The following is a 66741-nucleotide window of genomic DNA, read 5'->3' on the forward strand; positions in this document are numbered from 1 at the left end:
CTGCTCCTTCTCCCCAGGAAACAAAGGAGGAAGTCAGGGAGCTGGGAACAGGAGGAAAGGAGAGGAAGCAGGCCCTGAGGTCAGTGCCCAGTGGCAGCCACTTGCAGTCCTCATCCAATCGGGGGTGGAGTGGGGTGGGGGGAGCGGCCCACCTGCCCTCATGCCTGCCTGGCCCCTCCTGCCCCCACAGCCTTCAGGGCCCAGGAGGGGGCGCCCCAAGGAGCCATCCAACACCCACAACAGATTTGACCTGTTCTCTGTAAGCGGCCCTGACACTGACCTGGGAGATTCACCTTGTCAGTTCTGACAGCCCAGTCACTCATGGGTGGACCTTCCGTCCTTTCCTGGCGTGGTGAACCCTGGGATGTCTCCCTCCCCTCTTCTCCCCTGCTTGTCCAGGGGGCCTATCTTGTTGGCGTGAGGCTTTGCTGGGGTCTGCTGAGGTGTTCACACCCATTACACTGCTTTCTCCTGGCCCCCAATCCTGTGGGTGGATGCAGAAATCTTGGGGCACCTGGGTGGCTCAGTGGTTGAGCATCTGCCTTCGGCTCAGGGCGTGATCCTGGGATCCTGGGGTCCAGGGATCGAGTCCTGCATCGGGCTTCCCGCAGGATGGAAGGAGCCTGCTTTTCCCTCTGTCTGTGTCTCTGCCTCTCTCTCTGTGTCTCTCATGAAAAAATAAATAAAGTCTTAAAGAAAAAAAAAGACTATTCCTTAATTTGAAGAAATTGCCCATGCTGGCTCTCTAATTTTGCAAACAAAGCCTCTGTATTCAGAGTTATACATACAAGACCCTCCTCTGATAAAGGACTTTGGTTCAAAAGAGATAAAACTGCTCTTGAGGGATGACGTAAGTAAGCGTTTCTAAGTTGCTTCTGGAAACTAGGTGTCATAGGTGAGGAGAGGATGAAACTCAGGAAGGAATCGTGCAATTAGTGTGACACTTGCTTCTTTGGACTAGTTTGAACCCCTATTAGGATCTTACATTAGAAGGACTCTGGTTATAAGCTACAGAAAATCTCTCGGTTTAGGTAATGCAAAAAGACCATTTGATATACAAGGGTGTCTCACACGACCTGCTGAGGGTTGAATTGGGTCCTCCAGAAAGATATGTTAATATCCTAACCCCAGTACCTGTGACGGTGACCTTATATGGAAATAGAATGGTTGCAGGTGTCAGTAGCTAAGATGAGGTCACAGTAGACGAAGGTGGAAGGTGGATCTTTAACCCAGTAGGACTGTGGTCCACGTAGGGAGAGAAGAGATGCAGGCACACAGGGAGAAAGCCACGTGGTCACCCAGGTAGCAGGCCACGGACTGCTCGCAAACCACCAGAAGCCAGGAAGAGGCAAGGATGGAGTCTCCCCTACGGGTATCGGAGGGAGCACCTTGATTTCAGGCAGCAAAACTTGGGTCCAGCTGTGCTCTGCTGAAGTCCTCCCTGGGTTCTGTTGATCCAGCAGTGGGACAGGAGTAAGTGGGAAGTTGCCTCATTTGGAGTCCACTCTGGGCCACCTGACCACTCCTGTTGATCCTGAGACCTTTCCCAGTTCACTGACCACCAATCAGAGCCAGTCCCGAGATGGAGGCACTGTCTATACTTCTCAACATAAGGGACTGGGACTAACGCCTTCCTCCCATCGCTGTCCTCATTTCACCTCCGCTCTTGAGGGTTTTTTTCCTGTATTCTCAGGATGTCTCCTTTCTTAAAGGCAAGATTTTCTCCACCACATTCATTAAAGTCAAAGAAGGATTGGGTTACACGTCCTCTGGCTCTTCCTGCTTTGAGAATCACCCCATTTCCTTGCCTGGCCCTTGGGGGCTGCTCGTGTCAACATAGTCATGTCTAAATTGTGCATTTTGTAGGTTGTGCATTTTGTAGGATTACGGTAAGGTAGGCAAGGAATCAAACTCCTCATCTCCTGTTGGGAATCTGAGGGGACTCAACTCATCTACCCTACTCCTCTGAGTGGAAGGCACCCACCATAGCCGTCTCCGCGGCAACACGCTGAGATGCGGTTGCCCCATGCAGCCCCACCAGCCCAGCACCCTTGCAGGGCACCAGCTCAGGTCTCCCCCCCACTCTGTTGTGTTCAGAATGCCAGCGGCAGCTGTGGGTGCTCTCTGCTGGAAATCTTCCCAGTAATTTTGAGTTTCCTTTTTCTTATTCATATTTTAAAGACGATTTATTTATTTGTTTGTTTATGAGAGAAAGGGAGAGAGCTGAGAGAGGGGCAGAGGGAGTTGGAAAGAGAGAATCCCAAGCAGATCCCCCACTGAATGTGGAGCCTGACGGGGAGAGGGGGGCTGGATCCCATGACCCTGAGATCATGACCGGAGCCAAAATCAAGAGTCAGACACTTAACCAACCCAGGCACCCCCTTACTCATATTTTAAAATGATCTTCTATTTATTCAAACCGATATATTTATTTTGTATTTTCCCAATAATTGCAACATCTAAATAGATGGCTCTGATTTTGAAGTTTGCTATTCTTGCTCGCATTCCTTTTTTTTAAATGTTTTTTTTAAATTTTTATTTATTTATGATAGTCACAGAGAGAGAGAGAGAGAGGCAAAGACACAGGCAGAGGGAGAAGCAGGCTCCGTGCAGGGAGCCCGACGTGGGACTCCATCCCGGGTTTTCAGGATTGCGCCCTGGGCCAAAGGCAGGCGCCAAACCACTGCACCACGCAGGGATCCCCTCTGCTCGCATTCCTGATGCCTCATTATCTTATGTGTTTTACGAGGGTTCTCCCCCTCCACTATATAAGCTCTTAGTTTTTGGAACTTTGTCTCCCAAAATTCTTTCAGGTTTGGTCTGGTGGTGTATTCCTCCAGAGAGGATTTGTGTTTGCCTCAGCCAGGTGCCTGAGATCCTAATGACTTGGGAGTACTTTAAATAAAGTGCTCAGCTGGAAAAAATTATGGGACCTCAAATGTGGTGCATATTTGTGCCCTACTCCTGCTTAAGGCAGGCTTGTGGTTATGAGTTTTTGTAAGTTCTTCTCTACCCCAGAACTGAGGCCAGGATGGACCAGCTTCCATCTCATCTTCTTTTTTTTTTTAGATTCTATTTATTTATTCATGAGAGAGAGAAAGGCAGAGACACAGGCAGAGGGAGAAGCAGGCTCACTGCAGGGTGCCCAATGTGGGACTCGATCCCAGGACCCTGGGATCACGACCTGGGCCGAAGGCAGATGCTCAACCATTGAGCCTCCCAGGTGCCCCCCTCATCTTACCTTCTTTATGGTCTTTCTTGAGGCTGCTATTATGGTCTTACTCCCTACCTGGGTGAACCCAAGGCTTTGTCACCTGTCACCCACTTGGGAATTCAAGTTGAAACTCTATATTGCTATAGTCAGGTGTTCAGGCTATCTGCTTTAGCCTTTGCTTACCTCTCTGAATGTATGCTTCAAATCTAAGGGTCTCTCTTATTTTTTTTCTAGCTAAGCCACTAAACTAAAAGAAATATTTCTTTTTTTATTCAGTATTTTTTAGATATTTTATAATGGGAAGGAAATATAGCTACCCTATTGGTAGAAAAAACAACTTAAATCTACTGCTTTACATTTATATATCTTGTATCTAGCCACCTTACCAATATTTTTTAAGTCTGATAACTTTTTTATACTAGAACCTCTGGTGTTTTCCAGGTATTCAGTCTTATCAATATATATTTTCCTTTTTGCACTTGTTATAACCTCTAGAAATTGTTGAGTTATAATACTGCTAATGGGTATCCCTGCTTACTCTTTCTAATAAGGTAAATTTAAATATTTTCTCTTTAGAATATTTGCCTTTTTAAAAGAAATGGCCTTTATTAAATTTAAGAAGCATCCTTCTGTTCCTATTCTATTTAGCTTTTGTTGTGGCTGTGGTTGTTGTTGTTGTAAATTAGAAAATGCTGCTGAAGCTCATCTAGTGGCTCCTCAGAATTTCTTGGTATGATGTTATACCCAATTTGTAACCATGCCACGCCTGTGTAGCCATGCTGAAGCTGAGGGTCAGAGAGAGAGCTCTGAAGATAAGGTTTTCAGGCTGGATGGAAAGGATAAAGGGCCTTGTACTCCTGAGGGCAGTGGGGAGGCTTTGTGGGTAGATGAGATCTGAATTTTGAAAAAAATCACTGCTGCAGTGAAGAGAATGGATTGCTGGGGCCAGGTGGAGGCAGGGAGATCAGTTCGGGTATAGGTGTGGTCATTTGGACTGGGAGAAAGAGAGATATGCATGTATTTATAGCTGCTATCTTGATGCCCACAACATGCCAGCCATTATGACAGGTCCTTTTTTTTTTTAAGGATTTTATTTATTTATTCATGAGAGACACAGAGAGGCAGACACACAGGCAAAGGGAGAAGCAAGCTCCCTGTGGGGATTCCAATGTGGGACTCTATCCCAGGACCGCGGGATCACACCCTGAGCCGAAGGCAGACGCTCAACCACTGAGCCACCCAGGGGCCCCTATGTCAGGTCCTTTACTAGAGTTTAGGTGTTTCTTCTTGCTTCTTGTGTGTATGTGTGGTGGAGGAGGGAGGAATTTGTGGTAAAAATCAGAGGCAACAAATTGCATTATTAGTAATGAACAACCCCCCACCTCCAAGAGATTGGCCCTCTAGAGTAATCTTTGGTTTTCCAAACTCCCCAAGTTGGCGTTCATAAATGGTTTCGCCAGTACTGTTGACTTCCTACACAATGGTGCTTCTAAGTTTTTCCTCCTTCCTAACTGACCTTAAATGGTATTTAGGGTTCCACCCTGTTTCAGATAGCTAGGCGCTTCAGGTGAGGCTGGCTCCAGTCCAGTCCCAGAGGTAGTCAATCATGGTGGTCCCATCCCCCTTGTTAGTTTCATCATGGGATACGAATCTGAACACAGATGATGGGCTGTCTTCTGGGGACAGTAGGGAAAGATTCCCTTATGACTAAGGCAGACCCACCAGGAGAGATGTGCTCATTTTCCCCTGAAACATGTTTGTGCCTGGATGCCACGTCTGAAACTGCTACTGCCATCCTGCAACCTTAAGGGGAAAAGCTAAAACACTGAGTCTGAGGAAACAGACTGAGAATACAGGAAAAACCTGATTCCCCGATGATGTTGTCGGGCCATTGACCTCCTAACTGTGAGTATTCCTACCTCTAGTTTCATTGAGATGTGAGATAATATGCTTTCTGATTGTCCAAGCCGAGTTGGAGTCTTTTGTAACTTGCAGCCAGAAACATCATAACCAATACAGATAGTTTGTGCTGCCAATGAGCACACTTCCCGTGCTCTTCTGAAGGGTTTGTGATCATAGGCAACACAGTCTTCCCTTCCTTCTGGGGCTGACGTTACCAGGAATGGCCATCCACTGAGCTTTCTGGGCACTGCCACTTCTCATCACCATCCCCAATACCGGATGGCATCATGGAGAAGTTGGACCTATAGCTGAAGACAAAGACAAATGTGAAAGTGAGAGACCATGAGACACTGAAGGGATGGGGTGGGTAACAGGTGTAGAGCGGGGCAGCAGAGCCTAAGGCTGCTCAAGCCCAGCAGGTCTCTTGATTTGCAACTTCAAGAGTTTCCCAGGTGAGATCTGAAACTGGCTCCTGGACACAAGGGCAGGGAGACACCAAAGAATGAGATGGCCGCCCCAGATTGGTAGGTGGCAGGTTTAATCAGCATGTTAATCTTACATGTGGGGCTGGTCTTGGGCTGCAGCAAGATGAGTAGATCTCTGCACCTGCCTTCCAGAATCTTAAAAGTTTATATAGAAGCCTTGACAGGGTTGATGCACATATCCAGGCCAGATGGTCTCAAAAACACACTGTTCTCTCAAGAAAGAGAGAACTAGCTTGGGTCGAGCTTGAGGGCCACTTGGCAGTCATGTCCTCTTGAGTGTACATAGCTCCTTTCATGGCCTGAGGCTGCACACAACACTCTCTTTAGGTTCAGTAGCCCAGGTAAACTGAGATGGAACTTTCTTTTCTTTCTCTCCTTCCTTCTTTCCCTCTTTCTTTCCTTCTTCCTTCCTTTCTTTTGAGAGCAAGAGAGCATGATCAGGGAGGGGTTAGGAGGGGCAGAGGGAGAGAGAGAATCCCAAGCAGGCTCCACACCCAGCGCAGAGCCTGACACAGGTTTCCATCTCATGACCCTGAGATTGTGACCTGAGCCAAAATCAAGAGTCAGATGCTCAACCAGCTGAACCACCCAGGTGCCCCTGGGATGGAACATTCTTAAAGACATAAGCAAACACTGAGGAATCCCCAGCTCTCCCACATTTGTTTATTTAAACAAATAAACTCTTAAGAGCTTCCTTCTTACCTAGGAATTATTCCAAATGCTTTACAAATATTAAGTCAATCTCCACAACAACCCCACGAAGCTGTGCTGATAGTAACAAGGTGCTGTCATCACCACCACCACCATCATCATCGTCATCACCACCTTTTCTTCTCAGAAGTAGGTGCTATCTTACCATTATCTGTTTTATGGATGAGGGAACTATTGCAGAGATAGGTTAGATAATTTGTTCTAGGTCATACAGCTGGTAGGTGGCAAAGCCAGAATCTAAACCTAGCCCGTCTGGTTACAGGGGCCTTGTAACCTGTCAATAGATATATATATATTTTTAACCTGTCAATATTGTGTGTAGTAAAATACACTTAGGTTCCGCACAAAACATAAAATGTTTGCTGTTAAGATTTTTTTGAAAAATGTACCATGTCTGTCTTATTCCTCATCTTTTATCATGCTTGTGAACATCTTTTTTAAAAATTTAAATTCAATTTGCCAACATATAGTATAACACCCAGTACTCATCCCATCACCTGCCCTCCTTAGTGCTCATCATCCAGTTACCCCATCCTCCCACCCACCTCTCCTTCTGCAACCCTTTGGTTTTTTCCCAGAGTTAGGAGTCTCTCACGGTTTGTCTTCCTCTCTAATTTTCCCCATTCAGTTTCTCTCCTTTCCCTTATGGTCCCTTTCACTATTTCTTCTATTCCACATATGAGGGAAACCATATGATAACTGTCTTTCTCTGATTGACTTATTTCATTCAGGATAATACTCTCCAGTACCAACCACGTCAATGTAAATCGTAGGTATTCATCTTTTCTGGTGGCTAATAGTCCAGTGTGTGTGTGTGTGTGTGTGTGTGTGTGTGTGTGTATCCCACATCTTCTTTATCCATTCATCTGTTGAAGGACATCATGGCTCCTTCCACAGCTTGGCTATTGTGGACATTGCTGCTATGAACATTGGGGTGCAGGTGTCCTGTTGTTTCACTATATCTATATCTTTGGGGTAAATACCCAGTAGTGCAATTGCTGGGTCATAGGGTAGCTCTATTTTTAGCTGTTAAGATTCTTGAAAGGATTTTCCTTTTTAAAAATTGCCTACAAGAAACTGATTGAATCCATGAATATTTAGGATAAATCCTAGGAAGTGAGAAAAACTACCCCACAAATTGTTTTCCAACGTAATGAAATTTTAGGAATATGAAATTTGACAAAGAAGTTGATTGACTAATATTATATTTTGTGTACATTTACTTAAATATGTATTTAGGTGTTTGCTGGTTTCTTTTTGTATTTTAGACTTGATAAACTTATCTCAGGTCTGTAACCTATCTGTAAGCATTTGGAAAGCTTCTAGCCCTAAGCCCTGTGTACTCAGGGATAAATCTGCTATCCTCAAGGACGACAGGGAAATAAACGCAGAAATCACAAGCCACCTAATAACAGCCGGGCTTTACATACCAGGGAGCTCAGGCTCTGCTCTTACCCCACACTACTGTTCACTGCTCTCAGCAATCACTGGCTACTGTCCCCAAACATCTGTCCCTGAGTCCTTAGCACCAAATTCCCACCTCCCAGATCTCCGGGTCCAGGAGGAGTAGGCCCATAACCCATAAATCAGGCTGCCTCTGCTAGATAGCTGGTCAGCCAGAAGCCCAAGGCCTTGCCTTCACCTCTGTTGATCCACCCAGATGTGACCTCCTTCCAGGCCAGCTGCTGCCACCACCGTGTTCAAATAGACAGTAGTTATCACTACTACATATGTGCTTTCAACTAGGATTCGTCCCACTGCCAGAGGTTCTGGTTGTAAATCAGGAAAGAGGGAGAAGACCAGATTTGAGTCTTGGGGAAGAAGGTTCAGTAAATGGCTTGCCTGATGGGATAGAGGGAAGGAGCCCTTAAGGAGAGAGACTGCCCAGGACTTGAAAAGCCTTGGGGAAGTAGAGAGAGGCAGGAGAGGGCTTTGCAGAGGTGGTGACGCTGGAGTATGGGGAAAGGCGGAATTTGGGTCAGACAAGAGGAGCTCTGCTGGGGGCCTAGATACTACTTACTCCCTGCACACAGACAAGAAGAGGTAGTCCAGCATCAGGGCCTTTCGGGGCCGCAGACCCTCCTGGCAGTTTTGAGACTCGCCCACCCAACTCCTCCAGTGTCTTCACAAGGGGGAAAGGAAACAGGCCCCCTCTGCTCATTTGGCCTCCAGAACTCCATCTGACACATGTACGAGCGCCAAGATGTCTAAGTTATTTCCCTGCAGGGACGGGAAAACCTGTTCTGACTCCCAGTCTCCTCCCACCTTGGCTTTGGTCCTGGTTGATGGTGCTCAGCTGGGAGGCAGATTCCAGGGCCCGGTAGCCTGAGGGCAGATCCCAGGCTTGTCAGCTGAGTCTCCTAAGAGGCTGCTGGAGGCGAGGTCTCACCTGGGGCTGGGAAGGCAGACAGGGGCCCCGCAAATGCAGAGGTAGCTAAGAGGTTGGGTTACTGCAGAGGGGAAATGACAGGCCTCCCCCTCTCAAGACAGGAGGCATTGGACAAGGTGAGGGGGTAATGATGGGGTGACTGCCTGTGGCCAGAAGAATGGGAGGAAACAGACTGGAGGGGAACCTACCTTTGTTCTATGCTGTGTTGAGACATGATTGACAGTACGTAAAGCCTGGCTGTTCTTAGGTAGCTTGTGACTTCTGGGTTTATTTCCCTGTTGTCCTTGAGGAGAGCAGATTTATCCCTGAGTACACAGAGCTTGGGGCTAGAAGCTTTCCAAATGCTCCCCTTGATGGGAGGAAGGATCCATCTATCTGTGGATGCATAAAGTACCAGGTGCTCTCTCTCTCCTAATGTCCCTTCCACCTACGATGAGAGCCCGTGACCGGGGTTTGGGTGATCAGGAGCACAGACCCTGGACCGAAATCTGGAGCTCATGGTGAGTGAAGCAGAGAATGCTCTGAGCAGTGGCAGCAGCAGCAGCAGTAGTAGCAGCAGCAGTTTCCAGGTTCAGTGGTGGCAGAGAGCCAGAAGCAACGTCTAGCATCCAGTGGTGACAACAGTGGCCTTGGCAACTCATTTAGGCCTGGGGCAGCCCATGTTCTGCCCGGTTCTGTAGCCTTCTGGGTAATTCTGAGACTACTTAGTATCCTGTGACCAATCATTTCTCTCTTTGAGTCAGGGTTAGTGACCACAGCCTATAACTAAGAACTTTGGGGGCACCTGGAGGGGTTCAGTCATCTAAGCGTCTGCCTACAGCTCAGGTCATGTTCTCAGGGTCCTGGGATTGAGGCTCCCTGCTCCATGGGGAGCCTGCTTCTCCCTCTCCCTCTGCTCTTCCCCCTGCTCATGCTCTCTCTTTCTCTCAAATAAATAAAATCTTAAAAAAAAAAAAAAAAGAACTTTGACACAGACGTTAGCTAAAGTCCTAGAACCAGAAAATGCCAGATAAGATACATATGGACATTTAGAAACGCAGACCAGGCTTTTAGCTAGGCACTCCCACCATCCCGATCCTTTGGCCTTGGAAACTGGGCTGTCCGGAGAGACCCAGACACCAGAGGTTACAGACCTTTAGCTTGGGAAGGTGTCTGGGGACACAGGGGAGGGGTGATGGCAGAGAGACTTAGAAGAGACACAGGAGACAAACTTGGCAGGGGGAGTAGGTAAGGTGGGGTAGGACTCGCTGCCTGCACAGCCCAGCCCAGGTCTAGGCTCCAGCCTCAGCTCTGTGTCGCAGCTTCTGACTGTGATCCCATCACCAGGCTCCCCCAGCTGCAGACTCAGCAAATTCCTTACTACCCCCCCACCCCAGCCCCCTCCCTTCCCCCCACCATTTGGGGGGGTGGGGGTGGGGGGCCTAGCTCAGATCTTCATTCATACACGGCCACCCAAGCGGACTGGTTCCCTGCACACATGGAGCCCCGTGGGTGCCCCCCCTGCTGCCCCCATGCTTCGTTACACCCTCTTCCCAGAGCATCTCAGCAGATGTGCTGCCCTGGCTCCGAACCATGAATCCTGACCTTTATGCTCTGTTTTCTCCCACTTTTCCAGGCCCTGGGTCTGGCCCTTGAGGTCTAGGTTGACTTCCCAAAGTCTGGTCTCTGGGTGAGCTGAAGAAGAAGATTTGGGGGGTGAGGGGTAAGAGTCCCCTTTATTAGGCACTTAGAGGCCCTGGGTCAGCTGGACCAAACTCCAGAAAGCCTCATATTTTTGTGTACCTCAAGTACAGCCATTATTTCCTTGCCTGTCCTCTTCCCTCCCACCCACCCACCTTTGCAGAGGACCCCCTCCCCCAGCCAGTAGACCTAGGGAATGGCTGGGTGCAGCTTGAGGCTTCCCCTGCCCCCCAAGGACCTCCTGCAGGCGCTTCCATGAGAAAGGCCCAAAGCAGTATTAGAGTTCACAGGCACAGATGCACTCCCAGATCCCATGGTCCCCAAAGGGAATTATCATGTATAGACTTGGACCCTCCCTTTTGATCTCTAAAGACCTGCTCTGGCTCAGCATCTGTTTTTGGGGCTTTCTCCACGTGGGCAGGCTGGTCCCTTAGAGCTGCTCCTTTTGATTCCGCCCCATCCCGAGGAGCACCAGGCCCTGGGTCTGCTCGTTTCAAGAGTCTCTGGCTCAGTACTGTCCCAAGGGAGGCGCCCACTGCAGATTGGCAGTGGGTGGGGACAGGCCATGACTGCTCTTGCAGGGTGTTTCACTGCATCACCAGTGAGGACCTGGAGAGAAAAATAATTTACTTAGTCATTTAAAGCGTTATTTTCCCACACATCGAAAATTATGAAGTAGAGGGGGTGCCTGGCTGGTGCATGCCACTCTTAATCTTGGGGTTATGAGTTTGAGTCCCATGTTGGGTGTGGAGATGACTTAAGTAAATAAAACTAAAAAAAAAAAAAAAAGAAGAAGAAGATTATGGGGGCCCCTGAGTGGCTCAGTGACTGAGTATCTGCCTTCAGTTTGGGTTGTGATCCTGGGGTCCTGGGATCGAGTTCCGCATCGGGTTCCCCGCAGGGAGCCTGCCTCTCTCTCCATCTCTCATGAATAAATCTTTTTAAAAAAAGATTATGAAGCAGAATGAAGTAGGATGCAAATGTCCACATGAATTTTCAAGGTAAGACAAGATGTTTCAAAGACATTTCCCACATCAAGAAAAGGTATATGACCCCCGACTTTCTTGCCCACTCTGGCTGATGGGAGTCTCCATTCTCAGCTCAGCATCGAGTATCACTGACTACTAGTGAATGCTAACATCACTGGAAATTTGGGTGAAGCATCAGTCTCTGGGGAAGCATCTAGATTCCTTAGCCTGGCCTTTGAGACCTGTGACTATGGGAGTCTCTGCCCTGTGCTATCCTCCATGCTCTCTCGTCTCCACAGAGTTGCTATTTGCAGCTCTCCAAACAATAAATAATATGCCAAGCTGGTTCATGCCTTTGTGATTTTCCACAAGCTGCTCCCATTGCCTGGAATGCCCCTGCCCACGCAACCATCTGGCAAACTCCTACTCATCCTTCAAGACCCGGCATAAAGGGCTCCTCTTGTGCGAAGCCTTCCCAGCAGGCCCAAGTGGAATGAGTCAGCTCCTCCCATGCAGCACGCTGTGATGTCTGTGTCCATCTCATTGTGTTGAGCTCTCTGCATTTCACCTTTTCCCTAATTTCATTGTGGGGGCTCGGAGGGGAGAGACTGGATTATTCATAGTTGTATCTCTAGCCCTAAGCATAGCATCTGGCATGGTACGTGTCTATAAATATTTTGTATAAAGGAGCAAACGAACAAAGCTTATTTTGACTCCTTTCTTTTTTGTTCATAGTCAAGTTAGGGAGGCTAGCATTTTCTCACAAACTTTGGAAAATGCTAAGAAAACTGCTCACCATAAAGGAAAAACAAAAAAAAATTAAAAATCATAAATAAATAAAAAATAAAGGAAAAACAAATTCACTTGACCTTTTTGTCACCACTCATATCTTATAACCTGTGTAGTTCTGCTGAGAACTCATGAGACCAATATGGTTCTTTTCCGTCTAGGCATTAATAGAAGTGGCCATGTGGGGAGAGGGTGGCAGCACTGGAGGGTCCAGCCAGGGTCCTCCAATAATCGCAGCAACAGCGACTGACACATAGCACACTGCAGGCACTGAGCTAGGTCCCATAAACGTGTGTGTCTACACAATGACTCATTCCATCCCTGTACCAGCCTTACCAGGTAGCTACTCTCATGATCCCCATTTTAGAGATGAGGAAGCTGAAGCACACAACTTGCTCACAATCCTACAGCTAATACCTGGCGGAGAGTCCAGCTTGGGAAGTCCATTGTCCCAACCTCAATGCCGTGTGAGCTCCAGAGGCAAAAGATGTGTAGTGATGATCATTTGGGCTAATGATCATCCAGGGCCGTGCCTTTTGTTTTTTGTTTTTTTATTTTTTAAAAGATTTACTTATTTATTCAGAGAGAGAGAGAGAGAGGGGCAGAGACACAGGCAGAGGGAGAAGCAGGCTCCACGCAGGGAGCTGATGTGGGACCCGGGACTCGATCCCGGGTCTCCAGGATCCCGCGCCCCGCAGGCGCTGCTAAACCCCTGCTCCACCCTTTTGATGATCACTTACCCCACTCCCAGGCTCTGGGATGCCCTCTGGGTTCATAAGTAACCCGTAAAGATGCTTGGTGTCACTTTGTACGTCTCCTAGACCCAGGAAGCCCAGTCTCTTCTTTGCACTACATGTTTACTCCATGGTGCAGAGGGTGTGATTTGTTTGGGGGGCGGGGCGGGGGGAGGGCTCTGCTTGGGACTGAGTCCTCAGCAGCCAGTTCAGGACGTGAGCTTCCTGCTCCTCCAGCTTCACCTGCCAGGTATCTCCCATAATAGGAGCCCAGAAACCAGTGAGATCACTTTCCTAGGGTGTACATGGCAGCTGGCAACCCTCAGGGACTCCTGTTCTCCATCCAGGACATTTCAAGGAGAGGGGAGCCCAGATGTACAAATTCAGGGGTAAGGAAAAGCTAGGCGTGTCCTTGGAGCAGGTGAGGCGCTTAGGGCTATCAGAAGGGCACAGGAGAGAGAGGAGGGAGATGGGATGCGGGGGTGGAGGGAGTGCACTTTGGGGCAGGCAAAGCCTAATATCCAAAGCAGAGAAATGTGGTTGTTTTACTCGAGTTGCAGATACGTTCTCAACAACTAGGAAACACTGCCACCATGTGGCTCTCAGGGAGGTTGGCTCCAAACTGTAAATTGCCAAATTTTCTGCTACTGTGTAACAATTAAACCAAAAAGCACATCTCTTGATTCAAACAGCTGAAGTAAAGTAACCCTGAGGTAAAAAGGATACTTTTAAATAAAGTTTGCTGAGAAATTAATGCTTTGGGTTCACTTCTCGGATTTCTTACTTTGCTTTTTAAAATCTGAATCTGAGTCTTCAGTGGTTCCGATCCTCTGGATCCTTCCTTTTTCCCAGTGACCCTTCTCTTAGAATCGTAAACGCCCTGGCCCTGCAAAGGCCCTGCCATTTCCAGGCCAATTAGGCATCAAACTGCCCCCAGGCCATTCCCTCCACTGTGGCATTCTGTTTCAGTCCTATTGCTGTTCTCTGGTACCCTCTGCACTTGGACAGATCCAAATTCAAATATTTCCACCATCTTTAAGCTGGGTGCTTTGGGGACGAGGCACCTAATCACTCTATTCCTCGGTGACTTCGTCTGTAAAATGGGCATGGCGTCTTCTTCAGCCGTTTCATGTGAGCATGAACAGGTGACCTGCATCAAGTGCCTGGCACACTACAGCTCCTCAAAACAGGGGAATCCTCTTCCGCTTGGCCCTTGAGAGCTGGTTATTGTTGAACAAAGAATGAGAACTCAGTGGAGGTCGGTGATATGATATCCGACAATTATCTGCGCTCTCCCCCCCCCCCCCAACAAAAGGTCCCTGAGAACAAAAATACTCATCGCGGCAGACTTTGGAGGATATGCAAGGGTTGCCGATCCGCCCCGGGTTGCCCGGGAGGGCAATCCGCGCGTCTCCACCGCGAGCATCAGGCGGCAGGTGCGTGGGCTTGAGCCGGGCGGGGGTGGAAGGATTGTGTGTAGATAATTCAATCCCCGTGGGACTCAGCGGCTGGCCTCACCCGCGCGGCTCGGCCGATTGGCTGAAGGTGTCGCCTCCCCCGCCCTCCGCACCCCCGCGTCCCAGGTGGCTCGGTCCCCAGTGGCGATCTCTGTTTACCGAGAGAGCCGGTCCAGGTGGGGCTCCATCCCGGCGCTCAGCGCTCGCTCCCCGCTGGGGCCCCGCCCGCGCAGCAAGCGGGGAGAACACCTGGCCCGAGCTGCTCCTCGCCCTTCCCCTCCCCCGCCGCCCGGAGAGGTCGGGTAAGGGGCAGGGGTGTATGTGGGTGGGGGCGTCCCGGGCCCGGGGGATCCGGCCGTCACCCGGGCCCGGGAGCTCGCGCGGACCCCAGAGATGTAGCCCTAGGCCTGGTTCCCATCCCTTCCCCGCGCCGTGCGGTGCTCGGGGTGACGTGCCCACCCTGGGCGAGCGGCCAGAACCTGGATCTCAGGGATGCCCGGGTCCCTGAGGAGGCACAGACGTAGTGTGTTCCCCTCTTCCCCAGACGGCGATGACCCCCAAGCCGGCCGGACCCCCGGATGGGGGCTGGGGCTGGGTGGTGGCGGCCGCAGCCTTCGCGGTGAACGGGCTCTCCTACGGGCTGTTGCGCTCCCTGGGCCTTGCCCTCCCTGACCTCGCGGAGCACTTTGACCGGAACACTCAGGACACTGCGTGGGTCAGCGCCCTGGCCCTGGCGGTGCAGCAGGCAGCCAGTGAGGGGGGCCCCCGAGGTGGGAGGCGGGCACCGGGGTGGCCTGGCGGAGCGTGTGTGTGGTGATGGAGGACCCACCTGATGACCAGACAACCCAAGAAAGGGGGAGCCGGTGGGATTGAGTTCTAGAAAAGAGAGGGTCTTGAGGTCAAGGGGAGGGGGGTGTTGGGCTGGGGAGGAGCTTAGGCCTGGCAGGCAGCCTAGAAGGGCTGGCTCGAGTCTGGGGGCCCAGGGGCGTGTCTCCCTTTGACTCCGCCCCCTCCTAGGCCCAGTGGGCAGCGCTCTGAGCACCCGCTGGGGGGCGCGCCCCGTGGTGATGGTCGGGGGCATCCTCACCTCGTTGGGCTTCGTCTTCTCGGCTTTCGCCCGCAGTCTGCTGCACCTCTACCTCGGCCTGGGCGTCCTTGCTGGTGAGGGGAGCGGGACACCCGGGTCCTTTAGGGGTGATGTTGGAGAGGGGCGCTTCCTGGGGGCTGGAGGCCAAGGGGGTGGGGCCTCCTGCGAGGGTCAGGGCTGGGATCACTGCGGCGCATGCCCTAGCTCCCTGTCCTCACCTGGTCCTGTCGGTTCGCAGGCTCTGGCTGGGCCCTGGTGTTCGCCCCGGCCCTCGGGACGCTGTCCCGGTACTTCTCCCGCCGTCGAGTCTTGGCTGTGGGGCTGGCGCTCACGGGCAACGGGGCCTCCTCGCTGCTCCTGGCGCCCACCCTGCAGCTCCTCCTTGATACTTACGGCTGGCGGGGCGCCCTGCTCCTCCTTAGCGCCGTTACCCTCCACCTGGCCCCCTGTGGCGCCCTGCTGCGACCCCTGGTGCTCCCTGGCGACCCCCCGGCGCGACCCCGCGGGCCCTTGGCTGCGCTTGGCCTGGATCTCTTCGCGCGCCGGGCCTTCCTAGTCTTTGCTCTGGGCACAGCCCTGGTCGGGGGCGGGTACTTCGTCCCCTATGTGCACTTGGCCCCCCACGCTTTGGACCGGGGCTTGGGAGGGTATGGAGCGGCGCTGGTGGTGGCGGTGGCTGCGGTGGGGGATGCGGGTGCGCGACTTGTCAGCGGCTGGCTGGCCGACCAAGGCTGGGTGCCCCTCTCGCGGCTGCTGGCTGGGTTCGGGGCCCTGACCGGGCTGGGGCTTCTGGCAGTGGGGCTGGCGCCCTTGCTGGGGAGCCCGGAGGGCTGCGAGGGGCCCCTGCTGGCCGCGGCGGGGGCCTACGGGCTCAGCGCGGGAAGTTACGCGCCCCTGGTTTTCGGTGTGCTGCCTGGGCTGGTGGGCCTCGGAGGCGTCGTGCAGGCCACAGGGCTGGTGATGATGCTGATGAGTCTTGGGGGGCTTTTGGGCCCCCCGCTGTCAGGTAAGGGTCTGAGCCACCAGATCCCCCGGCCACCATCCTGTGCCCCTGGGTCCCAGGCCCCTGAATTCCTTTCCCCTTCTTCACAGGCTTCCTAAGGGACAAGACGGGAGACTTCACGGCCTCCTTCCTCACCTGCGGCTCTTTCATCCTCTCTGGCAGCTTCATCTACCTGGGGCTGCCAGGGGCTCTGCCCTCCTGCCCACCAGCCTCCCTGCCAGCCTCCCGGCAGGCCACCTCTCCTCCCCCTGAGAGGGGGGAACTGCTCCCCACTACTCAAGTTGCTCTGCTTTCCCCAGGAGGCTCTCAATCCACTCGGGACACCACTTGTTGACCATTTGTTTGAGCCACTCCCCCAATAAAGAATTTCTACCCAGTTTCTCACAAGCTCCAACTCTTAGCCAATCGAGGAGGCTGAAAACATTCTTTCTACTTAAGATATTCAAGGGGCCGCCTGGGGGACTCCATCTGTTAAGCCTCTGACCTGATTTTGGACCAGGTCATGATCTCAGGGTCGTGGGATTGTGCCCCCAGTGGGATCCCCGCTGGGCATGGAGCCTGCTCAAGATTCTCCAGTGCTCTCTCCCTCTGCCCCTCCCTCACAGTCGCTTCCCTCTTTCTCTCTCCCAAAAAGCAAGAAAAACAAAACAGGGAATCTCTCAGAAGCTGCCTGCCTGTGCATTTCAGTGTGTTGGGGTGAGGGGGGTGGGCAGGAGGGGACCATCTGCTAACTCCTCCCTGCATTTCAGGCTCCTGTCCCTGGCCTGAGGGAAATGCTGGACCAGACTTCAGCTCTCAAAGCTTTAGTTCCCCTTCCCAGGCCACCCCCACCCTGTGTCCTCACTATTGTCTTCTACAGCAAGAAACAGGAGATCAGTGGCCACAGGGAGGAACTGTGGTCCAGGGTTAAAGTGGATACCTCCCCTCCACTTCATAGCCATGAGCTCATTCAGCCAACCCCAGGGCGTGAGCCCCAGCTCTTTCTGAGTTTCTGACAATGACTTGGTTTCCTTATTCGGTTTTATCTCAAAAGGGCATCCCTCTTTCCCAAATGTCTGTCTTCAGAGAAGAAAGTTGGTAGGCAATGCTAGAGATCACAGGTAAAACACGTTAAGTCTCTTGACCTTTGATTTTCATAGCTGATTCTGAGCTCTGGGCAGCTGGCTGAGCCCCTGGATTCTTTGGCAGAGGTTGTGGGAGCAAAGGAGAGATAATAGGCCTTGAGGAAATACTAGGTGTTGGCACTTGCATTGCAACTTCCCCTTGCCGGGCCTGCCTGGGGGGAGGTGGATCAGGATGCTCAAGGCACTGTGGTTCTGTGGGCCCCAAGATGGGGCAGGAGGGGAAGATCTGGTGCTGCCAATGTCTGGCTTTCTGGGTCTCACAGCCCCTTTCTGGAGTTTAGTCCTCTTCTGGCTCTTCCTTGGACAGAGAGACTTTGGTTTCAACTGCCTCTCTTATGCGGTCCTGAGGCTTGGAGGTAGAGGCCAAGGAGCAGAAATGAGGCAGAGTCATGAGGATGCCACTCCCTGCCAGGAGGAAGGACCCCGCCACCACAAAAGAAGCTGTGTAGTTGCCCGTCACATCCCGGAGGTATCCTAGGTCCAAGAAAGAAAGAAAGAACACATATCGGTGAGCCATTTCCTGAGAGTGATGAAGGGAAGAGAGTAATCCTTAACCCATCTTCTCAGAAGAGTTAGAACTCACAAGGCAGGACCAGATGAGCTCGAGGACTCTGGGGTCTCAAGGTTTCTACAGGTAATTTCTGGAGGGTAATTTCAACCACCCTTCTGCCTTCAGAAAGGGCCTCTCAAACCAGCCAGCAGACACTTGGGTATCCAGGGGTGGACAGGCACACCTGTGCTTTTCTTTCAAGCAAGTATGGCCCTCCTTTCTACACTTCCAGTTAATAGTTAAGAGGAGAGAGTCAAGGATCTGAAAGTTTTAGCGTCTGGGACATAGAGAACTTTGACCCAACAGCTCAGACACCTGGGCTGGGGCCCAGGAGGTCAAGGGAAAAGACAGCACCTGCAGGCTATGTCTGGCCCAGTCCAGCCAGGTCCTCAAGCTGTAGGCACCCTGCCAAGAGGCCCTCATAGCTTCTCTGGGTCTTTCCACAGCCCCAATTTCTCTGCCCCATGGACCCACTTGGGGGCTGCTCTGACCAGCCATGCAGGCTGTGTTCTGTGTCAGACTGGAGGGCAATATTCACATACACTAGAATGCAAATAGTCCCCTCCCTAAACTGCGTGATGTGGCAGCCCTGAGCCCCGCCTCCCAGAAACCCAGTCCTTCTTACCTGACAGAGGAGCCCCCAGTAGGCCCCCAATGCTCTCGACCATCTGTACCAGTCCCAGGCCACAATAAATCCTTCCAGTCCCCACTAATTCAGGCAACACAGAGAAGGCCACTGGGGTCAGGGCACCTGATGTGAAGCCATAGGCCACAGCCAGAGTCATCAGGGCCGTGGGAGTGTGAGCCACGGGCAACAGGGCCAGTGACACCCCAGTCAGTGTGGTCCAGAGCATCAAGAGCCGTGCCACAGGTCCCGGGACAGCATCTCCCAGCCACCCAGAGGCCACACGTCCCACGAGGTCAGAAATTGCCACAACTGACACCAGGAAGGCAGCAGACAGTGGGTCCCAATCCAGGTCCTGGAGGTGGGCTATCAGATGTACGTAGGGAATGAAGTAGCCAGTGTTGATAAGTGTGAGGGCAACAGTGTAACGGAGGAAGGGGCCGTGGTGAAGGAGGGAGGTGAGTTGGGCCCCAGGGCCCCCCACAACAGGATCCTCCATCAGGGACAGTGGGCGGAGGAGAGCACCACAGGCCACCAGGTGGAGGGAGAGGGCAGACACCAGCAGTAGAGCCCCCCGCCAGGCATAGAGGCTGACCAGCCATTGGAATAGTGGGGCAAACGCAAAGGAAGAGAGGCCCACGCCGGTCAGTGCCAGCCCTGTAGCCAGGGATCGCCTCCGAGAGAAGTAACGGGACAGGCAAGCCAAGGTCGGAGTGAAGGTCAGGGCCCAGCCAGAGCCTGTGGAAAAGGAAGAAATAGGGATTGGGGGACCCTTAGGGAGCCCAGGGCACCCAATGATTCCACCATGGGTAGCAAGAGAACGCAGCACAGGCCTGGGTTAGGACTCTAGTATCAATACTTCCCAGCCGCACGACCCTGTGCATTTTATTCACTCTCCCAGCCTCAGTTCTCCTCTCCTCATCTGCAAGACGCAGGTAATACACCTCATCGGCAGGTGGAGGTTCAGAAATACTGTCCATAAGAGCAGTGACTCGGTCAGAACTTTGGAAGTTAGGCACGGGCTATACCACTTCTGGCTGAATGATCTTGGTCTGGCAAGTTACATAAGCTTCTAGAGCCTTGTTTTGTCTGTTTGTAAACTGGATAATGATATCAGCAGCCACAGGACCTGGCACAACGTTATGCTAATTCTTGCTTACACTCCAGCCCCACCAGCCCTGGGCTTGCATATTCTGGCTTCCACATCTTTGAATTTCTCAATATGCCCACACCATGTTGATCACTTTAGTCATCCCTCCTAAGACTTGCCCTCTGGTACAGGTGCCAGCTCCTCCTGTAAGCCTCTGGGAAGGGGCAGGAAAGGTGAGAGTCTGGAGCCGGCTAGCCCTCTCCTGCCCACGTCCCAGGCCTTACCTGACAGCAGCCCGATACTGAGGTATAGGTGGGTCAAGGTGGTAGCAAGAGAGGCGAGCAGCATCCCCGACGCGGCCAAGATGCCCCCGGCCATCACCACCGGCCTGGGCCCGTACTTTGTGCTCAGGGCGCTGCCCACGGGGCCTGAGAAAGAGGAAGACGCGGTCCGCGAAGCTCTTCGGTGGCCTCCGCCAGGGTCTCCCCAGCCCCGCCCTGTCCTCTCCCGCGTCCCCGCAGCTCCCTTCCTTTCCGAGGGAGGGTGGCAGGCCGCCGGGCCGGCGCGGCACTCACTCCCGAACTGCTGCACCGCGATCCCTATGGAGGCGATCCAGGAGACCCGCGCCGCCTGCTCTTCAAACGCCGCCACTAACTCCACGAAGAAAACGCCGAAGGAGCGCAGCACCCCGAACACCAGCGCCGACTGGAAGAACGCGGAGAGCACCACCATCCACCCCCAGCCCCCGTCGGGGGGCTCGGCCCTGTGCGCCATCGGCGAGGGGATCCGGCTGCCGCCGCCCCGCGCGCCCGGGGCGGGAGCAGGGCGCTGGACCCTCCACCTCTGCGCACCCAGCCGCCCGGCCGCGCGGCGGAGCGCAAGCTGCTGCTGCCCCCGGGGAAGACACCGACGACGGAGGGACCCAGCCGGGCTGCCTAGGTGGGGCGAGCGGCTCCCGGGGGTGTGGCTCCGCGGGCCGAGCGCAGCCTGTCGAGGCCTGGGCGGGACCGGTCCGGGGCGGGAAGCCGGGGGCGCAGACGTTCAGCCCGGAGCCGGGAGGCGGCCGGTCTCCCGGTGGGTTATCCGTCTTATCACTGCAGGCGTCAGCTACCTGCCGGACCTGGCCACGGCCCGGGTCCACCCGCCGCGGGTGGGGAAGCAGGACTCCCGTGCAGGGGTGGAGCCCGGAGGGCGGGGCGGGGCTTAGAGCTGTGTACTGGACCGGGACAGTGAGTGCAGCGCATGCGTCAGGAGGGGACCGCGGGAGGCCGACTGGATGGGCCCCGCGTGACTAGGGACCTACCCGGAGGCTGCTGCGTCTCCGGCCCCCTAACCGGCCCGTCTGTCCACATATCCCGCACCGCGACTCTCACGTGGGGAGTTCACGGGGCTAGGTGGCGGGTCACCCGGTTCAGGAGAGGAAGACACCCACTTGCTTAATGGGGGGTCCAATGGCAGGGTCAGGTCGGGGGTGAACAGAGGCGTCCTGCGCGGAGTCAAACGAGATACCTGCCCTAGCGCCTGAGCACGCCAAACCCTACATGCCTGGATCCCCGTGGGCTCAGGGGCCCAGGACGAGACCAGTGGGATGCTGGCGTTCGTTTCTGCAGCGGCGACTCAGTTCCTGTTGCTTCTGTTGTCGCTAACAGGAAATCTACAAGTCACAGAAACCAAAAATAACTCGAGAGAGGAAGGGCGGCTGTGAGCGCACTCAGGACCTCCCCAGCACCACCTACACCCCTCCCTCGGTGGGGTTGAACTCTTTTCCTCCACCCTCTGCTAAAACTATTTGCTAACAGCGGGTTTTGATCCCCTGATGGGGTTGACTGAAAGACAAGAACTCTTAGCAGGGGAGCAGTCAACTCCTCCTACCCAAGTAGGCAGTCCTCCACCATATGTAACATCGATGGCTTGGCTTTCTGTTTCTCCACTGTAATCCATGCTCCCCAGGATCCTGACCTTGCAACCTTAGGGAAGGAGGATGTTTTTTTGTTTTGTTTTGTTTTTACAGAGAGAGTGCATGTGGGCGCATGCAGGGGTGGGGAGGGCTGGGGGGAAAAGAGGGGGCAGCGAGAATTTTAAGCAGGCTCCTTGTTCAGTGTGGAGCCTTACAGGGGGCTCAATCTCCCCATCCTGAGATCAACGACCTGAGCTGAAATAGAGTTTAAGGCTTACCCGATGGAGCCACCTGGGCTCGTGGGGGCTGTGTAATATCAAAGAGTGAACTGAGCCTTATAATTTTATATGTGGGAAATAACAAACTTTGTTAAGTGGACTTAAAACTTTGGCTGGTGGGAAATGCGCCGAGACTTAGAAATCAATGTGTCTGTTTAACCTAGTATAGCAGTGTGTCATCTTTAAGGGTCTCTAAGACATTGAACCTCTCAGCTGGTTTTCCTAACTGTAAATTTGGTGATAATAATAGTACCTACTTTTGAGGGTTGTCAGGGAGAATCGAATTAGAAACCCTATGCACTAGAATGCTTCATTCAGGACCTGACAGGTAGCAGGGGATACATAAGATTAGCAGGCCTCATTTTCAACAGGGCATAAGCTGCTGTTTCTTTCTTTCTTTCTTTCTTTCTTTCTTTCTTTCTTTCTTTCTTTCTTTCTTCCTTTCTTTTTACTTAAAAAGTCTCTAATCTAGGTCATGAGTTTTAAGATGGAGAAACACAACCACAAATGTCAAAAGGAACTGCAGGCCATGTTAATGGACTTATTTCACAGATGAAGAGTTTAAGCCCAGAAGGGAGGTAACTTAACAGAATTAGTGACCCTCTGCCCACGGGCAGAACAGAGTTCCACACCCGAGACACACACGGGACAGGGAAAGGGTGCAAGAGAAGCATGCCTTGGGCACTGGATAGATTCTAAGGTTCCACTGCTGGGGGAGGAGTAGAGCTGGCTGTTGGCTCTAACCACATACATCAACCTTCTCACTGCCACCTGCACACTTTCCTGTCCTCAGGGGACCTAAGTCCTATCCATTTTCCTTGGTGGTGGTGGTAGGCAGTGTCCCAAGCATTATGATCCCCAGCACAGATGCATCCCCCAGCCTCTTGATATTATTAGTGACTTCCTGGTTTCTCCCTGCTGCCTCCACACCTCAGGCAGGAAGTGACTTCAGAGCAGCAGGATGCAGGTGGCTCCGGAGAAACTTCATGAAGTCACTGGTTCCTACACAATGAGCCGGAAGGCAAGGGTAGGGAAGGGGGAGAACAGGGCCGTTGAAAGTGTCAGATGGGATAGGGTGGTCAAATGGGCACAGAACACAAGATGGAATCCAGGAGGAATGAAACCCTTTTTCCCCCGTTTCACTCCATTCACAAATCCTCTCAGACAAGAACCTGGACACAGCAGGCAGCACAGAGAGACTTCTTTATTCCAAGACTCTGATCTGGCAAGATCTAACATTTCTACCCCTTGGCGGTCTACACCTGCCCATCTAATTGGGAAACAAAACAAAACAAAACAAAACAAAACAAAACAAAAAAAGTTTCTTCTCACATCTCTCTTCTGCTTTCCCTGCTTCAATCCTGCAGTGGACAGGAAGGGGGAATGATAAAGAAAAATTGTTTTCTCACTTGTCCTCAAGTGGCAGCTATTGGTCCTGACCTATCTTGAGGAAGCTCCATGGGACACAATTCAAAGTGCTCTCTAACCTCCACCCAAACCCCACAATCAAACAGCTCCCAAGGCAACAGGAGAAGGACTGTAAACGGAGGCTTCTGAGTATCATCTCACATTCCAGACATTCCATCTAATTAAGAACATTCCCAACTTTCTACCTACTTGGCCTATACCAGAGACCATGTCCCCTCAACCAACCTCTTAGTCCTACCCAGATACTTGGTCAACCAGAAGGCTCATGAGTCAATTACTCTTTTCAATCTTCTAAATCCCTAATCCCAACAGTAATCCCAGTCATAATCCCAAACTACAGTGAATCTGGAATGGAACTCAGCCCCTTTTGTCTCCCTGTGGAAGGTTCTAGTGCATTCCAGACAGGAATGCATTGATGGTTAGGCCAGGTCACAGACTTCGCTTTTCTAAGGTAAGAAAGTTACCAAGCACCTGTGACTTCTAGAGGCAAAGAAGTTTCTGAAATTCTGACACTTGCCAGAAGATGTCTAAAAACCCATTAAAGGAAGAAGGGGCTTGTCTCAGGTAGAGAGAACCCCAAGGAATATATGAACCCAGACACTGCTACAGTAAAGAACTGGTCATGACTCTCTATCTTCTAGTCAAGATAGAGTTTAATAATTCTTGCATCGGTCATACCATTCTGGGCAGAATCAGAAAGGGTTGAGTCATCTCTGATAAAGAAGGGATCAACCCAGTGCTGGGAACAGGCCCCAGTGGGAGGATCCTGGGCTCCATGAAAGCCCAACTCATGACAGATTGACACAATAGAGCCAATCCTAGGTGACCAGACTCACAGGACAGTTGGGGCCATAAGAGAAAGCCCCTCCAATCATCCCTCCAGTTCCAAGACTGCCAAAGCCCCTACATCAACGGCCCCCAGAAAACACTTCTTACTTCCATTTCTGGCTCACCAAAAACGTTTCTCTAAGTCTTGGAACCAGAGGAAAGTCTATATGCAGTTCTAGCTCGCTAGAGAACCTACAATATCCAGAATATCGAAGAGGGTTCCTGACCCAATTCTACAACCCCGCATGTCCACAGAGCTGCCCCTAGAACAAATAAGGTTCCAGACCTAGGATTTCGAGGGACAGGACAGAGGGACCCTTTCTCTGTTTTAAGCAAACCAACAAGCAGACACACATAAGAGAAACAACAATTCTAAAGATACAAGTTATGACAATAGTACACATAAAATAGTCAAGCCAAAGGAGACAGCCAAGTGCTAATCTCTGCCAGCAGAGCTGTGACCTCACCTACAGTGCCTCAGGTCACTTTTGGTCACACTTGTAGAAGAGGGAAGTGGGGAATGCAATAGAATGAAGGCCCTGGTGCCACCCACAGGCCTCAATAAATTATATTTACAGATAAACCAAATGAGAAGGGGAGGGCTGCAGGTGGAGGACTATTACCCCCCCCACTGCCAGTCTCTCCCCGCCCCCAACTCCCAGCTGGCTGTCTCCTCCAGAAACCATTTTGATCGTGGGGAAGAGGTTTTGACCAGCAAAACAGAGGCAGATCAAGCCGAGATCTGCCACCCCCCGCTCTCCCCAGTGATAACCGAAGGTGGTGATGGCAGTTTCTGATACTGGAGGGGCCTTGCACACCCAAGCCCGAGGGGGAAGCCAGCCGTGAGCCCGCGGCCGTCCCGGCTTCGGAGAAGCGATTGGGATCCGGGTGGGATCCGGCCGGCGCTCAGCTAGAGGCCCCCCAGAATGTGGTACTGCACTTTGGTGTTGGTAGCAGCTCCGTGCTTCTGGCGCAGATGCAGGCGCAGCTGACTCTTGTGCCGGAAATGAAGGCCGCAGGCCTCGCACTGTGGGAGGACAAGTGAGGACAGCCGGGTCAGCTCCCTACCCCTCGCGCGAGCACCCCGATGCGCAAGTGCCCAACCCTTGGCAGAAGAGAAGCCCACGGCCCGGCGTCTTCCCGGATCCCCGGGAGGAGGCAAAGGACAGAGGCCCCGCCCTCTTCAGCGAAGTTTCCTCCCTCTCTGGCTGGTCCCGGAGCCTCACTTCGGTGCGCGGGCTCCCCTACGCGCGGCCCCGCCCCTTCTCCCCCGGGGCTCCGCCCACTCCGAGGAGCTCTCAGAGACCCGCCCCCAGGTGGCCACCCGCGCAGGTACTCACGTGGTATGGCTTCTCTCCCGTGTGGATGCGAACGTGGCTCTTAAGGGTCTGTAGGTGGCGGAAGCGAGTGCCGCAGGTAGGGCAAGGATAGGGCTTCTCCCCGGTGTGGATGAGCACGTGCGCGCGCAGGTGCGCGACCTGGGAAGCAGGGCGACCTCAGAGAGCGCCCCGACGGCCGGCCCCGCCCTCCTGCAAATCTGCCTCGGAGCGGGCTGGGAGACGGGTTGCGTACCTGCACAAAGCGTGAGCCGCACGTCTCACACTTATAGGGCTTCTCTCCCGAATGGATGCGACTATGGGTTTTCAGGTTGGCCGGCCGGTTAAAGCGGGCTCCGCAGATGGAACAATGGTAGGGCTTCTCTCCTGGAGGCAGGGTGGAAGGGAGGTCAGGGACTCCTCCCCGGACACCTGCGGGCAGGAAGGCCAGGGCCCCCTCCTCCCTTACCTGTGTGCACCGTGCGGTGACTGGCCAGGTTGCCTTTGTAGCGGAAGGCAGATCGGCAGAGCTGACACTTGTAGGGCTTGTCCTCATCACCAGGAGCCAAGGGGTCCAGCCCCGATGAGCACCCAGCCACAGCCTCACAGTTCTGGCAGCTGAAAAATTCACTTCCTGGGAGCAGGGATGGGTAATGGCGATTCTAGTGAATCCTCAAACCACATTGGAGATGGATTTTCTTTTTCCCAGTTTACTGCTAAGGTTCCTGGAGTTCATCTGACTTACTCAAGGTTACATGGTTAATATGAGGACAAGCCAAGATCCGACCTCATGTCTGTCTGACTGCAGAATACTCTGCTAATCTCTTCAATAGTGGTGGTGGTAGGTGCAGGCCCCAATTACTGGGTGGAGGTTTCTGTTTCTGTGTCCTCTCTTGGACTACTACTCTGCTTCACAGCTTGCCGGAGAGGCCCTGCCAAGTCCTGGGCCCAGCACTCAGCCCTGATGGGCAGAGGCCAGGAGTTCCCAGGCTTTGCTGCTCAGGGAAAGCTTTAAAAAATACCAATTCCTGGCTCCCACTTCTAGACATTCTGATCTGTGGGGTGTGACCTGGGCAATGGCAGTTTTAAAAGCTCCCCAGGTGATTCCAATTTGCAGTAACTGGGACAGGCCTTTGCTTTTGGCCCAAACACTCGCCTGGAGCAGCCCCAGGAGAAAAGGCAAGGAGGAGGTAAAAGGAAGGGCTCTTACCTGGTGGTGGACAAGCCTGCCCAGAGTGTGATCCAGTGGTTTCTTGAGCTGGGGCTGTGAGGAGATGCGGGGTATTGACTGGAGCCCCACATTTGAACTGTCCTGTGACAGCAGTTGGAGAGAGCCTAGGCAGGTGGCAAGCCCAGAGAAAAAGGTTAGGAGAGATTTTGTGGAGGGAGGGTCTCACCTGGAGGACTTAGAGCCAAAGACCTTCCCCTAGAGGTGAGCCATACTGACCAGTGAGCCAAATCTAATTGTGCTGTCCCCTCACTCCCTGCTGCTGACCACCCAGGCCCAACGGCTCTGCCTCCTAGCTGAGGTTGGCCTCTACAAATTCCTGAGTTTCCAGGTTCTGTACCTGCTCTGGGGACCAGGAATGGGTCCTTCTTCACTGCCGCTGCCACTGCTGCTGGAAGCCTCGTCTCCACTGGGGAGCCGGGCTTGGGGGCAGAGTTGACCAGAACTCCTCTCCCCGGCCAGGCTCCCTGCTTGGGAGGCCTGAGAGTTTAGCACGATGAACTTGTACTTTTTCCAGTTGCAGGCCTTGGGGTCTGGGCTGCCTGGACTGGGGGGGCCTTGACTGCAGCTGCGAGACTCAGTAGGTGGATCTGGGTGCCCTTCGGAGCGCCTGGGACTGCCTGGCGGAGGTTCTGTCGGGGGTGTGGGGGGTTCCGCCTCCAAAGGCCGCAGAGAGATGCCCAGAGGTTCGTAGCTGGGACAAGTGTGATGGATGTTAGTGCTTTTTCCTAAAATTGGCCTCTGCCCTTGACACCTGGGCTGCCACCTCACCCAACAGAGGACACCGAGCTGGGGCTCTCTCACCTGGCCTGGATGAAGCGGTGGCAGGCCTGGACCACGTGTTCCATCTGCAAGTAGGTGGCAGCCGCCAAGACGGCTGGTGCAGTGGCTGGAGAGAGGCGCAGGCGTGAAGTGTACATGAAGTCCAGAAGAGGAGCGAAGCCTCCGGCTTCTGGGCCGGCGGGCAGGGAGAGCACATCCACCCCCACTCCAGCACGGCCTCGGAAAATTGAATAAAAGAAGCCGCTGGAAAGAGGGCAGATAAGCTACTTTAGGGCCTGGGTAACCCAGGGAGACACGTGCCACCGTAGAAAGCCCCACCTCCCCCCCCCCAATTCCCTGAGGGGCTCAACCTCCTGTTGCCTCTTTATTTATTTATTTTTTAAAGATTTTGTTTATTCATGAGTGACACAGAGAAAGAGGTTCCCTGCAGGGAGCCCGATGAGGGACTCCATTCCAGGACCCCAGGATCACGACCTGAGGCAAAGGCAGATGCTCAACAATTGAGCCACCCAGGTGCCCCAGTCTCCTGCTTCTGGAAGGCTTGGCTTGGGATCCCCTGCCAAAGACCTTCTGGCTCCACCCCTCTCCCTTCGGATCCTGCCCCACCCCCCTGAGTTACCCCTCCAACCTGCAGGCGATCAGAACCGCCTTGTGAGCTCGAAGGGGTTGCCCGCCAACCAGCAGCGTGACGTCAGTGAGGATCCCGCGGAGGCGCAGCTCGTTCAGGTTGCCGAGCACGTCCGAGGAGTGGCGAGTGAACTCACGGACGTAGCCCAGCGCGCCCTCGGGGGTGGCGGTGGAACCCATCGCGACGCAGGCCTGCGGGCGCCCAGGGACCCAGGCGGGGCTCAGACGCCTTCCCTCCGCAGTTCGCCCCCCCACCCCGCTGCAGGGCAGCGGGAGCCAAGCCCCCCACCCGCCCCAACCATCTAATTCTTAATGGGCTGGGCTCTCCGGCGCTCGTTCCCCCCCACCCGAGACCCCTCCAGGGTGCCTGGCGCGAGTTGGACGCTCCCAGGCCGCGGCGTCGACGCCCAGCGTAGGCAATCGGCCCGGAGCGCCCTCGGTTTGCAGCGCTCGGTGCCCGTGCAGCACCGCGCTCCCCTCGGCCTCGCCGGGCGCGCGAATCTCGAGTGAGCCACCTGCCCGGACACCTCGGACGGCCTGCGGTCCGCACCCCTCCAAACCCCAACCGAACCACCGAATTCCGTTACTGTCTGGTCCCGGACCCCCTAGTCTGGAACCTCATAACTGCTCTCAGTCTTCCACCAGCAACCTCTTCTCGGGGACCCAGGAGCCCGGCTCCCTCAGTCCACGGTCCTTACCCCTGTCCTGCAGGGGCTGCGGCTGCTCTTCTCAGGGGGGCGGGGTCTCTCTCCCCTCTTGGACTCGGCGCCTTTATCTGGCCGGGATGGCGGGGGCGGGGGTGGAGGTGGGGTGAACGCCTGGGTCTGTATCCTTCCTTCCTCCCGCGCTCTCCAGATGGCGAGCCCGGGGCGGGGTCTCCGGCCCGAGGGCGGGACCTTAGGGACGCCGGGTGGTCTTCACATCGGGGGTCTTGGGCCTCTGAACGTGGGACCGGGGATGGGACTCTGGAATTGGGGATATCGAGATTGGACAATGTGGGTGACCCCGGGTCGTCGAGGGGGCCTGGGGCAAGCGAAAAGCGGTGTTATTGGCTTTTGGAAGGGGGGTGCCTGTGACCTGGAGAGTGAATGGAGCACAAGTCCCCCTTCCGACGTACGGTATCGAGGGACTTAGAGGAGAGCTCAGCGAGGCGCCAGGTTTGGGGAGGCCACGGTGGACTCGCGTAGGGGCTCAGATGGCGGGAGGGTGCGGTGTGAATGACAGGCTCCTGCAGCAGGGCCTACAGAAAGGGGGGCTCGGATCGGGCGGGACCTGGAGGGGACGGATGTGATTTCTAGCTCGTTTCCTTCCATTGTCATGCGACCGGACGGCTCCGCCAGCTGCTTCCCCTCGAGGAGGTGGGGAAAGCCCCGGGGGCGGGGGGGTCGGGAGAAGCGCAGGAGACCCGGGCGTCGGGACTCTGGCTCCAGACTCCCTTCTGAGTCCTTTTAGGGATCCAGAGAGCCAGCCTCCCGCCCAAAGGGCGCTCGCCCTCCCCCAGTCCCCGCTCACTAGGGCCTCGGGCCCCCGCCCGTCGGCTGCGCTCGGGGGCTGGCGGGGCGCCGGGGTCCAGCGCGGCAGGGAGGCGAACCCTGGCAATGTATGACTCCTTCCACGAGGGGGCGGACGAGCTCTAGCCTCGCCTCGCGGTCTCCGCCCGGCCGGGGTCCACTCGGACCGGGGCGCAGGATCCACTAGGTCTGAGCGGCTGAAACCTTCGTCCTCCTCCCCTTTGCGCCGGGTCATGTTGTTCCTCGGCCTCCTTAGGAGGGGACGAAGGTTGGGCGAGGGGAGGGAGAGTTAGGCGACAGAGGACACTGTCCTCCGAGGCTGGGGTTCCTAATCTGGGGGTGAGAAATCCAGCGGGCTCCGGGAGCAAGAGAACTAGGGGTGGGGGGGTGGAAGGGAGACGGAGGGGAGACAAGGAGTGGGGTCTGAACCTTGGGAGCTCAGGCTTTTCTTTTTCTAATTAAGCTAGACACTATTAATCGGTCGGTAGAGGTGAATTTTTAGTGAACATTAATCCGAAAGTTGGGTGGGGTGGAAAAAGAAAGGAAAGAAGACTGGGAAGGAAGGTCTCCCGGTAAAAGCAAGGAGAGAGGGCAGGAGGGGCTGATAACCCTAATTTTAGGTTCCTGATCTGGGAGATAGGCACGGGTCTCACCCTCATATTTTGTCTGGGGAGACTTGGGGGTGGCAATGTTTATGGGGGGGGTAGGGTGCAGAGCTATCAGTGTAGCTGCAAAGCCAGGCTGTGCATCTTGCACAGGCGCCCAGAAATGACCGCCCATCACCCATGGAGCTGTGCACCCGGGCCTGGGGTCCTCCTCTTCAGACTTGAGCACACCTTTATTTGGGTGCAGGCAAGAACTCTGAGGAACTGGGAATCCCGGATCACTAGGGATTCAGGACGGTGATGTGGCTTTGGCATGTAAGGGGTAATGGGGGGGTCTCTGCTCAGTTTGGAGGTGGGCTTCCACCTGGGGGGACTCCCTTTCCTATCAGGAGGGAGTTGATTTTGTGTTATGTGGTTGGTTGTGAGTGCATGCTTATTAGGGGATGTGGACTTAGTTTGATTGTTCTGGGCCCTGGGGGGGAGCGGGGGGGGGGGGAGGGCTGCATTCAGAAGGCCTGAGGTGAGTTTGAGGCGTGGAGCTGATTTTGCAGTTCTGTTAGTTTTGGGGATTCTGACACCCATAATTTGGAGACTGTCGTCTTGGAATATCAGGACATCCCACTTGGCGTCCTTGAGGTGGATGAGGGTTTTGTTTGGGGGATTCATAGCCTTTGGTGTCTATGGATAATCTGATTTCAAGTAGAATAGTCTTGCTGATTTTGGGGTGCAGTCTGTTTTGGAAAGCCATATATGTTTAAGGTTCAGGTTAGATTTGGGGAATGTGAAATTCAATTTGGAGGGTTTTTTGTTGTTGTTTTTTAAAAATTAGCTTGAGGTGGAACGTAATAGGAACCTGGGAGCAAGTTTGAAGGCCTTCTGTGATTGTGGGTCATTGAGGCAGAGCAAAGCTTTATATTTGAATGTTGTGGAAACTTACTTTGAGGGGGGATAGACTTCTGTATGTGTAGATAGATAGCCATGAGGCTTTTTCCAGGGAAAGACACAAGGCAAGGGCCCACGGTAGGAGACTAAAGTTTTGGGGTGTCCTTATTTCAGGGTGTTTTGTCACTCTCTGGGTGTATTTGATGAAGGCAAAGTTGATTCGAGGGTTCACTTAATTCAGAGCATGATGCTGGTTTGAGGTGTCCTTTGCTTACAGCCAGCTCCCTCTCACCCCAGAGTCAAGAAATCTCTTTCTTGCCTGAACCCCCAAATACACCCAAGGACTTGAAGGGAGAAATCCAGAAAGGTAATGGGGGCAGCACATCTCCTCTTATTTCTCTGAGGCCTGGATGAATCTGAGGGAAAGAAGGTGGTTTCAGACTCCGAACCCCCATTTCTTAAGGGAGCACACCTCACTTTCCGGGAAAGGGGGGGGGACATAGGGTGTCCCAGCTGTCAAGGAAAGACCCCAGACTAGGGTGGTGCTGTTGGAACTTGGGCGAGGGGAGGTGGTGGTGGGGTGCAAGGGGGTGATTCATGTTCCCAGAGCTTCTAGGGTCAGAGCCCCAAACAGAAAGCGGCCAGAGGGCTGGGAATGCGGGCGAGGTGGGTGGGGGGAGGGGCTCCCCCACGGCCGCAGGGGCGAGGGGGTCAGCCAGGCCGGCCCTGCACGCCTGGGTCCCCGCTCCCTTCGGCTCTCCTCCCCTCTCTCCCTCCCACCGCCCACCCCCCCAACCCAAGGAAAAAAACCTGCCTGTGCAACAGCAATGGCAGATTCCAATCCTCCAGGCTTTCCTTAAACCACCACGGAGACCAGGGGGGGGGGGAGGGGAGGATCGAGCTTTCCTGCTTCCCTAAGACTGGGGCTATGAGCTTGACCTCCTGGCCCCTAGCCCTTCGAGGAGTGGCCCCCCTCCCCGGTCTGGAAGCCAGGTTTCCTGGACCCCAGCCCCCGTGCGGTGGGGGGGGGGCCTGGAGAGACGGGGAGGAGGAAGGAGGGAGTGACTTCCAAAATTGGCATCGGGACAGAGCAGGGCTGGCGGGAGGCAGGTGAAAGACAGAATTTTCCTGAAAAAACGGGGCTATCTGAGGACCCCAAATTTGGCGTGCTAGTCCAGGACCGTCCTGCCAACATCCTAGATTTTTTTGGGATTTTTTGGGGCCCCCGGGACCCCTCTAGATGGGGTGAGGAATGTAGTGTTGGGGGAATCTGACTGGGGCATTGCAGCTGCCTCTCCCGCCGAGTTGGAGACGGATGGGCTGGGACGGGTTTGGGGGGTGTCCCCAATTCTGACTGGGAATGGAGGAACCCCCTTCTGAGCTCTCTTGTGGGGGTCCTCCCTCCCTAGGGCACTCCCCACTCCCTGAGCCAGCCGAGAGGAAGGAGGCCAGCGATGCGACTGGGGCGGCTCCTTTCTCCTGCACCCCAAATGTGAGGGATGCACCCCAAATTTTGCTCCCTTCAAAATAGGGGACCAGGATCTCAGGGGAGAGTAGCTGAGGTAAGTGGGGAGGGAAGTGTCCCCTGTTTTCAGGAGAGACGTGGCGGTTGGGGGGGAGGTTTGGAGGTGCGTGCTGGGGTGGGGTTGGGCTTTGTCAGTCTTGGAACTGGGGGGATGATTGGAGAGGCTTTCCCCTGTGCCCCTAAACTTCAGTCCCCCAGATGGGAACCAAAGGCTGAGACCAGAAGGCCCCCCAGCACCCCCAGCCGTTAGCACAGTGTTTGATTTGTTTCACCCCCACAAAGGCTCTGCCGAGAATGGGAGCTGGGGGCAGCTGTTCAGTTTGGGGGCGATGGAGGCTGGAGTGAGGAGCAGGAGGCCTTGGCAGGATCTGGTGTGGGACAAATAGGGGTCTTGAGAGGGGGTCTGGCATCCCCCAGGGCCTAAAAAGACTGCTTACACCCACCATCTTAGATCTTTCTGATTGCTAAGAGTTTTGGGGGGTGTGTCGGAAGGGGGGGTGGTAGCGGGTGGAATGGGATGTAGGGGGAAAACTTTTAGGTTTCAGAGGATGTTATTTTGATTTGTGGAAGGGATCCGAGCCCTTGGATTGTGCTTGGTGTGGGGTGCTTTTAAGAATCATGTCCTGGACAGGAGGGAAAGGCTGAGGGAAGGCCCTGGGTGGGGGTGGGGAGAGGCATGTTTGTCTCAGCTTAAACGTGGCTTTCTGGGGTGGGCCCGCCTTCCTGGGCCTGGTGGATGATGGTCTGATGGGGGTCGTCGTAGGGGGCCGGGTGTGGGTCCTGGGGGGACAGTGGGGGCTGGGGACAGTGCTGGGGGTTGAGTACCTGGCCCCCAGGTCCAGACAGCCCTCTTCCTGGGCCCTGCTGCTCCCCTCTCTCTCTGGTCTCCATTTCCTGCCTTTGGCCTCCATCTTGTGGCAGGCCCAGGGCCCAGGGCGACTTCCGGCCCCCCTCTCCCTACCATGTTCCGGCCCCACCACCTCTGGATTGCCAACTCCCAACCCTGCTGTCCTTGGCCTTGTGTCTCTCCTTGCTTTCTCTTGGGTTCTGACCCAGGGTGGGGAGGGACGGACACAGGAAGCCTTGGGGCCCTGCCTCTGCTGAGTCGGGAGGCAGAATGTTGGCCCCCCATGATCATTCCCAGTTTCCTCTGCCTCCGACCCCACCCTAGGGATCCCCTGAGCAGAGTTCCTACAGAGGGAAGATGGTTCCAGTCTTATCACACTGCCAGCTCACTCCTTAGGCCTGTCTCCCTCCAGGTGCTTGTCAGCTTCTAGCCCTGGTTGCTTGCCCCCGCGCCTCCCGCCCGCCCCAATGCTTCTTGGTGCCATGTTTGCCTTCTAAACCTTCCCTAAGTCTCTGCTCTGGGTGGTGGGGGTCTTCCCAGCACCATCTTGTGCTCCCTTCCTCTCAGCCCACCCCAGTCCTGCTCCCGCCCCAGCAGCACACTGTGGTTTGTACGGTACTGTGGCCACGTCCAGACCACACTGTGGTGTTAGGGTGAGGGTGGGGGAGGCACCGCTGAGGCTTGGCCCTGAGAGGCTGCCCTGGAGAAGCAACACACAAAACATCCGGGCCTTTTTGTGAGGTGGTGGTGGTGGGGGGTGGTCGGGAAGCACTGGAAATAGCCCCTCTCAAGTCCCCAGCGCAGCCTCAGGAATACTGACTGCCAGAGATCCTGGGAGTTAGGTTCTGCCTTTGGAGAGCAAAGTAGAGTCTTTGTTGCCCACACCCAGCTCCCCTGGCTCTAGCAGCACAGAAATATTGGCACTGGGAAGAGAGTCTGCCAATATTGGCTGTGCTGCTCTAGGCAGGGTGGTGAGAACTGCGAGGAGGGGCCGAGCCCCTGGGGCTCAGGAGGGAGGCCGTCACCCACCACGCCCCAATAACGTTATGCCAAACGCACCAAGCTGAGGGAACAATCTTTATTGTTTTCTGTATAAAAAAAAAAGTCTGTCAGTTGGAGGTCAGAGGGCTTGGGGGCCGATGCTCGCACAGAACTGCAAAGGTGTGCTTCCCCAGCAGCCTCTTGACCTTCTCTCGTGCAGACTTGCTCAGAGTCCTGGGCGATCCACAGGTCCAGAGGGAACAGTGACAGGGGTGAGAGGTGGAAGGCTCAGCGAGAGAGCAGAGGGGAATCAGCAGAGGTCATGAGAAGGCCAGATTCCAGGGTCAAGCTGTCTGGAACAGGAAGCAAAATGGGCCGAGATGGAGCGAGCCCCAAGAATGTTGCCAAGACCATTCCTACCTCCCCAAAGTACCTGGCTCGTTGCTGACCCAACCCCCTTGCACTGCATACCAGGGAACCTTCTCTTCCGAGGCCTCTGTGCACAGGAGGGGGCTCCTGCGAGGACTCTTCCCTGCTGTCCAAGTGAGCACACACCGCCCCCCCTGCAGCTGGCCTGGGAGTGGGAGAAAGACCCCTACCTTGGTCAAAGTTGAGTCTCCACCCCCCCTTCAACTGGCCAGAGAGTGAGAGGAGGAGGACCCCTACCCTGGTCGAAGCTGAGTTTCTTGGCTGGAGGAGTTTCACCCAGCCCTTCAATATCCACCAGGTCGCTGTTGGCATCCGAGTCATTCAGAGCACTGAGTGTCACATCTGGGGGGGTGGGGAGGTGGTAAGCTGGGCTTTAGATTCTCTGACTGCTCCCCAGCTTCCCAAAGCTTCAAGCACCCACTCCCTCTGACAGCCCAGCAGCTGTCTGGGAACCCTGACAGGGAAAGGAAGAGAGATCTGTCCTTTGACCCAGCCCCCGATTCTCTCCCGAACCTGCGAACTTTTGAACCTTGGACAGGACCTTACCCCCATCCCCCGTCCCCATGGCAGCTCTGCAGCCCTCACCAGCCTTCTGTTTCTTTATGGGGGGGCCCCCGGCCTCAGGGACACTGGTGCTGCTTGGTGGAGGGGCGGCTGGAGGAGGTGACAAGACACTGGACGGCACCTTCTTGGGCCCTTTCTTGGGTGACTCAGCCGGAAGAGGGATGCCAGAGTCTTCGTATACCTTGCGCTTCACTGTGGCCTTTATCTGAGCCCTGGAGAGAAGAGAGTGGGTTAGGAAGGGAGTCCTCACAGTGACTTAGAGAAGGGTGGGGCGGGGCAGGGGTAATGGGCCACTCTGAAGGAATCCTGGGGAGCCCCTTCATGAGCATCACCGTCAGGGCCCCACCCCTTTGGCAGGGTTCTCGGTTTCCCCTGAAGCTTTGTGTACACTCAGAACGGACAGAATGTGACAAGTGGACTCCCTGAACCCAGTGCCTCATTCTCTTCTGGGAGAGATGTGCGGGTCTGGAAGGCCACCAGGTAAGCCCTGGTGAACTACAGGTAGACTGAGACTTAGGAGAAGATCCCGCTCAACTAGTTCAGAATCACAGCATCCCCAGAAACACCGCAGCAGAATCTCCAAGGAGCTGCATAAACCACCAGGGAACTCCCATCACAGAATTCAATTATTGGGTATCTCGGGCAACCCCCAAAATAAAATTCTTGGAAGGTCCCGGTTACCACAGTATTTCAGTAACTTCTGACCCACTCTTTTATTCTCTTAATCTTGGAGGAGATGCTAACAGAACTAGCAGCGAGGTAGAGTTGGGAGTTCTCAGGAAGAGATGGAAGGCGGGTGCGGAGGAAGAACGTGCCCACCCCCCTTCCTCTGCCGGCCACCCTCCCTCACACTGTCCGTTCCTTGATGACACAGCTGATGTGATTAAGATCGTCCCCAAACCGCTTCACGGCAGCCCTCAGCATCTCTATCTCCGTCTCCGTCCACTTGGCACTGTCAGAGGGGAGAGGGAACAGCGAGAGTGGAAAGAGGGGGGTGTGCAGCCAGCCCACAGGCTGTGCAGGCCACAGCAACCAGCCTCCACCCCCCAGACCCTGGGGCCCCTTCTATGGGTCCCTAAAGAGGGCTTCCTTGAAAAGAAAAGAAAAAAAAGCTCTTAACGCCCGGTGGGAATCCTGAGGACCACCAACCACACCTGTCCCGACAGCCACGTTATAACGAAGAAAGTCTCTCCCCCACCAGCGCGAAGCGGCTGCTGTCAGGGACCGCTGAAGGCAATCCAACCCGCGGGGGTCTTGCGGACAGAACCCCGGTCGCGGTGCGCAGCGCCCGCAGCGGGGCGGAGCGGTGGCCCGGGTCCGGGGCGGGAGCCTCAGGCTGCCGGTGCATCCGTCGCGCCCTCCGCCGACAGGCACTTCTTCGCACCCACTCCGCGCAGTGCCAGGCGCAGGGCGCACTCCCACCTGCCCCTGCCCTAGGGCGAGCGTCCGCGTCAGTGACCGAATCCGCGGCCCGGCCCCGCTCACGTACCCCGCGGGGGAAGAGTCGGCTACGGGATGCAGCTGCATCGTCAGCTCCCCGAGCTTCGTGAAGGCGGCGCCCGCCGCGGAGAAGATCTCTCCAACCTGGGGGCGGGGCGGCGTCACGGGGGGCCGGCGCACACCCCCGCGCCGTCCCGCCCGGAGCCCCTGGCCCCACCCCGGCCGGCTCCCGCCCCTCACCCCGGGCGGAAGAGCGGGCGCCGCCGGCAGGGCGGGGGTTGGGGGCCGCCCTCCCGTGGCCGCCAGGGAGCGCTGTCCGCGAGCGAGGGCGAACCTTGGTGGACGCTGACGTCATGGCCCCGCGCGCCTCCCCACCGAGGAGACGCCACCGCCGCCGCCGCCGCCGCCGCCGCCGCCGCCTCCTCCTCGCCGGGGACCAGGGAGCCGGGCGACCGAGCGGCTCGGGCCTCACTGCAGGAAGTCCCGTCCCTCCCCGCAGCCGATTGGCTCCCTCGGCCGCTCCCCGCCTCCTCGCAGCGGGGACGGCGGCGGCGCCCGCCCAGCGAGGCCGGAGTGGAAGACCCCGCCTCACTTCCGGGCCGGCCTCACTCCACTTCCGTCGGCGGGTCGGGACTCGGAGGCCGGTCTGCAGCGCCCTCACCCTCCACCCGGTGCCCGTCCCAGTACCCAAGCACAGACACGCGGCTCAGGAGGGCAGCTTCGCTTTATTGTGGGCGGACGGGGGACGGCCAGCCCCGGCCTCCCTCCGCGGGGGCCGGAGACCGGAGGACCAGGGGTTCAGTCTCGCCGCAGGGAAACGGGATCCCACGGAGGGCGTCGGCATGGGGGCGGGTGGAGAGAGTCCTTAAATAGAGTCGGGAGCTGGACAGGCGAGACGCGACCGTGCCTAGCGCACCATGTATTCCTTGCGCTTGTTGAGCCGAACTTGGCAGAAAGAGAAGCCTCCGAGGAGGAGGTAAAGGCCCGCGGCGATGAAACAGTTGTAGCTGACTCGCTCGTAAAGGTCATATATTTTCTGAGGGTCTTTCCTGGGGGTGGGGATCAGGTAGACGAGTGTCAGAAGCATTCCTAGCGGCCAGCCTTTCCCGGGCACTGTGGCCAGGCACCATCCCAAGCGCTTGTACACCTATTATTCGAGCTTCCTCCTAACCCTATGGGGTGAGCTTTAAGGTTGCACCCACCGGGCGGCCCGGGGAAGTCAGGTAAACTACCGAGGAAGCCACATCTGGAGTGTTGGGTTTGGGGTGGCTGCTGAGGCCTGACTCCAAAGTGCGCTACGGAGAAAAGCTCCCTGCACGCAGTTCTCCAGCCTCGCGGGGCTCGCAAGCATCCTGCCACCTGCAGTTACCTGCCACCTTGCACACCTGCCCTCCAGCCCCGCCTCTGCCACCTCGCAAACCTGCCCCCAGCCCCGTCTCTCCCACCTACTTACTCAAAATCTTTCTCGGTGAAAGGAACGTCCTCGATCAGCACAGCGGAATGGACATTGAAAAAAATTCCGAGCATTATCTGCAAAGAGGTGACGGATAGGTTGCTGAACGCAAGCACCTAACCTGGTCCGCCTCTAAACCCCTCCCACTTCTGTAGCCACAACATCTGGGTCTGGGAGCTACCAGAACGCGCTGGGGTTGGGGTGGCTGCTGCTGGAACCAGGATCAGGGCGTGAGCTGGTGCAAAGGCAGCAACAGTGAGCCACCCGATGATCCTCCTCTCCAGGGGCGTCATTGTCATGGGACAGGGAGGAAGCGGTCAGGGGAAATCAGCACTTCCTAGGATTTCTTCCTAGAGTGGGGCGGGTGATCCTGGGGAAACACGACCCCTCCCCCCACCAGATGCCCATTTGGGGAACAAGCGTCCCCTTTCCGCACTGCCCTCCACTCAGCGAAGGCATCGCTCGAGACCCCAGCTCTTCCTCCTCTAACGGGGGGATGGGGGGGTGGGGAAGTGTCTCCAGGTTTACCAGCTGTGGTACGGGCTCCAAGCTCCAGCTCCACCCCCCCGCCCGCTCGAGTTCCCCATTTCTCAATCTCGGCTGTCTCGTTCCCCAGCGGCTAATCACCACCCCCCCACCCCCATCCAGACTGCCTGCTGCTTCCTAAGGCCCACAGGCTCCCAGCCTTCCGGCCCCCGTCCCCGGGGCCCCCTCGGGCCCGGTCCGGCCCTCGCCGGGCGGTCCCCTCACCAACATGATCACTCCCCAGGCGCTGAGGACGATGCCGCAGGCGGCCAGCTTGGGCCCACAGCACAGGAGCGACGCCATGAAGAAGGGGGCCGGGGATCGCCGAGCTGCGGGCCGAGCAGGAAGGCGGCGAGAGGAATGCCCGGACGCGCCAGGGAAGAGCGAGCCGGACTCCGGGTCTCGCGCCGCGGAGGACGGGCCGCCGGGAGCTCGGCCACGGGGGCGTGGCCTCCGGCCTCCACCATCGCGCCGGGGTGGGGGGCGCCGGGCGGGGACGGCGGGGCGCGTCCGGGCCCTCCCGGGTCCCCAGCAGGGAAGGCGGTGTGTGAGGCCGAGGCAGCCCCTCAGGAGCCCGTTAGGACCCGTGTAGCGGGGGCGCGGGCATCGTGGGAGCAACGCTTCCCGCTTCTTGTCCCCCCCCACCGCCACCGCCAGGCCGGGATGGAAGGACCCAGCACGTCACGTGACTGGCTCGGGCAAGTCACGTGACGCGGAGCCCGCAAACGCCGGGCCTAGGGCCGAGCGGGTCTGGCGGAGCCCCTGGTCACCCGGGCGACGGGCTCTTAGGTGCTGGGGATCCGAACTACCCGGCTTTCCCGTCAGATACCTTTTTTCGGGTGGTGTCCTGTCATGGGGGCATGGTAAGTGAGACTTGGGGGTTTACCCCGGGAGAGACGCCCCTGTCTCCCGTATCCGCATCCCTGCCTCCAGACGGAGATGTTGTGACACCGTGAAAGGATATGCGGACCCCCTGCCCGACGCCGAGCGCAGCTGGGGCCGGAGCGCTTTGAAGTTTCACGGGTTCCTGGCATCGGGAGTGCTTAATTAAGTAACTTTTTTTGGGGGGGAGGGTAAAGATTTTTTATTCGTTTGACAGAGCGTAAGTAGGCAGAGGGAGAGGGAGAAACAGGCTCCCCACCAAGCAGGGAGTCTGATGCGAGGCTCGGTCCCAGGACGCCGAGATCATGACCTCAGCTGAAGGGAGACACTTCACCGCTGGAGCCACCCAGGCGCCCCTAAGTAACATTTTGTTCCCAAACAGGGAATACTGAATTCCAAGTTTTGGATGCAGAATCCAGGAAAAGTGTGGGCTTTAGGAAAAGCGCAGGGAAAGCAAACCCAGGGAACAGGTGGTGAGGGTGAGTGGTCATGCTAAATGTATTGGAGAGCTGGGTATGGTCACTGCTTCTCTACTGTAAACCAAGGAAACCGATCATAGGTCCTTTGGAGAAGGTGAGGTCCAAGATTTTAAAAAATATGTATAGGTGGGGACGCCTGGGTGGCTCAGCGGTTGGGCGTCTGCCTTTGGCTCGGGGCATGATCCCAGTTCCGGGATCGAGTCCCACATTAGGCTCCCTGTGAGGAACCTGCTTCTCCCTCTGCCTGTGTCTCTGCCTCTCTCTGTGTCTCTCATGAATAAATAAATAAAATCTTTTTAAAAATATGTATGGGTCATCCTCTCCAAAGAAAAAGTTTTTTTTTCTCCTTAAGATTTTATTTATTGGGCAGCCCCGGTGGCGCAGCGGTTTAGCGCCGCCTGCAGCCCAGGGCGTGATCCTGGAGACCCTGGATCGAGTCTCACGTCGGGCTCTCTGCATGGAGCCTGCTTCTCCCTCTGCCTGTGTCTCTGCCTCTCTCTCTCTGCATCTCTATAAATAAACAAATAAATAATCTTAAAAAAAATAAAAACAGAAGAACCCAAATTAAAAAAAAGATTTTATTTATTCATGAGACATAGAGGCAGAGACACAGGCAGAGGGAGAAGCAGGCTCCCTGTGGGAAGCCGGATGTGGGACTCCAATCCCAGGACCCCAGGATCTCCGCGTGAGCCAAAAGCAGATGCTCAACCACTGAGCCACCCAGGTGCCCCTCCAAAGAAAAAGTTTGTATGCTTCACCAGTGAGAGGCAGATCTGTAATAATTATTTCGGGAAGTTGGGTGTTTGAAGAACACAGTTTTGCATTGAGCTTGTTGTACCCATTCTGGTGAGGATAATGATCACAGCACAGTTGGAAGGGGTCATTTGGGTCCCAAGACCCCAGAATGACACAAAGAGACACTAACAGTGATTAACAACTTTATGGCATTTTTTGTTCATTTATTTTATGTACATTGTTCTTTTTTTTATGTACATCGTTCTTAAACAGGTTGTGAGAGAGAAGTTGGATCCAGAGAAACACATAGACCCCAAGATACTACAGAGGCTGGGAAAGTGGCCTTGGGACATGAATTTTATGTCTCTTTTTCTTGAGACTGGGGAAGGATTACTCAAGGACTTTGGGGGGGGGGTAGGTGTGTGAATAGGGGGAACAGAGTGGAGGGAAAGTTGCCAAAGCAGAGTCAGGAAGTTTTAGGTTGGCCACCATACAGGATATCTAGGTCCTGGGAAAGGAGAGTTGAGGTAGTTGATTTATGCAAGAAATCTGTGTCCCACCTCTGATCATTCTCTGGATGTTTGGCAAGTAGGATCAATGCCTCAGGCTAGTGCGACGTAGCCCTGCGCAAATACTGCCCCTGAGGGTCAAATCCAGCCCACAGCCTATGCTTGTCCCTATGCGTTCTGTTTGCATATTTAAATGCTTGGAGTAAACCAAAAGAAGAGTTATTTTGTGACACGGGCAGTTCATACTTTCATACTTTACTGCTCATAAAGTTTTCCAGGAACACGGTCACACTCATGCACTTACATGTCATCTGGGGCTGCTTTTCTGCTCTATCAGGGGAGGGGAAGTAGTTGTGACAGAGACTGTGGCCTACAAAGCCTAAAATATTTATTATGTGGCCCTTTACAGAAGAGGTTTGCCGCCCCACCCTGGGCTAGTGGCATACTGACATAGGGGATTTGGTTGGGGGAGAAAATAGAGTGTTAGCATCAGAGACTTTGGAAACCGTGACGTTCGAGATGGGCATGTGAGCCCCAGAGCCGATCTGAAGTCTTGTGTGTGTGTGTGTGGGGGGGGGGATACTGCGGGGCTCAGATAGTGACACTATTCTCTATGCGGCTGGGTTTCAGGTAATCATAGGGCAGGTCGAGCTGCTCATTCCGGGCTGTAATCTCTCTTTCTAGGTTTTCCAAATTTGTTTGGAATTGGTTTAATACAGCCTTGGCCTTGGAGCTTGAGAAATACTTTTCTTTGTGATGTCCCAGAGGCACCTAGGAAAGGAAAAAGGATCAGTCAGTTCCTAGTCTGGAGGCAGAAGTGTGTAGAGCCAGATTCTTCACTCTGATTTCCCTTCCAACTGTAATTTCCCTTTTTTCCAGGGTCCCCTCTTACCATGTCTGGCTGGCGGCGACCCAGATGCCACGTGATGGTCATTTGAAGACAAGCCTGTCGGACATCAGGTAGTGAGCCCATCACTGTAGCCATTTTCACCTCTTCCTTGGTGGTGGGTGGGGGCATCCGCATTGTGCATGGGGCATTAGGGACCCAGGCATACCAGTCCAGCTGGGGGAAGAAAACTGCAACCCTAGGATCCTGATCCTTATGCTTTGAACCCCAAGCTTTCCCTTCAGAATCCCCAGGGCCAGACACTTGCTTTCAGGAACCTGGGCTTTCGGCTGTCCTACCTGGCCCTGGTTGATGGCCCCATGCTGAGCAGTGCATGTGAAGATGCACATGGTAAGGAAGTGGCACAGTTGCTTCCGGACTGGAAGGAGATGGGGAAACCTGGCAGAGAGGAACAGGATTTAGAGGCTCCAGGGTGAGAAGAGGGAAGTGATGTCTACACGAGTTGGGTTTGAACTGCGTGGGTCTGTTTTTATGCGAATTTTTTATTGTACATGAATGTATTTGTTTTTCCTTATAATTTTCTTCATATTTTTCTCTTCCCTAGTTCATTTGACCATATGTGAGCATGCAAGATACGGGTGAATTGACTCTTTATGATCTTGGTAAGGCTTCCAGTCAATAGTAGGCTCTTAGTAGTTTTTTGTTGTTGTTTTTTGGTGGGGGGAGGTCCAGAGTTATTTGCAGATTTTTGACTGCTCGGTGTGTGTGGGGAAGGGTCTGTGCCCCAAATCATCCCTCCTTCCTGCATTGTTTGGGGGTCAACTGTATTTTAGCATTGATGGGTATTTGTTCATTTGTTTATTTATTCAAATATATTTGCATTAGACCTGGGTTTCAATTCAGGTTCAAGCAATATAATTTGGGTGCCTTAGCCCGATTACTTAATCTCTCCCTGAACTTCCATTTCTTCACCTATAAAATGTGGATGATACCCACTTTATAAATGAGATACTATATTGAAATCACCTAGTATATAATAAATGCTCCATAAATAATAATTGTTGTGGAGGGGCTGGGGGCTGAAAAGTCTGAGTGATTGAATATCTTCTGCCTCAAAAAGTGGTTGAGAAGTTAGGGATAGGGATGCCTGGGTGGCTTAGTGGTTCATCAGCTGCCTTTGGCTCAGGGCGCAATCCTGGCCCTGGGATCGAATCCTGCATCGGGCTCCCCATGGGGAGCCTGCTTCTTCCTCTGCCTGTGTCTCTGCTTTTCTCTCTGTGTCTCTCGTGAGTAAATAAATAAAATTTATTTATAGGAGGGACATTTCCTCCTATTCCCAAAAGGGGATTGTAAGTGCCTGAGTTATAAAGTGATGAACAAGAGAAATCACATATTCATAGTGTCACAGGCAAGAGAAACTTTCCATAAAGGTTATCTCGGGCAACTGATTTTACAGTGGAGGTGGTGACTCCGAGAGCCACTAATTCTATCGGTTAAGTGGAAGAAATATAATCAGTCCCTTTCTGTAGATTTAAAAGAAAGAAAGAAAAAAAAGACCGGAGAGAGAAAATTGCTTGTCAGGATCGCATAGTTGGGAAGAGGCCAAGGCTGACCTTGAATTCAGGTTCCTGACTGCTGCTCTCAAGCTGTTTATAATTCAGTGGATTTCCTCTAGAAAGGCTGTTGGGAAAATTAGGCAAAGTGCATGATGAGAACCGAGGGGGGTGGAGACAGAGAAGATGAGAGGCAGTTGGAGATTAAAGCTGACATATGAATGTTTATTTTTGTTTCCCAAATGTAGATAGTGGCTGTGGAGAAGAGGAGCAGGGAGAGCAAGGAAGAGGGGTCTTCTGGGGGCATGTGGGACCTCAGGGACGGTTCTGAGACATGCAAGGCAGAGTTTGGTCCCGGGAGGGTGAGTGCAGGCATTGGTTTATTGCTGGCCGCATCCCCGGGCCTGGCCGTAGTGGCCCTCTGGTTCATAAACGTCTGCAGTTGTCCCACAGAGGCAGAGGTGCTGGCATGATGAGTGAGGGGCAGCACAGGAGGGATGAGAAAGGCTGTTTCTTCCCCAGAGGTGAAAATGCAGGTGGGATTGCTCACAGTGGCGGCTAGATCCCAGCCAAGGGGAGGGGAGGTAAGATTGGTCCCAAAAACCTGGCCCCTTGGGACGCCTGGGGGACTCAGGGGTTAAGCATCTGCCTTTGGCTCAGGACGTGACCCCGGGGTCCTGGGATTGAGTCCTGCATTGGGCTTCCTGCTTCTCCCTCTGCCTGTGTCTCTGCCTTTCTGTGTGTCTCTCATGAATAAATAATACAATCTTAAAAAAAAATAATAAAGAAATGTGGCACCGAGCAACTCTGCAGGGAGTTCCGGTTTGTGCCAGTGCTTGTACAGTACTGAGCTTGTCCTGGAGGTGACTATACTGTGGGAAATGTGCAGTGTACCCAGAATGTGTGTGTGTGTGTGTGTGTGTGTGTGTGTGTGCACGTGTGTGCTGGACAGTAGCAGGCAGGAAGGGAAGGAAGGGAAAGCAGCATTGACATCATGTGTTTTGGTGGAAACTCCTTGCATTTATATACATCCTCACAAGGGAAAGCAGACAACCATGAAAAGAACACAAGCCCCAGCAGAGCCTGGGTGGACCCTTCACTGGTTGTGGTTCTGGTCTAATTGGGCCCCATGCTCTGGTGGATTAGGGTCATCTGTGACTCGGGCTAGGGGGTGGTGGTAAAGGTTGATGGCCAGGGTGTCTGAGCAGGACAGCCCCTGTATATCTAAAATAGTCTGGAGTCTTAGGAGGTGGGAATGGGATTCAGATGCTTTGTCCCTGGCTGGAGAGAGGGGTGTGATAAGGGGTTGGGGTCCTGAGCCCAGGGCGACAGGACTGAGAAGGGGCTCGGGGCAGAGTGTCCCAGGGGCTCCCATCTCTGGGGAGGGATCCTACCTCGCTCCTGGGCGTGGCACAGCCCCACCTCAGTGATCTCCCGACACCAGGCCTGCAGCTCAGAGTCCCCTCTCACGACGTCATCCTGGTGGTAGAAGAGGTGGACAATGCCCTCCACGTACCTACCCAGAGGAGTAGGCAGGTGAGCTCCTTGAGAGAAGAATGTGCCCACCTCCCAGCTCCACACCTTTCCTGCAGCCTCTGCCCGGCTGACTCCCACTGGATCTGGGAACAGATCTTACAAGACTTGTTTTGGGGGATGTTCCCTAGGTCTCTCTAAACACTGATTTAGAAAGGAAGGAAACATTTTAAGAATTAGTTTTAAGAATTTTGGACCCATGGCTGAAAAGCATTCTTTCCATCAAAATCTCTGACTCCACCAGACCCCAGGGTTTACCCACCCACAGCTTCATCTATCGGCACTTCCTGTCTCACCATCCCCATCCTTAGATCCTCCCCATTGCCTCCCGACTTCCTGTCTCCCCAGGGTTCAGATCCTGCCCTTCCTGTCCAGACCTTCTTGTTTCCTGTGGATTTTGGCACCATGCTGACCTCAGGTCAGGTCAGAGCCCCACTCTCCCCCGCCCTGGCGCCCCTCCATCTCTCAGTGGCCACTTTCACCCACTGGGCAATGATTCCCCAGAGCCGTAGAGCATCTTGGGCATAGAGGGCACTTGGGATCCCCAGCAGGCCCCGGTCAGCCAGGTCATCAGGAGGACAGAGGGAACGGTAGGTCAGCTGAGCCATGGCCCGACGGAGCAGCTGCACATGGCCCCCTCCACCCGTGCTCACCACCTGGGACGACAATGAGCAGAGGCCATGAGAGAACAGATGGAGCATAGTGTACAGGGCTCAGAGGCGGGGCTGCACAGAATGACACAGTGTAGGGGGACAGGCTCAGAGTTTGAGACAGTTGAGACTGACTTTCCCACAGTCTGGGCTCCTGAAAGTGGCAGGAGGTCACGGAGAGCCGGGTTATTAGTGTCCCCACCCCCCAGCACCCTAAGCCTCCTCACCTTATCGAATATTCCCCCTTCTGAGATGAGCTGGGTTCTGGCCCGAGTGTTGATCTCCATGGTGTAGCGGATATGCGGGATCAGGAGCTGAGGTGGAGGAGGCCAGAGGGGCTGGTTACGAAGGCCATGCTGGGCCCTTGGTCATGGGCCATGGCACCCTCCCTGGTGGCCTTGTCCCCTCTAGAGGCTTGTGTGCTGCTGCCTAGACAGGCCCATCTGCTGCTTGGATCAGTCCCGCCTGTGCTTTTTACTGCAGAGCATGGTGGGCTCTGGCACCAGGCTGACCCAGGTTTCAGTCTGTACTATTAGTACAAACTTTGGGGCTCATCCAAGGTCACAGACCCCCTGAGTATTCATCTGTGTCATTTCCTGTCCCTCACCTCTGCCATTGACTGGGGGTGACTACAGGGTTGAGCTGGCTTGGAGCCTTCCACGTGGGAGCCGTTACCACGTTATTGTTCCCACCTCGAGTGTGGGTGTCCTTCAACATCACCCCCTTCTTATCCTCTTTTATGTTACTGTCATTCACGTCCTCACAGCTGGGCAGCCTCCGTGCTCTGTTAGCAAAGCCCCACCTCCATCCTCTGGCTGCTTCCCTGTTGGGGTGGGGGTAGTAGTAGTGGTGGGGACACGGGGACACGTACCTTCTTGGGGGTGGGTTCTGAGTCACCTGCAGGAGCCACTTGGAGCTGCCTGCTGACGCCACACCTGCCCCGACCCCCAGCTGGGCAGTTAGATCCCTCTAGCCTTTTATTAGCTTTTTAAAAAGGCTATCTGATCCTCTCAGCTATTTCCTAGATCTGAAACTATTCTGTTTTATTTACACCTGGTTTATGTGCCACTGTTGTGCAGTGTTGCTATTTATCTGAGGTGTAGATGCTGCACACAGGGAAGGGCCCAAGTGGTGCCTTGGGTGGCAAGATATCAAAGCAGCTCGCATTGGTCTGAAGCTTTCCAGAAAGTTCCTGAAGGACACTGAGTGTCCTAGAAGGCCCAGAGTCCACAGGAGGAGAGCGGATACCTGAGGACAAACAACCCCTAATAACAGTAGCAGTAACTGCAAGAACTAAAGTGTTCAATAGCTTTTACTTGGTGTTCCATGGTTATGTTCTGTCGTTCTGTCCTTTCATGACCCCACGATGGAGCTCCTGCGATCCCCATTTAGAGATGAGGGCACCGAACCCGCCATCTGGGAGGTGCTGAGGTCACAATACCAGATGCGCTCTGCGGCATCCAAACCAGAGCCTGCACATGGAACCTCTGTGACCTGAGCAGGTTGCATACTCTCCTGCGGGACTGGTAACAACTCTGCTGTCTGCCATGGGGCAAGGTTGTGGGGAGTGGATGCTGGTGGGGACAGAGCTGACCTAGTGACGGGGGATCTCAAGCACAAACCGAAGCCCAGCCTATCCCAGATGAGCAGAGGATGGTGATGCAGGAGCACCACGACATCCGTAAAATCCAAGATTCTGCTGTGCACACTGGTCCTCATCTTGGGTGTGTTATCCTAGGCTTGGAGAGGCCACACATGGCTACTAGTGGCCAGGTTTGGGGGCTCAGGAAGCCCTCAGCTGAAGCCCCCAGCTGCAACTCATGTGCATGTCCTGCCATTGTTCCAGTTGCTTGTACTTAACACAGAACCCCTCATCTTTGCTTCCAGACTGGCTCTTCTCCTGACTGTCCTGTTTCTGACAATTACCCTGGTTCCCACGCTTGCATCAGTTTTGTCCCTTCTCTGCCACGTCTCTCTCTTGAAGTGTTGTCAATGTTTCGAGAACACTTTTTTAAGCACCCACAAGTCTTACTTTGCTGTCTTCTGCCTGGCAATGGATACTCGACTCACTCAATTTCAGTATTTCTAGGTCATTACTGCACCCCTGCCTGGTGGGTTCCTGGGTGCTACAGGAGCCTGGACCTCTGGCCTCTCTCTCTCCAGTCTGAAACCCAGGCACGCTGCAGCTGCAGTTCCCCTGTCTCCACCAAGTGTTTGATTCCTTTTTCCTTTTCATTCCGATCACCTTGCCAGTGCCTGTCTTCCTCCACCTGTCTCCTGGGCAGGTATAAGTAGCCTGCTGGGGTGTGCCGCCGGCCTTTTGACCTGTTCCCACTTATCAACCTCCTCGGTTGGGGGAGAACATTCTCCATCAATTCTATGGTGTTTGTTGACTGTCTCCTGTGGTTTCGAATTCTCGTTCCAGATATTGGTCTCTGGATGGTTCTCACAGGCATCACTTGTCCTCCTGGCTAAATAGAGAGCCTCCTAACGCAGGAACAAGACTGTTGTTTTACAAACAGCATTGTGGCTATTACTCCAGGCCCATTGCTAGATCATCGGCCCTCCAAGAATTTCAGAGAGCTCCACAATAAGATGTCCAGAAGGAATGGTCAGTGACTCGACTTGTACTTTAAGTTTTAGGGTACACAGTCTTCCTTCTCGTCCCCCTGCTTTTTTTCACAAACCGATAGAGATATGTTGTTGCAATATCTTTTGATATCGGGCTGTTTCCTCTCTCTGGGGTGTGACCTAGGACCCAGAGGGTGGAGGATATACCTTGAAGACAGGGTGCAGCCCCGGGAGGCACCTCATGGTGGCCACAGCCATGACCTCGGCCACCAGATGAGTGTTTAGCAGGTGATACTGGAGCTGGTGCAGTTGAAAATCTGAATTTCGGACCCAGACCTTTGCCAGGAGCCAGGCAAGTGGGGGGTCTGAGGGCAGGAACAGCGGCGAGGTCGGGGAGCTGGGGCTGGGAGGCTGGATCTGCAAACATGAAATCAAGCCGTTAATTGAACTTCTGCTTTATGGGTGCCATTCTGCTCAGCATTCTGGGGGAACTGCAGATGAGTAAGGCTCCAGAGAGATTAGAGCGTTTCTTAAACCATGTTCCCAAACCAGCAACAGCAGCACTTTGGGACTAGTTAGAAATGCACATTCTCAGTCCCCACCCCAGACCTCCTGAATCACTGTGGTGCCCCCTAAAGTTTGAGAGCCACTGGGTGGCTCAGTCTTTGGGTGAGACTCCAAAAGGCCCTTATGACTCTTCAGCAGAACAAGACCTTCCAGTTGGGTGAGTCAGGGGAAACCAGACTGCAAGCAGACAAAGAGGGACAAGAAGACAGGTTTTATTGTGTAAGGATGGAGTTTGGGAGCTAGGAAGCAGGGGGCTGGACCCCTGGGAGCAGAGGTTGGGGTGAACAGAGAGTGGTGTGTGTGTGGGGGGATGCCCAGGGCACCTTACCTGGATAAGCATGGGCAGCAGCTTCCCATTGGGTTCCATCTTCAGCAGGACGAGGGGGCAGCCAGGTACTGCTTCTCTCCCCGGATCACGTTGGTTGGAATTCCATCCAGCAGGATGAAGTCAGCCTCAAACAGAGAACCATTCTGGGGAGGGGAGGAATGTGCCTATGGTCAGAGCTGAAAGCGCACCTCAGGGCCAAGGCAAAGGAGGAGATGTTTATCTAGCTTCTTGCCATCGTCATGGTCGGTACCAGAGTCCTGTTGGCAGAACTGGAGCATCTGGTCCAATTCCTCTCATTGTATCTAGAGAGTAAACAAGCAGCATGCATGGTGGCAGATCTGGGTTCGGAACTGGGCCTGCTTGTCCGGTCTGTGCTACAGGGATTGTAAGCTGTCCTTTTGTAAAGCTGGCTGGTCCCCCTCGCCATCCTCCTCAGTAGTCTGCTCCTTGTGTGTGGCCCCCACCAACTCAGCAAATGGAACTCTTTTGCTTCCTCCCCAAGTCTCCTCTTCTGCTGAGTAATCCCCAGAAGGCTCCCCAACTACTGCAACCACTGAATCCAGCGCATGCCTGCACCTGGTCGCATCCAGCTTGTCTCTTCCAAACCCAGCTCTCCTCCGGGAAACCTCCCCAGGTTTGCACACCTGACAGCGCTTCCTCCACCTTTCTCCCCGCCCTTGATGGCTGGTGTTGGGGGTATGGACATCAGCCAGGGAATGTCACTGTCCCTACTAACATCTCTGACCCTACCTGTGCCCTGGGAATTCATCCCTCCATCCTAGGAGCTCCTTTTACTTTCCCTGTATGCCCTGTGTCATCCCTAGGCTTTTCCAGCACAGGACTCTGCACCTAGGCACCATGGGTGACCAAGCCTCCCTTCCCCTGACTTACCTTTGGTCCCTCCCCTTCACCACTTCTCCTCCCCACACAGCACAGGGTGGGAGGAAGTACCTGGAGCTCTCTCTCCAGCTGGGCCTGAAGTGCCTCCATCCCTGGGGGCAGCACTAGACGGGAGGGCAGGCAGGCAGAGCGTCTCAACAGCATGGGGTTGGCGCCATTGAGGAACTGGTAGCCAAAAAGCTCATCATCCTGCCAGCACTGGTGAACCTTCTCTGTAGGGTCAGGTGGAGTGCAGGAGGGGATATTTATCACAGCCCAGATGCCCCTCTTTCCTCCAGGCTCAGGGGGCCCAGGCACATGACCCACGGGGCCCAGGCACATGACCACCCTGTCTCCAGCCTCTGGCTTTTCATTCTGGAGGCCTCATAAGGCCTCAGCTGGGAAGGAGTCATGGGGGGATGTCAGGTGTGAGGGTCGGGTCATCAAAAGGGGCCATCAGGGATGTATAGAGACCTGGGGCAACCACTGACCAGCCAGGATGCTCTTCTGACCCCAGAAGATCTGATCAAAATCCTCCAGGTGGTTCCAGGAGCTCAGGAGAGTGTAGATGCGTTTGAGGACCATCTCCAGCGCCCTAGGACAAGTGTGGAGACGTGAAGCCAGTCGCTGACCCCTCAGGCCCTCACTCTTGACCACCATTCTGGGACCTCCTGGCCCCGTTCTGCTCTGAGTGCCAAGCTTTTCCTCACCCCGCCTTCAGTGCCCACTCGAAGTCCAGCCTCTTGTCCTCATGGAATCTCATATTTGGAGGCAGATCATCCTGACACCCGGCTGCAATCGTCAGGGGCAGTCCCTCCTTCCAGGTGTCCCAGCTAGGAGATGGGGACCAGGCTTCAGGGAGGGTATCTGGGTCAGTGAGGGGAGGTGGGGCCGGGGAAGGGGGGACTGTGCCAGGGGCTAGTGGGCCAGCACTCACCAGTACAGCTTTTGTCTTTCCTTCAGTTCTTTCTCTCGATGCTTCTGGAACACATCCAGTGCATTATCTCCTGCCAGGCGTGCTGGGGGGGACAGTAAAAGGATTGGCCACAGCGATTTGTGTGGTCCAATGCTCTCCCCGTCTCGTAGTCGGAGCCGGAGTGCTCAGTGCTGCTCTGTTTGCTGTGCCTCACTCCACTGTTCACCCTGACACTCGCATCCCATCTCGGCCAAGTTGGCCCTCCTGGTTTCTCTGCTCTCAGTGCTCATCCCATGCCTTAAGACAAAAACCTGACGTTTTGTCACCCTTTCTTGTTGATTTTCCTTTCCTGCCTGAGCCTATTTCACCAATAGCTATGGTTGGATTAATCACCTTAATTAGGCTGATAAGATCTTAATCACACATGTGACCACACCCAGGTCTACCATCAGTTGCTCCCTTAATTTCACACGTCCTGAACCTCACCTGTCACACCTCCCACTGTCCTCCGAGGAACAGCTGTGTTGACTTTCTCTATATGAGCTCACCTTTCTCCATTTACCATCGTCGTCTGTCCTTGTGGATGTGTTCCTGCCCCTCTCTGTGCCTGTGCTCGCCTGCAGCAAAGTCCTATCTTCTACCTTTCCATCGTCACCGTCCTGGCCCTCGCCTGTCTCTGGATTCATCTCTTGTTTCCCACAGCAACACATTCTGTATTGTCTGTCTTCCTTCGTCCCCGCCCCGCTGTCGGGGTGCGCCCTGTCCCACACAGCCGGTTTTCCCAACCAAGGCCGCTGTCTGGCTCACACCGTTTAATGCCTTCCTGTAGCTGCCACCTGCTCAGGGTCCCCCAGCTCCTGCTGCATGTGCCCCCCTTACTGTCCCCACCCTCACCTGTCCAGCCACACAGAGATCTCCCTCCCACTGTCACTTGGCTCTCCTGTTTTCCATCATTGCTACCGCCCCCAGGTCCGTCCCCTCGTTGGAAGAGGGCATCTCCTTCTTCTGGGTGTAACCAGAAGATGGCAGCCCTTCATCTGGGTGTAACCCTGGGGCTGTACAGCGTTGCCCCTGATCCTTGCTTTCTTCCCACTGCATCTGCCCAGCACTTGCTTTTTCCAAGCCCCTGTGACTGTCCCCTGCCGGACCCTACTCCACCGGTGGGTCTGCAGTCCCTGTACCCGAGTCCCCGCCCCTGCCCTCACCGGTGCCCTCGGGCAGGCTCAGCACGCCCTGGCCCTGCACCCATTGGTAGCAGGGGAAGGCGGCCTCCTCGGAGGCTCCCGGGCCCCGCACCGTGATGAGGTCGCAGAACCAGGCGTCGTCCACCAGGGAGTGGTGTTTGCACAACTTCACGAACTGCAGGGGCCCCAGGTCCTTGGGAATGTCGAGATCAAACTCCTCCTCCTGTGGGGACCGCGACCGACGACTCTTAGTAGGGACCCAGGACAGGCTATTGGAGTGGGCGTCGGTGGCACCTTTGAGGAGCCCCCCGGAGACAGCAACCCTGCTCCCTGCTCAGGACACCTGCGCACGGGGTCGGAGCAGGGTGGGTGGCGGCAGACGAAGGAGCGAGGACCAACGCCCGCGGGGCCTGCACTTGGTGATTGGGTATCGTCACCATCATCCACAGAGGGTCGTCCCTGAGCTGTCCCCGCGCCCGCGCCCTCTGAGCAGCCTCTGAACGGACCGCCGCTCCCGCAGTGACAGGGCTCTTGGGTCACTGCGGGAAGCGTCGGGGGGCTGCAAGGAGCACGTCGGAAGGGAGAAAGGGCTGGAGCCCATCCCCAGCCGGCTTCTCCCTACCCCCCCCCCCGCACGTCCCCGGCGGCCGCCTGGGTACCCCCCAACCCCGCTCCGCCCTCCCGCCACGAGCCGAGGTGGGGGGGCTACCCCCCGCGGCCGCTGACCTGACCCCGCGCGGGCCGCAGCTGCAGCTCCAGCTCCGCGTCCCCGCGCACCCCGACCAGCCAGAGCTGCACGCGGTTATGCGAGCCTGAGAAGAGCCAAGTCCCGGTGGCCACGCGGACGCAGTAGCGGCCCATGGCCCCGGCGGCTCGGGCAGGAGCGAGGGCCTGCGCGCTCTGGGGATCGCCCGGGGCCGCCGGCGGGTGTCGGAGCGCCTTCGGGCCAGCTGCGGGCCTTTAAAGATGGGCCTGCGTCCCCACCCTCCTCACCGCTCTCGGGCGCTCCCCAGTCCCCGCCCCAGACGAGCCCGAACCTGCGGCGGTGGAGCCGGCTGGGGGGCAGGGAGGGCCCGGCCTGGGCGTGGCCGAGAGGTTGGAGGCCCCCCGCCTGGGGTTGGGGGGAACGGTCGTGGGCCCCGGGTTGGAGGCAGCGAGAATGAGGATCCAAGCTGTTGGGAAAGCAGGAGGAAGAGGGAGTACGGGGGTCTTCCAAATGAGGGAGTCGCCTGTTTTCTGGGCTGGCACCTGGGGAAGGCTGGTCTGGCACGCTGGGCCCGCAGTGCCCCAGGAAGGCCTTTGGCTCCTGCAGGAAATCACCAGGGGTTTCCTAAAGCCTAGAAAAAGTAGCAGCTCAAAGCCCAGTGTCACACATGCTGGCTTTGGGACCCTAGGTACTCCAGAAACTGAGACAGCCCTCAGGGGCAGGGCAGAGAAAGCTTCTTTTGTCCCACTTTCATAGTAGGTGCAAAAAATGTTAGGGACTGAGGTGTTAGGGTACAGTATGGAGTCCTGGACGCACCCACATAGAAGGGCAGTTCCCATGACCTTTGTCCTTTCTAGGTGAGTGCAGCCCCTTTACCCTGCACCCTACAGAATGTTCCAGATTAATTTTTAATTTGTCCTCTCACTGACCTGGACCCGTTCTTCCGCTACCAGAATTGTTTTCTGCTAAATAATTATATGTAAACAGCTTTTATTAGGCATCAAGTCCTATTTCTTTCATCAGCCCTGTTGTCCTTATCTCCACCTCTCCCTCTAGCTACTTCCTGCGTAGCTGTAACCAGGGGCCCATGCTGGTTAGGGACCTAGTAAGGCTTGGGAGGATGATTCTGGACTCAGACTTGCCCCCCCCCAGCCCCCACTCCCAGAATCTGAGGAAACTTCCTGCAGGTCCCTGTCTAGATCCTACTCCAGGTCACTGTAAGTGTTGGTTCCATTTGGGTATGTCTGGGGGCCTGGGTCAGGGCAGGGCAAGAAATCTGCTTTCTTGAGCCTGACCCTCAAAAATGATTTGGCGTGTTGGTAATTGGGGACGAGAGGGCTTCTAGACCTGCGAGACGGCCTCTAAACCTTACAGGGTGCCATTCCTCTTCTTATTTCTAAACCCACTCCTGCCCGAATACTCTGTGCTCAAGACTAGGTGCCTGCCACTGGCCAGTTCCCAGTTCTTCCAGTTTGGGGGTCACCCTGTTCTGTAATATCCCAGTCAAGTGGCTCACATTCCCATCCTATGTAGTAGCCAGATCTGACCTTTTCCACACAGACCCTTTCAGAGGTCACTTTTGCCTATAAGAGAGTTTGTTTCACACCTATTTCCAAAATCAGTCCATACTTGAACCTGCTTGCCTGCTGTTCTGTGACACCTTTGCCGCCCTGTCTAGTGCCCCGCGGGTCATATGGCGGAGGAGGGAATGAATAATTGAGAAGAATCCCGGTTAGTGCATATGCTAGATTAATTAATAGGTTTACAACACTTAGATGATGCCAGTAGGTTTTATCTGCTATTATTCTGTTATTTACAGACTGTAAACAATTTTCCATTGAATGTCTGCATTGCTCCTAGAAGTTCCTCTGCTTCCGACCCCCACCCCACCCCACCCCACCCTGGCACCCACTGTTTCTCCATGTCCCTTCAAAGACCCCAGCCTCCCACTAGGGGTCTTACTCCTCTAGAACCTTCCTCCCACTTCTTTTCTTCTTCCTTTTTAAGCACTTGCATTATGTTAGGGTGGGGGGAATATAATTACAAACAAAAACCCCCAGCCCAGAAAAACCTCTCCACAAAGATAGCAGATAGAAAGACAGTTTCATTTTTTTAAGATGGGATGTTCCCCTTTTTATTTTATTTTATGTTATTTTATTTTAGATTTATTTATTTATTTATTTATTTATTTATTTATTTATTCATTCATTCATTCATTCACTCATGATAGAGAGAGAGAGAGAGAGAGAGAGAGGCAGAGACACAGGAGGAGGGAGAAGCAGGCTCCATGCCGGGAGCCTGATGTGGTACTCAATCCCGGGACTCCAGGATCGCGCCCTGGGCCAAAGGCAGGCACTAAACCACTGAGCCACCCAGGGATCCCCGAAACAGCTTCATTTTTGAAGAAGCATTAAACCAGCATGTGATGTGCCTCCCAGGCAACTCACTATGAGACTGCCAAGACAGAAATCTTACCCTTCCATGTAGTCAAGGAGGTGCAGCCCATGCACCGTGCTCTCAAGATAAGCAGTAACTCTGCCCTCAAGTAAGAGGCTCAGTGGTACCATTTGTCACACACCGTTCGTCCTCACTTTACCTGGTAATGATAACCATAGGTGTTATTACTAGACTTAATTATAAGAAACACAAAGTTCTTGTATCTTTATGATGGGAGGTGGTTTTGCAACCCGGAGCAAGGAGCCCACCTAAGTTAGACTTGCAGCCTCCCACAGAAGCTGGGAAAGAGGGGTGCTGTCTTCTTTGATGTTGACATTTCAAAGTGGCGGATCCCAGGTCCTTGGGAAAGACATTCTTGGATCATAAAGCCCACAAGAGGCATGTTTAGCTCCTCAAAAGATTTACACACATTTCAAAGAGACAGAGAAAGAACTTAAAATGACAAGTTTTTTTCATCATAAATGCTTTCAAACTGGGGAACCGGAGGGAAGTCTTATTTTCAGTAGGGAGAATTCAACCTCTTACGTGAATTTTTTCTTTGTTTCCTTGGGATGACCATTTTGTTTTTCTGCATGCTGCCAAGAAGGGCCAGGGCTTGATTGTGCCTGGCCCTTTGCCGTAGGGAAGTCCTCTGCTGCCACATGAGCACACCAAGGCTGCCCTCGCCCCCTTCTTCTCAGCTCCCAGGCCCTGTTCTCTGCGCCCACAGCCGACTCCCACATTCCCATTACCTCTCCTTGCAGGGCAGTAAAGCTCTTCTCATCCAGTCATCCTCAGGGCCTGTGAGTGAGGGGGATGGGCCCTTATGCTTCAGATCCAGAAAGGCTCATGACTGTTTTCCTAAACATAAGACAATTTCATCCCCTTCCTCTGCCCTGGGCCAGTGTAACTGGAACTGCAGTGGGTGTGGAGGGTATGACGCGGGTGCCCTGCCCCACGGGTATCTGGAGCCAGATTGGGCACAGGGCTGGACACCTTTCTCTTTGTTCCTTGATGACCAACTGGACGTACAGGTACGGCATTGTAAACCATATAACTTCAGACTGTGTAAACACAGGACCTGATTCCAGGGGAGAAATTATATCATCTGTTTTTCCAGTTAGTCACTTGAGGACTCCCGTGCCCCTCCTTGCAGGAGGTCCTTACTCGCTGGTGTGACTGCAGGAACACCATCCTGCAAGATCTGACAAGGTTCTTTCCCAGTGCTGCAGGGACCCCGGCGGGGGCCACCAGTAGTCACATACACCTGGGCTTCCGAACTCTTAGTTTACACAGGCTTGGGCAATGTCCCTAAAAGTGACTCTGGTGTGAGGGGGCTGTGCCTGGGCCGTGTCCAGCTTGAGCCTCTTTTTTGTTTGTTTTTAAGATTTTATTTATTTATTTGAGAGAGAGAGAGAGAGTGCATGAGAAGGAGGAGCAGCAGAGGGAGAGGGAGAAGCAGGCTCCCCGCTGAGCAGAGAGCTTGATGCAAAACTTGATCCCAGGACCCTGGGATCATGACCTGAGCTGAAGGCAGATGCTCAACTGACTGAACCCCCCAGGTGTCCCCAGCTTTAGCTTCTCATTTTAGCTTTTCAAACTGTCAGGCCTTGGTGCTGAGCCTACTCATTTGAGCACCCACTTTAGTCACAGAGGGCCTCTTTTGGGATCCCTGGTGTTCTCTCCTATTGGTAGATCTCTACCAGAACCTTCTCAGTCTCTCCCAGAGGACTTGATTAACATTGAACAAGTACAAAAGAATTCAGACCTCAGTCTCTTCTTCCAGGCAGTGTCTTGGACCCTGTAGGCAAATTTAGCCCCTCCCCCTCCACCACCGGTTCTGCATACCCAGGGAGTCCTGGGGTGGGGTGGGAGACAGCAAGGGTGTGGCAGGGAAGGAAGAGCCTTTGTGGGACCTCAGAAGGGTGCTGGAGAAGGGCCCAGATGGCTTGCTCTCAAGGAGCTGTGTCCGTGCAGAGGGAAAAAAACCTGCCAGGTTTTTGCCCTTTTGTGGTCTCCCTGCCCTCAGTCCTAGCACACATGCCCAAGGTAAGCCCCAAAGGTCCACTCAAGTTTCCGTGCATTCAGAGAATCCTCTTCAATCATGAATACACTGCTAGAACAGTTTGGTTTTGGTTGTTTAAAAATATCTTTGCCGTACCATATACATTCTCGTGCAGCTTGCTTTTCTTAAGTAAGAGGTGTTGCTCATGGAAACTTCTGGAGTTCAGTAGTGATTCCACCACTGCATTCTTTTAAACGGCTGTGTGGTACTCCGTGTTCCTGTGATGAATGCTACGAAGGGCAAATGTGTACTTACATTCTCATGCCCTTGGTGGGTTTATTTCTGTGGATTAGAGTCCAAGAAATAGGGGCAAAGAATAAAAGACCACTAGAATAACAAGACCCACAAAAATAAGAAGAAAATAAAACAAATAAAATGAAAACAATAATGCTGAGCCTTGTGAGTCAGAGGAATACACCAGGGGACACATTTTTTTAATTTTAAAATTTTATTTAAATTCAGTTAATTAACATATAGTATATTTTTGGTTTCAGAGGTAGAAGTCAGTGATTCATCAGTCTTATATGACACCCAGTGCTCATAACATTCCGTGCCCTCCTTCATGCCCATTCCCCCATTACCTCCCCTCCAGCGACCCTGTTTGTTTCCTGTGATTAAGAGTCTCTTATGGTTTGTCTCTCTCTCTGATTTTGTCTTGCTTTATTTTTTCCTCTCTTCCCCTGTGATCCTCTGTTTTATTTCTTAAATTCCACACACTAGTGAAATCATATGGTAATTATCTTTCCCTGATTGACATACTTCGCTCAGCATAGTATCCTCTAGTTCCATCCATGTCATTGCAAATAATAAGATTTCTTTCTTTTTTTTTTTGATGACTGAGTAGTATCGCATTGTATGCATATCCTACATATTCTTTATCCATTTATCTGTTGGTGGATATCGTGGCTCCTCCCACAGTCTGGCTATTGTGGACACGGCTGGTGTGAACACTGGAGTGCAGGTGCCCCTTCGGATCATTACATTTGTATCTTTGGGGTAAATACCCAGTAGTGCAATTCCTGGGTCGCAGGGTAGCTCTATTTTCAACTTAAAAAAAATTTTTTTTTTAAGTTTTCAACTTCTTGATGAACCTCCAATGTGAAAATCAGCAGAGTAGAAACAGTTGTGGTGAATCACTGCATTTAGTCCTGCCATCTGCCGGGCAAGTGCTAGTCAGAGTTCTTCCACGTGGGATTGCTGGGTGAGAGTGTGTAGGAGCCTGGGACATGCTGCTCTTTGTGATGGGATGGAGGCAGGGTGCAGATCAGAGTGTAGTGTATCCAGCCGGGAAGGAGGCCACAAAGGCAACAGAGAGAGGGCCATAGCTGGAGACGGGTGACTGGAAGACAGTGAGAGGGAGATATTGAGGTGTAGGAGAACGGGGGTGTAAGTGATGAGGGAAGACCCTGAGGGGGCAGATAAAATCCAGGAAGGCATGGAGGACCTGAGAATAGATCCTGAGTCCTTAGATGGGGCAGGGCAAGGTTTCGGATATTACAGTGGTTTGTGTCCTTCCCAAGAGCCACATGTGTAAACAGATATATTAAGGTATTAACATTTCAAGTGGTAGGGGCAGAACACAATTAAGAAACCAATGTCTTATGGGTTCTGTAAGGGGGTGATAAAGGAGAGAAAGGTAGAGAAACATGGCTCAGGGCTGTGATTTCCCCAGCAGTACTCACTGCTTGGTTGTTAGACACAAGAAAAATAAAAGGTTGCAATCATCCAGATTGTTAATAAGTGGAACAGGGATCCTGAGACTCTGTCAGGAGGCTGACATGAGCTCCTCCCTGCTCTTATCTCCCCAACATCAGTGGTGGAATAGGTGTGGACACCAGGCTGAATTCTTACGTGTTATCAACTTGCATTTTAAGCAAACATGGTGTCTGGGTAGGCGTCCTAGACCCACTTCCATGAGATTGACATCTCTTAAGCTACTTGGATTTACTTGGTCCAAAGCTGGCTCTTCTCAGCATTACTTTCTTTCTTTTTTCTTAAGATTTTATTTATTTATTTATGAGAAACAGAGAGAGGCAGAGATATAGGCAGAGGGAGAAGCAGGCTCCCTGTGGGGAGCCTGTTGTGGAATTCAATCCCAGGACCCCAGGATCATGCCCTGAGCCAAAGGCCGACTCTCAACCACTGAGCCACCCGGGTTTCCTCTTCTCAGCATTTCTGAAGAGGTTGAGAAGTTAATCCTGGACCCTCTCTCCAGCCCCAACTGCTGCTCTCTGTTTGAGACCCAACATCTGACTCCTGGTTTATCTTTTAAGGACTGAACTAGAGGATCATGCCCACGGCATCTTGCACCTTTCACTCCATCTCGGAGAAACAAAAGGTAGAGGAAAAATGAATGTGAGGTCTACCACAGAGGATACAGCAATTCCAGTCCTTTTTTTGGATCCTTGCCAGCACCCTCTAACCATCCAAAACTGTTTATCTTTTTCTTATTTTTAGTGTTTATCTTGTAATTGTACATTATTAAAATTTCTTACACTGATTTCCAGATAATTTTCATTCTTGCCTGATGGTCTCCATTCCTGTGATGTCAGATGTTCCATGTAACAGACTCGTATTGAAGGTCTGAGAGGGTAAGAGCCAGGGCAGGGACTACGGTGAGGCGAGTAAGTTGGGCACAACATTTAAGGGGGCCCCCAAAACTCAGTAATCAAGATATAAAATATTTCAATGCAATATTTAAAAAAATCAGAATGAATGCAAAGAAAAAAATGTGCTGAACAAGATATCAAAATTTAAAATAAAGCCCAGATTTTGTAAGACTTAATATCAGCCGTCTATATTCTAAACACTTTTTGCAGTCATTCTTTCCACCAGAAAGTTCTCTCTGGCCGACCTGACCTCCAGCGCCCCCCATACCCAAGCCAGAGGTGCCTTGTTGTGGAAAATTCTTACTGTATCTTATTTCTGTTTATTCGCAGGCCCTCTCACCTCCTTTCCCCTCTTCCACCCTCCCTCAGCAATGGCATACTTGAGGAAAGTCCATATTTTTCTTATGGTGCAAAACGACGTATTTCTCATAGTCTTATCTCCTCTTCAGACTCTGCCCTGCCTCCTGACTTTCTGAAATCATGACGGCTCTTCAAGCTGTTTTGTATATAATAGGCCATCTGCTACTTTAGCCACATACATAACTGATTTCTCAAGATTAAATTCTTAGGTACCGTTGTCTTTTCCATGAGTGTCTGTAAATTGAAGAGAGCAAAGACTGACTCTCTTAAGATTCATACATTGCCATCCGCATCCCAAGCAACAATTGGCTGCAGTCAGGGTGTGTGGTGTGTGGTGTGTGTGTGTGTGTGTGTGTGTGTGTGTGTGTTTGATGAGAGTAAGAAAATGAATGTATGCAATTCTACAAGACTCGAGAAGTAGATATCATTACTTCTGTTACATAAATGAGAGCACTAAGGCTCAAAGAGGGGAAGGAATGTCCTCAAAGTCACACATGTAACAAGCAAGTGGAATAGCCCAAGAACAGTCATGGGCTTGACTGATATTCTCCTCACCCATTCTCTCTTTGACTCTTCAGTGTCACCTTCTGCCCTGATCCCTGTAATGAATCCCTTCCCAAAGCTTACTTATAACCTCTTCATTCTTATATCTAGGTGATCAGTGTTGTAAAGTGTTATATCTAGGTGATCAGACTTGTAAAAGTCTCCATTGCTTTGATTAGGGTTGTCTCTGCAGGGTCTCAAGCAAATAATTTTTTGCAGGCCCCCTATCTGTATAAATGATTTGGTTAAACTGTATTGCAGAACTCATGGGTCCACGTTAGATATGGTGATTTATCAGTAAAATATATGGAAAAATGGTTAGTGAGATAGTACTTACATATTTATTTATTGTGCACCCAGTGGCTGGTATGAGCATTTGCTCCAGTGGCTTTCTAAGGAATGCTTATGAGGTACATTTCTTGAGATCTTGCATATTTGAAAATGTCTTTATTCAACTCACACTTGATTGGTAATTTGTCTAGGCCTAGAATCCAGGATGGGAAATGAACTTCCCTCAGAATTTTGAAGGTATTTTTGTTAGTGTAAGGACAGGCTAATTTCAATAACAAAGAAATCTCAAAATACAGCAACTTAAACATCCGATTAATAGTCCATATACTGGGCTCTGTGCTGGGTGTGGAGCCTACTTTAAAAAAAAAAAAAAGTCCACATATTACCTCTTCTAATTTCCAGCTCTTTTTCACTACTAGTTAGAGATTTCCTCAACTTCATCTTCACTTTTTCTATTAAATTAAAAATATTTGTTATTGAATCTTTTCTGTTTTGTTTTTCATTACTTTTAAAAAACACTTTGCTCCACCAAAAACAATGATCCTAGGAGTAAACCTAGCCAAAGAGGTGAAAGACCTGTACTCTGGAAACTATAAAACACTGATGAAAGAAATTAAAGATGACACAGAGAAATGGAAAGGCATTCTATGCTCGTGGATTGGAAGAACAAGTAGTGTTGAAATGTCTCTACTACCCAAAGCAATCTACAGATTTAGTGTAATCCATATCAGAATACCACCAGCATTTTTTGCAGAGCTAGGAAAAACAATCCTAAGATTTGTATGGAGCCACAAAAGACTCTGCATAGCTAAAGCAACCTTGATAAAGAAAAGCAAAACTAGAGGTATCACAATTCCAGACTTCAAGATATACTACAAAGCTATAGTCATCAAAACAGTTTGGTCCTGGCACAAAAATAGACACACAGATAGATGGAGCAGAATAAAAAGCCCAGAAATGGACCCACAAATATATGGTTAACTAATCTTGGACAAAGCAGGAAAGAACATCCAATAGAAAAAAGGCAGTCTTTTCAACAAATTATGTTGGAAAAACATGACAGCAACATGCAGAAGAATGAAACTGGACCACTTTCTTACACCATACATAACAATATATTCAAAATGGATTAAAGACCTAACTGTGGGACATGAAACCATAAAAATTCTAGAAGAGAACACAGGCAGTATTTTTTTTTTAATATTGGCTGTAGCAACTTCTTTCTAGATAGATCTCTTGAGGCAAGGGAAACAAAAGCAAAAATAAGCCATTGGGATTTCATCAAAATAAAAAGCTTCTGCACAGTGAAGGAAACAACAAAACTAAGAGGCAGCCTACATAATGGGAGAAGATATTTACAAGTGGCATATCTGATAAAGGGCTAGTACCCAAAACACATAAAGAGCTTATAAACCTCAACACCAAAATATGAATAATCTAATTAAAAAATAAGGATGAGACATGAATAGACATTTTCCCAAAGAAGAAGTGCAGGTGGCCAACAGACCCACGAAAAGATGCTCAACGTCACTCATCATCAAGGCAATGCAAATTAAAATCACAATGAGATATCCCCTCACACCAGTCAGAATGGCAAAAATCAACAACACAAGGAACAACAGGTGTTGGTGAGGATGTGGAGAAAAAAGGAGCCTTTGTGCACTGTTGGTGGGAATGCACGTGGGTGCAGCCACTGTGGAAAACAGTATGGAGGGTCCTCAAAAAGTTGAAAGTAGAACTACCTTAGGATCCAACAATTGCACTACTAGGTATTTACCCAAAGAATACAAAAACACTGATTTAAATGGGTACATGCATGCTGATGTTTATACAGCATCACTTGCAATAGCAAATTATGGACACAGATGTCTATCGACTGATGAATGGGTGAAGAAGATATGGTATAGATGCAATGGAATATTATTCAGCCATAAAAGAAGGAAGTCTTGTAATGACATGGATGGAGCTAGAGAGTATTATGCTAAGTAAGTCAGAGAAAGACAAATACCACATGATTTCACTCATATGTGGAATTTAAGAAACAAGAAAAGGAACAAACTGATGGTTACCATGGGAGAGGTAAGGGGGAGGATGGGTGAAATAGGTGATGGGGATTCAGGAGTGCACTTGTGATGGATGCCAGATGGTGTATGGAAGAGTCAAATTGTTATAGTGTACACTTGGCACTAATATTACACTGTATGTTAACTGAAATTTAAATAAAAACTTAAAAAAATACCCAACCCTGCTCTTGTTTCAAGGATGTTAAGTCTCCTCTAATATTTCTGAACATGATAATTATAATTGAAATTAATTCATGATAATTAGAGTTGAAAAAACCCTATTCCTGCACTGTTCCTGTGGGGTTTTTTGGTTTTGTTTTTTGTCTGTTTGTTCGTTTTTGGTCCCTTTTTCTCTGTAAATGTCTGGTGATCTTTGGCTTTCTCTTCATATTTAAGACTGAGGCACTTAAAGTGATTGTACCTGTTGTGGGGCTTTCAAAGGAAAGAGCAGAGACCAACCCATTGGTGTGGGACCTTCAGTATCATTATTTGTAGGCATTTCTTAGTAGGATACTTCGTTTCTCCAGAGAGTAACATTCCAGTTTCCTGTTTGGGGTATGTAAGCCATCAGCATTCTTGGCAGCATTTGGAGAAAGAGGACAGGGGTCTCACCTTTTGGCATGTTGACTTTCACTTAGATTTTCTGTTTTCAGTAGGGCACACCCACTTGATGCCCTGAACCCAGATTCCCCTTCCCTATAAGAGGATGAGTTTTTAGTCTTCTTTTGGGGAGAAGGAGAGAGAATTGCCTGAGTGGGATGATAAAAGACTATGGGGGCCATTTGCTTGCTTCTCACTCAGATTTTTTTTTAAATTTTATTTATTTATTTATGATAGTCACAGAGAGAGAGAGAGGCAGAGACACAGGCAGAGGGAGAAGCAGGCTCCATGCACCGGGAGCCCAATGTGGGATTCGATCCCGGGTCTCCAGGATCGCGCCCTGGGCCAAAGGCAGGCGCCAAACCGCTGCGCCACCCAGGGATCCCCTCACTCAGATTTTCAAGCAGTTGTACTCTGCTCGGTCTCGCCTACAGCCCTAACTGCAAGGTTCATTGGTATTCCAGTTCCTGAGGCTTTCTGGGGGATCTGTGTGGACTGGCCCACCCACATCCCTATAGACATTTGACTTTTAACTTTCTCTAGTGTGTAAATTCATGGCCACTTTTCCACCTGCTTTCAGCTTCCAAATTTATAGATGTCATCTCTTATCTACCCTTGCATCATCTCTGTTGGGAGAGTGGTCAAGAAGACATGATCGCAGTTCACCTGAGAGCTGCACTCAGGCATTGGAGGCTCCTCGCCCTGCCTCCCCCCGCCCCCACCCCCGCCCCCAGGCCTGGAATCTGTGCTCTTCCCAGTACTCCCATGGTGGGAACCATTTTCAAGGACACCGAAAACAATGTGTGTGGAGACCATCTGGATGATATGTGTGACTGAGCCCATCTATGGCTTCTTTAGAACTTTTAAGATTGGCAGGAAGGTGTGGAGAGCTGCTCGTCTTGCAGCCACCCCAGACAAGCCTCATAAGTAAGTTCCCTTGCTTATTAAAACTGCCATGTGGCAATCTAGAGTGATTTGACTCTTTCCTTGCCCTCTCTGCACACAAGGCCAGTTTGCAAACCAACAATCTCCAATTCCTTTTGTAATTATGCTTTTTTAAAAAGCCCTTACCGGGGATCCCTGGGTGGTGCAGCGGTTTGGCGCCTGCCTTTGGCCCAGGGCGTGATCCTGGAGACCCGGGATCGAATCCCACGTCAGGCTCCCAGTGCATGGAGCCTGCTTCTCCCTCTGCCTGTGTCTCTGCCTCTCTCTCTCTCTCGCTCTCTCTCTATCATAAGTAAAAAAATAAAAAATAAAATAAAAAATTAATTAATTAAAAAGCCCTTACTCCAATTTTGGTGGAGAAAGGAATGCACAAAGAGGAAAGAGCTCCAGTCCTTCATGATTACTTGCAAGATCATTTCTTTTTCTTTAATGCTACCCTTCCATTTTTTTCTCCTTCATCTCTGCTTCTTGAAATTTTGTATGAATGTTAGAACTTCTGGATTTATTCTCCATATTTCTTCTTTGCTTTACAATAAAAGTGATATTTCTGTGTTTCGTACTTTGAGAGAATTCCTTGGCTGAGTCTTCCAACTCACAAATTCGCTCTTTAGGTGTGTCCATTCTGCCACTGAGTTGTAATCTCAACAATTCCACTTTCTCATGCCCTCCTTCTCTAATTGCTCCATTTAATAACTTCCAGCTCCTGTTTCATGATTACACTACCTACCTTTATGACTCGGAGGGTATTATTTTACTTAAAGTCCTATTCTGATACTTTATTAATTCTGTTTCACTAGGTTTAAGTTCTTGCAGTTAAAAAAATTATTTTATTTTATTTAAATTCATTTAATTAACATATAGTGTTTCGGAGTTAGAGTTCAGTAAGCTCTTCCAGTTTTTGAGTGTACATCACTCTTAGGGCGTTAGAAACATCTCAACTGCCTCCTAATTCTTTTTTTGCATACTCTTCTTCACAGTTGATGTTATCTATTAGATTGTGTGCTGTACTGTTTTTCACAGCTCAGTTGGGGAGAAGGGCTGGTGTCACTGTCAGAGTTGCGCTCTGTTTGCTTCCACTGAAAGTTGGAAGTTGGTGGATGTGCTGCTGGCGAAGCTCAGAGTGTGATTGCTCCATATTCCCTATGGATGGCTTCCACACAGCTCCCACACCTCAGGGCATTGGTCTTGTTTCCTCCTGGGGGAAAGGAACATAATTCTTTTTCTGTATTCCTGCTGATGTTCTAGGCTGGTTTTCCCTTTAAATCTAGTATGTCTTCTGTATTTTAGCAAGTTCTCCCTCTCTTTCCTACCAACCATTCACTTTCTAATTTTCGAGCATAGGTATTCATTTACCTATATTTCCTATTGTGTCTATGGTTAAAGTTTGGTGCAGAAGGTAGACTCTAGTTTCTATCAGCCTGCCAACTTGTAATCAGCATTGGGTATTGGTATTGATTTATTCCTTATCAACTCCCCTTGTATTGGGGATTGAAAAGATAATTTTTAAAAATATTTTATTTATTTATTCATGAGAG

At 52.8% G+C, this 66741-nt stretch overlaps 6 protein-coding genes and 2 long non-coding RNA genes across 11 annotated transcripts; 2 read left to right on the plus strand and 6 right to left on the minus strand.

The window, feature by feature from the left end:
• Positions 1–10087: 10087 nt before the first annotated feature.
• Positions 10088–15715, minus strand: LOC129497255 (uncharacterized). Its single transcript, XR_008661907.1, has 4 exons — positions 15417–15715; positions 12879–14092; positions 10756–10990; positions 10088–10375 (listed from the first exon to the last, which is right to left on the minus strand). It is a non-coding gene; the product is annotated as an uncharacterized LOC129497255 (long non-coding RNA).
• On the plus strand, positions 14367–17286 carry SLC16A11 (solute carrier family 16 member 11). 2 transcript variants are annotated; one of them, XM_055306007.1, is made up of 5 exons: positions 14367–14626; positions 14874–15081; positions 15347–15490; positions 15655–16422; positions 16509–17286. In XM_055306007.1, exons 2-5 carry the CDS (start codon positions 14880–14882, stop codon positions 16751–16753), a joined length of 1359 nt encoding a protein of 452 aa, XP_055161982.1. In that variant the 5' UTR covers positions 14367–14626; positions 14874–14879; the 3' UTR covers positions 16754–17286. The 2 variants fall into 2 exon arrangements, with proteins under 2 accessions (XP_055161982.1, XP_055161983.1); XM_055306008.1 differs by having other exon boundaries at positions 14439–14631.
• A 135-nt stretch (positions 17287–17421) lies between these two features.
• On the minus strand, positions 17422–23070 carry SLC16A13 (solute carrier family 16 member 13). Its single transcript, XM_055306006.1, has 5 exons — positions 22914–23070; positions 20384–21775; positions 20093–20236; positions 18719–19456; positions 17422–18017 (listed from the first exon to the last, which is right to left on the minus strand). Exons 2-5 carry the CDS (start codon positions 20580–20582, stop codon positions 17821–17823), a joined length of 1278 nt encoding a protein of 425 aa, XP_055161981.1. The 5' UTR covers positions 20583–21775; positions 22914–23070; the 3' UTR covers positions 17422–17820.
• Positions 23071–23171: 101 nt separating this feature from the next.
• On the minus strand, positions 23172–28938 carry BCL6B (BCL6B transcription repressor). The gene is made up of 9 exons (XM_055306005.1): positions 28892–28938; positions 28195–28385; positions 27588–27809; positions 27124–27477; positions 26766–26890; positions 26025–26189; positions 25812–25942; positions 25580–25717; positions 23172–25266 (listed from the first exon to the last, which is right to left on the minus strand). The coding sequence occupies exons 2-9, from the start codon at positions 28371–28373 to the stop codon at positions 25150–25152; spliced, it is 1431 nt and encodes a 476-aa protein (XP_055161980.1). The 5' UTR covers positions 28374–28385; positions 28892–28938; the 3' UTR covers positions 23172–25149.
• A 5688-nt stretch (positions 28939–34626) lies between these two features.
• Positions 34627–37463, minus strand: CUNH17orf49 (chromosome unknown C17orf49 homolog). Of its 3 annotated transcripts, none has more exons than XM_055307079.1 (6): positions 37312–37463; positions 37027–37121; positions 36388–36489; positions 35559–35749; positions 35211–35315; positions 34627–34893 (listed from the first exon to the last, which is right to left on the minus strand). In XM_055307079.1, exons 1-6 carry the CDS (start codon positions 37330–37332, stop codon positions 34889–34891), a joined length of 519 nt encoding a protein of 172 aa, XP_055163054.1. In that variant the 5' UTR covers positions 37333–37463; the 3' UTR covers positions 34627–34888. The 3 variants fall into 3 exon arrangements, with proteins under 3 accessions (XP_055163054.1, XP_055163053.1, XP_055163055.1); XM_055307078.1 differs by having other exon boundaries at positions 34627–34897; XM_055307080.1 differs by lacking the exon at positions 36388–36489 and having other exon boundaries at positions 34627–34897.
• A 220-nt stretch (positions 37464–37683) lies between these two features.
• Positions 37684–39388, minus strand: RNASEK (ribonuclease K). The gene is made up of 3 exons (XM_055307081.1): positions 39181–39388; positions 38431–38507; positions 37684–38026 (listed from the first exon to the last, which is right to left on the minus strand). The coding sequence occupies exons 1-3, from the start codon at positions 39256–39258 to the stop codon at positions 37885–37887; spliced, it is 297 nt and encodes a 98-aa protein (XP_055163056.1). The 5' UTR covers positions 39259–39388; the 3' UTR covers positions 37684–37884.
• Positions 39389–39677: 289 nt separating this feature from the next.
• On the plus strand, positions 39678–60312 carry LOC129497892 (uncharacterized). Its single transcript, XR_008662007.1, has 4 exons — positions 39678–39818; positions 42440–42520; positions 43012–43069; positions 60069–60312. It is a non-coding gene; the product is annotated as an uncharacterized LOC129497892 (long non-coding RNA).
• Positions 41247–53565, minus strand: ALOX12 (arachidonate 12-lipoxygenase, 12S type). The gene is given in 16 exon segments (XM_055307115.1): positions 41247–42331; positions 42453–42623; positions 42746–42825; positions 42828–42845; positions 45355–45476; positions 45980–46149; positions 46371–46457; positions 48922–49131; positions 49610–49668; positions 49671–49752; positions 50561–50721; positions 50980–51083; positions 51199–51321; positions 51426–51507; positions 52610–52811; positions 53315–53565. Coding segments are annotated over 16 exon segments (1986 nt in total). The 5' UTR covers positions 53450–53565; the 3' UTR covers positions 41247–42151.
• Positions 60313–66741: the final 6429 nt, after the last annotated feature.

The sequence above is a fragment of the Nyctereutes procyonoides genome, unplaced genomic scaffold, assembly GCF_905146905.1.
Source record: "Nyctereutes procyonoides isolate TBG_1078 unplaced genomic scaffold, NYPRO_anot_genome, whole genome shotgun sequence".
Lineage (NCBI taxonomy): Eukaryota > Metazoa > Chordata > Mammalia > Carnivora > Canidae > Nyctereutes > Nyctereutes procyonoides.

What these genes read in the sequence shown, in the direction of transcription:
- SLC16A13 (XM_055306006.1), bottom strand. Translation starts at nt 20,582, where the DNA reads ATGGCGCACAGGGCCGAGCCCCCCGACGGGGGCTGGGGGTGGATGGTG. An exon ending in CGCGGTGCAGCAGTTCGGGA is followed by an intron (nt 20,237 to 20,383) that starts GTGAGTGCCGCG and finishes CCTCTTTCTCAG; the next exon opens with GCCCCGTGGGCAGCGCCCTG. An exon ending in ACTGGGGGCTCCTCTGTCAG is followed by an intron (nt 18,018 to 18,718) that starts GTAAGAAGGACT and finishes TCTTGGACCTAG; the next exon opens with GATACCTCCGGGATGTGACG.
- CUNH17orf49 (XM_055307078.1), bottom strand. Translation starts at nt 37,332, where the DNA reads ATGACGTCAGCGTCCACCAAG. An exon ending in GCCGACTCTTCCCCCGCGGG is followed by an intron (nt 36,490 to 37,026) that starts GTACGTGAGCGG and finishes CCCCTCTGACAG; the next exon opens with TGCCAAGTGGACGGAGACGG. An exon ending in CATAAAGAAACAGAAGGCTG is followed by an intron (nt 35,316 to 35,558) that starts GTGAGGGCTGCA and finishes CCACCCCCCCAG; the next exon opens with ATGTGACACTCAGTGCTCTG.
- SLC16A11 (XM_055306007.1), top strand. Translation starts at nt 14,880, where the DNA reads ATGACCCCCAAGCCGGCCGGACCCCCGGATGGGGGCTGGGGCTGGGTG. An exon ending in GGCGGTGCAGCAGGCAGCCA is followed by an intron (nt 15,082 to 15,346) that starts GTGAGGGGGGCC and finishes GCCCCCTCCTAG; the next exon opens with GCCCAGTGGGCAGCGCTCTG. An exon ending in CGGCCTGGGCGTCCTTGCTG is followed by an intron (nt 15,491 to 15,654) that starts GTGAGGGGAGCG and finishes GTCGGTTCGCAG; the next exon opens with GCTCTGGCTGGGCCCTGGTG.
- BCL6B (XM_055306005.1), bottom strand. Translation starts at nt 28,373, where the DNA reads ATGGGTTCCACCGCCACCCCCGAGGGCGCGCTGGGCTACGTCCGTGAG. An exon ending in GCGGTTCTGATCGCCTGCAG is followed by an intron (nt 27,810 to 28,194) that starts GTTGGAGGGGTA and finishes CCCTCTTTCCAG; the next exon opens with CGGCTTCTTTTATTCAATTT. An exon ending in ATTCCTGGTCCCCAGAGCAG is followed by an intron (nt 26,891 to 27,123) that starts GTACAGAACCTG and finishes CCACCTGCCTAG; the next exon opens with GCTCTCTCCAACTGCTGTCA.
- RNASEK (XM_055307081.1), bottom strand. Translation starts at nt 39,258, where the DNA reads ATGGCGTCGCTCCTGTGCTGTGGGCCCAAGCTGGCCGCCTGCGGCATC. An exon ending in CCTGGGGAGTGATCATGTTG is followed by an intron (nt 38,508 to 39,180) that starts GTGAGGGGACCG and finishes ACCTCTTTGCAG; the next exon opens with ATAATGCTCGGAATTTTTTT. An exon ending in TTCACCGAGAAAGATTTTGA is followed by an intron (nt 38,027 to 38,430) that starts GTAAGTAGGTGG and finishes CCCCACCCCCAG; the next exon opens with GAAAGACCCTCAGAAAATAT.